We start from the raw sequence: 72089 nt of genomic DNA, 5'->3' as shown, positions 1-72089 counted from the left end.
CAAAAGTTGAAATTTTGGCGAATTTGGCCAGTAGTGAAAATTTTGATATAGGGGTCGGATTTGATTTTCGGGAATTGGAGTAGGTTCGTGGTGTCATTTAGGACTTGTGTGCAAAATTTGATGTCAATCGGGCATGGTTTGATAGGTTTCAACGTCGTTTGTGGAATTTGGAAATTTCAAAGTCATTAGGCTTGAATCCGTGTGTAATTCGTGTTTTTGATGTTGTTTAAAGTGATTAGAGGATTGGTCTAAGTTTGTATCGAGTTATAAGATTTTTTGGTATGTTTGGTTGAGGTCCTGGGGGCCTTAGGTTGATTTCGGGTGGTTAACAGACTTGATTTTTGAGTTGATGAAGCAGTTGAAGTGATGTTGCTACTGGTGTAGCCGCACTTGCGGAGTGGGCACCACAGGTGAGAGCACGCAAAAGTGTGGCATGAATCACAGAGCAGACCAAGGAAGAGTGGGGCAGAGGTCGCAGGTGCGAAGACTTTCCCGCACCTGCGATGGTCGCAGAAGCGGGCAGGTGGGCGCATGAGCGAGATCGAGCCGCATATGGAAATTTTGATATCGGGGTTGGATTTGATTTCTGGGAATTGGAGTAGGTTCGTGGTGTCATTTAGTACTTGTGTGCAAAATTTGAGGTCAATCGGGCATGGTTTGATAGGTTGCGACGTCATTTGTGGAATTTAGAAATTTCAAAGTCATTAGGCTTGAATCTGTGTGTAATTCGTATTTTTGATATTGTTTGAGGTGATTAGTGGATTTGACTAAGGTCGTATCGGGTTATAAGACTTGTTGTTATGTTTGGTTGAGGTGTCGGGTGCCCCGGGTTGATTTTGGGTGGTTAACGGACTTGATTTTTGAGTTGATGAAGCAGCTGAAGTGCTGCTGCTACTGGTGTAATCGCACCTGCGGAGTGGGCACCGTAGGTGCGAGCACGCAGAAGCATGGCATGAATCGTAGAAGCGACCAAGGAAGGGTTGGGCAGAGGTCGCAGGTGCGAAGACATTCCCGCAACTGCGATGGTCGCAGAAGCGGGCAGGTGGGCGCAGGAGCGAGATCGAGCCACGGTGCGATAGGTTTCTCGCACATGCAATAGGCGCAGTTGCGTTCCTTTGATCAAAGAAGCGGAGGCAGCGGATAAGTGACTTCCGCAGGAGCAAAGATTTGTATGGAATATCCTACTCCTGCCTAAGCTTTCCGATCAACCAATCCCCTATTTCAGGGACATCTGTGTTAGGTAGGCCCAGGGATCACTGATTGCCTTCTGGACCCTTGAAAAAAAAAAGCTGAAATCAAAAAGAAAGAAGAGAAATTGGGCCATCTTTCCCGAGAGAGGCCGCCTTCTCTCAGGCCAGCTTGAAGTTGCGGTTCTGAAAGATCTCTAAGGTGGAGTTGATCCCGGCGGGAATGTTTCCGTAGAAGCGGCCCCATAGGTGCGGATAAATGGCCGCAGGTGCGAAACGTCTCGGCAGAAGTTTTAAAAGCAAGGGTTCGCGATTTTAGTCTTATTTCAACATTTTGGACTCGGACTTAGGCGATTTTGAGAAGATTTTTGAGGTGATTATTGAGGTAAGATTCTTGTACTCGTTTTGGATCATAAAACTTGTTTCCCCGTCTAATTAGTGAGATTTTGAAGTGAAATTTGGGGGTTTATGGCTTGAGAATTGGAGAGTGGAGTTTGGGGATTTGGATGACCAAATGGTACCGGATTTTGATAAATTTGGTATGGTTAGACTCGTGAGTGAATGGGCTTTCGGGTTTTTGTGACTTTTGTCGGATTTCGAGACGTGGGCCTGGGGGCCGGGTTGAGCCTATTTCGGATTTTGGCTTAGAATTTCATGTTTTGCTTGTGGAATTGATTCCTTTAGCCTATATTAATTATATTGTACTGCTTGTGACTAGATTCGGGGCATTTGGAGACTGATTCGAGGGGCAAAAGGCATTTCGGAGTAGGATTTTGCGCGGTTTGAGGTAAGTAACAGTTTTAAATCTGGTCCTGAGGGTATGAAACCCTGGATTTTGGTATGATGTGATTATTTTGGAAGTGACGCACATGCTAGGTGACAGGCGTGTGGGCGTGCACCATGGGGGATTGTGACTTGGTCTGTCCCGTGAGACTGTAAAGTCGAATAGCTTATTGTTAATTACCTATTCTCTCTGTCTTCTAGAAATTTTACTGTCATTCAGGTTAGAAACCATGCTTAAGCCATGTGATATCACTGTTGGGACCCTCATCGGTTGGGTTATTGTTGAATTAGCCGTCTATTTGCTGTCTTGTACTCTGTCACAGTTTTTCTTGCGTTTCATATCTCCGTTTCCTCTTATTTTCTTGTTGATACTTGTTATTATCTCTTTTGGCTAATTGGTATGATTTCTGAAAGCCCGAGAGGGCTGGAGAGGTTAGTGATTAAGATAGGGCCTGAGTGCCGAGCTGTGAGCTATGTGAGGGTATATGGATCGGGTTGCATGCCGCAACGAGCCTTATGGCTATTTATGGATTATGGATCGGGTTACACGCCGCAACGAGCCTTATAGCTATTTATGGACTGTGGATCGGGTTGCACGCCGCAACGAGCCTTATGGCTACTTATATGATTTGGTCGAGCTACACATCGCAACGATATAACGCTTCGGCTGAAAGGAGCTCCTCCGGAGTCTGCACACCCCCAGTGAGCGCATGTACCTATTGAGTGTGAGTACTGAGGGTTCAGAACCGAGTGATTTAGTTGTTGTGATGAGTTGAGTGACTGTTGCCCTGAGAGGCTGTACTTGCTTTTCATTTGTTGATGCACTTAGTTGCTATCTGTCATTGCTGTGAAATTTCTGAAAGATTTTATATCCAAATTACCTGAACTTGAATTATATAAAACTGATTTGACTTATACTGCCGGATTTGAAAGAATATCTATTCTTTGCTGGAATTATTGAAAATGAACTGTATTTGTATAGCTCGTCACTACCTTCTTAGATCCTTATTTATTTTTGTTACTTACTAAGTTGGTTGTACTCACGCTACACCCTGGACTTCGTGTACAGATCCAGGTGTTCCCGATCATAGCGGGTGTTGATATTTGAGCAGCTCATTTCGGAGATTTTTTTATTTTAAGGTTGTTGCACGGCGTTCGCAGGCCTTGTCTCTCCTTCATTATCTTTATCTCATTTCAGTTCTTATTCCTTAGACGTTGTATTAGACTGTTCCTGGTATAGATGCTCATGTACTCGATGACACCCTAGTTTTTGGGATAGATTGTATTGTGATGCGGGTTATATTTTTGTTCCACAAAGGTTGTCTTAAATATTAATTGCTTCCGTCTAAAATTTCAAAGATTTTACTGTGTTAAGATAGCGAGTTGTGGCTTGCCTAGTACCACGATAGGCGCCATCATGACAGTTGGTTTTTGGGTTATGACAACCTGCGTATCAATATCACAACATATCACAAATCGCACATCGAGTGCCAATAACACAACTTGCCAAAGAAGTCAACAATAATAATGTTTCCACAATAAATAGCCCAAGGCTCAACCACAATATGCACAAGAGTCTCAACAATAGCAACCGAAAGTGAATAACTCAACAAGAATGGTATTTCAACAATTTACAACTTTGCCTCAATGTGAATTACGACCTTTATAATTCAATACCAAATTCCACAATAAGATATTCCAAGAAATAACAACTTCAAGTAAGGGACTCAACGGTTGAATAATGAATAAGGCATAGAGAGAACAATAACTTCAAATAAACATGTAAAGATAATGAGCAAGTAAGAGTTAAGACAAGTATTAATGATGACAAGTAAAACATGTGAGGATAGACTAACGATGATGAATATAACATGTTATGGTAACTCAATTAAAGGCATGAAAGGAATCTACATAGCTAAAACCGGCCAATTACCACATTTAGTCCGTGTACACACTCGTCACCTTGTGTACACGGCTTTCACATATCACAATTAGCACAAAACAACACCAATTCCAAGGAGTAATTTCCTCACACAAAGTTAGGCAAGTCACTTACCTCAAAACACGCTAACTCAATCCACTAGTAAGCCTTTCCCGTGATTATCTAACTCCGAACGGCTCGAATCTAGCCAAAACAATTTCATACCATAAATATAAACTATAGGAAGCTATTCCGAACAATAAAGTTACAATCTTTAAGGAGAAACAAAAAGTCAACTCAAAAAATCAACTACAGACTCGCGTCTCGAAGCCCGACCAAACTTATAAAATCCGAATACCAATTCGATAATGAGTCCAACCATACAGAAATTACTCAAATCCGACTTCGAATCGCCTTTCAAATCCCCAAAATTTAGTCTAAGAAGTTTCATAATTGTTTCCCAAATGTTTCAACTCAAATCACTAATTAAATGACAAAAACAATGATGGATTCATGTAGTATAGCCAAATTCGAGTTAGAATCACTTGCCCCGATGATTTTCTTGAAAATCCCTCAAAACATCGCTACAAACGAGCTCTCTAGGTCCAAAAGATGAAAATGAGAATAATCCCTCGAAGACCCCTTTTTTTGCCCAGCGATTCACGCTTCTGCGAGGCCTTAGCCGCATTTGCAGCTCAGCACCTATGGAATTTCCATCGCAGGTGCGGCCCTCACTTAGGCCCCTGAATACTCACACATGCGAACACCTTAAGCGCACCTGCGCTTGCACTTCTGCGGAAGACCAGCTGCATCTGCGCGTCCGCTTCTGCGCATCACTGACCGCACCTGCGGTCCAAGCTGGCCAGACTCACTTTCGCTTATGCGGCTCGAGGGCTGCTTCTGCAGTGCTGCACCTGCGGCCCAAAGTGCGCAGGTGCGATTGCACCAGACACAACAATGGTTCAGCAATCAACCAAGCCCAAAATTGCTCTGAATTCAATCCGAATCATACCCGAGGCCCCCGGGACCCCGTTCGAATACACCAACAAGTTCCAAAATACATAACGGACCTACTCAAGGCCAAAAATCACATCAAACAACATCGATTCTACGAATTGCAACCCAAATCAAGCCTATTGAAACTATGAATAGCCGACTTCCAAAACTAATGCTGATTCATACCAAAACAACTCTCATTGACCTCAAATTTTGCACACAAGTCATAATTGACATGACATGTCTATTCCAACTTTCAGAATCGGAATCTGATATCAATAAAGTCAATTCCCAGTCAAACGTCTCAACCTTCCAAACTTTCAACTTCCTAACTTTCACCAATTCAAGCCGAAACGACCTATGGACCTCCAAATCAATGTCCGAATACACTTCTAAGTCCAAAATCACCATACGGAGCTATTTGAACAATCAAAACTCCATTTTGGAGTTGTTTGAACAAAAGTCAAACTACAGTAAACTCTTTTAACTTAAACTTCCAACTTAGGGACTATGTGTCCCATTTCACTCTGAAACTCACCCGAACCAAAATCAAACACCCCCGGCAAGTCACATAACCACAATACAATATAGAGGAGGCAACAAATAGGGGATCGGGGATAAAATACTCAAGACGACCGACCAGATCATTACATAAATATATATAACAAACTATTTCAAATGATCCAATAAACCATCAACTTTAAACAAAACAACAACAAACTAGAATCATTTTCACCACCCTCTAGATTTGCAATGACAATATATGCTCTACCTTTGAATTTTTTCTACGACAGTATGTACTTTGGCACAATCTTAATCTACTGAAATAACATCAACAGAATTACAAGTACCAAAAGGTTCAACGACAGGTTCAGAAAGACTTAAAGGTTCAACTAATGAGGATTTGTCACGAGGATCATCAACATGATTAACTAAAGGACTAGAAGAGCCATCAACAAGATCAACCAATGAATATTTATTTTTAGGATCATTAACATGATCAGCCAAAGGACTAGAAGAGCCATCTACAGGAATGTCAAGGCCCAATTTTCACCACAGGCCGTTATGGCGCCCAACGGTGCTGTTAGGCAAACCAACGGTGAACTTCCAACTTAATTATTTATTTTTAACTTTTAAAATCAGGAATTTTATTAAATAAATGGAATTAAATCTAGAACTCGTGGAAACATACGTTCTTCCTTACTAAATCACAGAGTATGAATAATACATAAAGCAAAGTGATAATAATATTAGGTACAACTGTGAACATCCACTAGACCCCCAAAACCTGGTGTCACAAATACATAAGCAATCTAGTGGGATATACAAAACCACTATAGCTATTGTCTGAGATAAAATAGACAGAAATAATAAACTGACAAGACAGAGACTTCGGGTGCTTCAGATCGAAGCATGGAGAGCAACTCACCGCTAAGTCTTCGGGTAGTGCATCTATGCGCTCGAATGACCACTTGAAGTACCTGCTTATGTTGGGCATATTTCTATATGTTTTAATGTTACTTTACCCATGTTTTAACCTTTTTTTGGTGCTATTTGGTGTTAAAAATGGCCAACATGTGTTAATTATTAATTTTTTGAATAATTAAGTTGTGTGTTATGATTTAGGATGTTTGGAGTGCAAAAATGTAAAAAACATATGCTCCAGCTATAGGATAAGAGGGTGGATGTGTCGCATCCAACCTAGAAAATAAGGCTATTTGAAGCACCCTTAGCAGTGAAGTCTTAAGAAGGCATCCACCTTAGCATCCGCATCGGGGCGCAGTAAGGTTGAGGGAACAGAGGGTGGACGCGAAGCATCCACCCCAGCATCCGATGTTGAGAAGTTCAAGCTGAGACAGACGCGAAGCATCCAACTCAGCATCAATCAAGGAAGTTGATTCGAAAAAGGAAAAGGATAACTTTGGATCACGACGTTTGTACGCAATATATAATCAAAAAAATGCCTCTTTTAGGTCATCTAACACACTTGGAAGCGGAGAAAAGCCATCGCAGTGTTAGGAGACTATGGAATTCGTCTTGAGTTCTTCTTTTTCCCTTCTTGTATTGATTTTTATGTATTCTTGGGAATTACTTGACATTGCTACCATGATTATGTGTGGACAAACTCGTTTGTGTTGGGTTATGGTTTTACATGAATGTTGATATTCGGATATTGATTTGATGAGTTCATTTATCATATTGGGTTATTTATTCATATCCTGAGTTTAATTATTTTACTGCCTAGCTAACAGTGAAATACTATATATGAATCTTGAGTTGAACTTGAAAGAGGTAATTCTTGATTGCAATAGGATTGAATAGAGCGCGATCTTGAACCTAGTCATTGGGGAATTAATTTATGAATACGGATAGAAATATACCTATTTGCCGTGCTTAGCCAATTGTGCAAGAAATCGTTAGTGCGTTCTTTTTATCTCTAATCTCATAGAAATATAGGGTTTAGAATAAATTGAATAGACGAGTAGACGTTGTCAAATTTCTACAAGTATTATTGTCCTTGCAGGTTAATAACCCAGATAAATTAATAAGTCGAGTTGATTGAAGAATTCAACAGGATCGCTATCCAACTATGACCCTGGAATCTTACCTCGCATTGAATTAAAAATCTTCGTGCTAAGTGTGATAAATCGCAACTTTAGTTAGTAGAATTAATTAAACAAAAATCACCTTGAAATTGTTCTTGAATCGATAAATTAGAAATTGCTTGATTTAGTTGATAATTGATCACAAGTCCTCGTAAAAACGATACTCTACGAAGTTTTTGGCGCCAGTTCCAGGGACTTTGAAATTAATTGTTTCACTACATCAAGATTTTACTACCTATCAAGTCAAATTTTTATTTTTATTTTTGTGTTTTCTAGTTTTAGTATAATTTAGTATGTTTTTACTTGTGTTAGATGGCATCTTTTAACAAAAATTAGTTGAATATTGGTTATTCTTATTTTGGTGATCCTTGTCCATATTGTGGAGGACCACACTTATGGCAAAATTATAAAAATAATTTCGGGAGCGAGTTGTGTGCACCATCACAATCGTTTGAGTGGAATATGTGTAATGTGTGTGATGGTCAAGGTAGCCATTGGGATGACTATCCTAATTCTTTTTATCCTTCTTCGAGCCCTTATTATGATATTTTTAATAATGTTTGTGAGTTTGATAGGAGTAATGAAGTGGAGGATTTGGAACATGCTGCCTGTATTATGGACATGGTGAGGCAAGTAGCCGAGCAACAAGATGAAATTCAAAAAAGGATTGTCTTAGAAATCAAAGTACTGCAGGCTAGAATGGAAGAATTAATGGTCAGTTTTCAAGGAACAACCTTAACTCGACGAAAAGAGTGAGTTCCCACAAGAAGATAACTTTGAAGAAGCAGATATCGTGAGCCAATCTTGGCTAGAGGAACAAGCGAAATTAATGAAATTTCATGGATTTCTCTGTAATAGTCTTTAAAATATGGGAGAACTGCTGATAGAAGGAAGAATTGAGCTTAGGAAAGAGATAGACCAATTTGGCTCAGATATCTATGACCTGCAGACTCAATTGAATAAAAAAGTCCGACGTCTGATGCCCAACAACAAATTATTCTAGATACTAGCCAGCTTGTGAAGCATAAAGAGAAGTTCCAATCATTCGACCAAATTATTATTGATGATGCCAAGGTTGAGTAAGTTTTCAAAAGTGAGGATATCAAAGGTGAAGCGATTTTAGAGTTGGAGCATATTGGACCTCATTCTAACCACTTTTTAACATTGTGTTGGGATGATGACATGGGAATCGATCCTTTCGTGTCTATGGAGGAGTCAAGGAATGAAGAACAAAGTGCATATACTCTGAAATTTTCTAGGCCAAGAAGACAAAATGGCATTTCTCACTTAAAGGCCAAGAAATACAAGATGCGATATATATTACTTGGTTCCTTTATTTTCACACCACCTTCCCTGGAACGTGACAGAAAAATTGATGTAAATTGGGGATACAATTTATATCTTCAAGGTAGAATAAAAAGTGGTGAAGTTGGTGTAAGTCATGCCACAACTATAACTAAGGCGCTTGTTGGGATGCAACTCAGCCTGTATTTTATTTTTAATTTTTATTTTATTTTTATAATGTCACATTTTGTTTTGTTTTTGTTTGCAGATTAGGGGAAGTCTGAGTACCCGAAGTTGAAGCTGAGGAGCATGTTTGAGCTTAAGTAAGGGGTCGTCCTGACCCTTAGTATTGAGGATCATGTTGCTAGCTAGGCGCTAGAGGGTCTCAGGGAGTATTTCTCATCCTTGTTTTAATATTTTTCTCTGTGATCATGCATTGAGGACTATGCATAACATAAGTGTGGGATGGGAAATTATTTTCTGAGTGTAATTGTATAAAAAAAATTCTCATTATTTATTTTAACCCGTAGCTAAAAGTAGTCTAGTTTAGAGTAGTTTCAATATAAAAAAAATAGAAAAAGTTTGGATTTTTTCCGACGATGGATCTCTTGGACAACTTTCTTGAGATATTAAGGTCTGATTAAAAATACCAAAAAGATTTTCTTTTTCTTTTATTAGGATTTCATAGGTAATAATTTCCTTGGTTTTTCTTTGGGCATTGGTTCTTTTCCAAGGGATGAATTTTGAACCGGATATTTTTTATTTGAGAGTAGTGTAGGATGTAGAGACTCGGATTGAATTTGGTATATTAAGTGACCTATTTGATACCAACAGAGTTAGACCTGGGCATGTGGATTATAACACTCTCCATGAGTCTTTGAGAACTATTTGTGCCTTGAAAAGTAGAATAGCTTGTTTTGTGATGCTTAGGTTCATTTTCTTGACTTTGGTGCTAACTGTTGTGCCTTGTGCATTAAAACCGTGGCTTAGATCTGTACTTGCTTTAATTGAGAGTTGGAATGTAGCCATATAATTGAGTCATGTTCCATTGTATGGAGAGATTTTTGTGTAGTTCCATGTAGTACATTTGTGTCTAGAACTTGCCCTGCAAATGAGTTGAAGCGAAATCCTAGATTTTGCTCAGTTTAAGAAGTGATTTTAGGCCTCCCTTGACCCGTTTGAGATTTTCTAGCCTAACCTGTGTTATTTGACCCTAGTCATCCCCGTTGAGCCTAATTCCCTTCTATTTGGTAGTCATGTTACAAGTTTTGACCTTTTTGTGTTGAATTATCTATCTTTTGAACCCTACCTCTTTGAGCACTTATAAAAGCATAATGAGCTAATAGCTAAAGTTGAAGTAAAAGATTGGTTGAGCTATGAATTAAACCATCTAAAGGTGGAAGACTTAGGAAAAATAAAGTTTATTTGCAATGAGGAACACAAGTTGTTGAAATAAAAAGAAGAACGAAAAGAAAAAAAATTGCATGAAAAAAAAATATGTTGAAAAAGAAACAAAAGAAGGGCGTTCTTGTTGCATAAAAGTGAAAAATAAATAAATAAATAGATTGGGTGTTGAGAAGAATTTATAAAAGAGAGGTACTTGAAGAAGGGGGAGTGTGCTTGTAGTTATTATGTTGTAAGTGCTTGGGAAGCTTAGTCAATATCATCCATATGCATCCTACCTGTCCCTTAGCCTAAATTACAACCCTTAAAAAGTTCTAATTATTTTTAGACTGAGTATTCCTATATTAGTAAAGATTTACATAACGGACAAGCCTATGGTACCTTTTGTGCACATGTGAACTTCTTTAAGAGAGTGAGTGATTTCTTCCATTGTTTGAAGTCCTTAAATTATGTTCGAATTTTATTTGAGTGTGTGGACTATCTCTCTTTATTTTTTGGTGAGGGCACATGTTTCATGGTGGATGGGTGACTTTATTTGGCTCTTTAGTCATAGTAAGTAAGTTGGCCTGAAAGTAGTTATGCTAAGGAGTCAGTTTTTGAGGTTGAGATGTCTCGAATATACTATTTGATTATTTTGAACCGCTCAATATTGTGCTTGGCATGTTTTTAATATGGAGAAGTAAGTTAAGGAATGCATATGCAAAGGGCTATTTGTTGGTATCAACCAAAGTCATGGGTGTGCTTGAGCTTAACTGAAACGTTGTGGCTTGATAGTGATAAGCTTAATTTTGTTCGGTCCATTACAAGTTGATTTTACGTTGCTCGAGGACGAACAAAGGTTTAAATATAGGGTGGTGATGTTGGGAATATTTCAATATATTTTAATGTTACTTTACCCATATTTTAACCACTTTTTAGTGCTATTTAGTGTTAAAAATGTCCAACATGTGTTAATTATTGGGTTTTCGACTAATTAAGTTGTGTGTTATGATTTACGATATTTGGAGTGCAAAAATATGAAGAAAAGATACTCCAACTATAGGAGAAGAGGGTGGGTGTGTTGCAACCAACCTGGAAAAAAGGCTATTTGATGCACCCTTAGCAGTGAAGTCTTGAGAAAGCATCCACCTTAGCATCCGCACCTGGGCGCAGCAAGGTTGAGGGAATAGAAGGTGGACGCGAAGCATCCACCCCAGCATCCGATGCTGAGAAGTTCAAGTTGAGGCGGACGCGAAGCATCCAACTCAACATCCATCGCTGAAGCTGATTAGGAAAAGGAAAATGAAAGGTTTGGCCCACGACTTTTTTACGCAAAATATAAGCCAAATATTTCTCTTTTAGGTCATCTAACACACTAGGAAGCGGGGAAAAGTCATCACAGAGTTCGGGAACCGTGAAATTCGTCTTGAGTTCTTCCTTTTCCCTTCTTTTCTTGATTTTTATGTATTCTTGGGAATTATTTGAGATTTCTACCATGACTATGTATGGCTAAACTCGTTTATTTTGGGGTTATGATTTTACATGAATGTTGATATCCGAAGATTGATTTGACGATTTAATTTATCATATTGGGTTATTTATTCATATCCTGAGCCTAATTATTTTACTACCTAGCTAACAGGGAAATACTATATATGAATCTTGAGCTGCACTAGAAAGATGTAATTTTTGATTGCAATAGGATTGAATAGAGCGTGATCTTGAACTTAGTCGTTGGGGAATTGATTTGCGAATACGAATAGAAATATACCTATTTGCCATGCTTAGCCAATTGTGCAAAAAATTATTAATGCGTTCTTTTTATCTCTAGTCTCATAGGAACATAGGGTTTAGAATAAATTGAATAGGCGAGTAGAAGTTGTCAAATTTCTAATTGTATCATTGTCCTTGCAGGTTAATAACCCAAATAAATTAATAAGTCGAGTCGATTAAAGAATTCAACAGGATTGTTAGCCAGCCATAACCCTGGAATATTATTTCTCATTGAATTAAAATATTCATGCTAAGTGTGCTAGTCAATTAGTTCTTCTTTTAATTACAGCTCTAGTTAGTAAATTTAATTAAACAACAATCACCTTGACATTGTTTTGACTCGATAAATTAGAAATTGCTTGATTTAGTTGATAATTGATCACAAGTCCTCCTGGAAATGATACTCTACTCACTCTTTATTATTTGATTGACCGCATATACTTGCGTGTACGATTTAGGGAAACACCTGTCTCAGTACCTGCACAATTAGTGTAGAAGTGTAGTATGAATATGTAAATCAACGCATATCCAATAAGTATCTAGTTTAACCTCGAAGAAGTAGTAACGAGGGATCGACTCGACACTTACTAATGGTCAAATGATAATGTACATAAAGTAGAAAGGTATGAAACACAACAAGTAGCAACGAGATAGATAAATATCAATAATAAAATTTCCAAACAAGAATTATCACGAAATCACTAAATACCATAACCTGCCCCGAAGGCACAAGATCACTTGATACCAATACCAAATCAAATCTCAAGTATTACGCACGAGTCTGCCAAGGCAAACAACCCGATCCCATAAGAATAGTGTTACACAATACCGCGAGGCGAATGGCCCGATCCCATAAGAATAACTCACGATACTTCCAAGGCGAACGACCCGATCCCATAAGAGTAATTTACAATCCTGTCGAGGCGAACGACCCAATCCCATAAGAGTAATTTACAATCATGTCGAGGAAAACCGCCCGATCCCATAAGAGTAGAGAAAACTCTCTCACTCGCGAAGATACATGCGAGTCGAGAAGACACGGAACTACGGTTAATCAAATATTTCACAAAATCTAAAGTAAGAGGCTTAGTCAGTATATTTATTATAGTCTCAATCTCAGTCATAAATTTAAATAATCAAACAAACAAGTTTAATACAATAAGTAAATTTAAGGCATGGTGTGGATCTAAGTCTACCCGGACATAAACACGAATCAAGCTAGGCACGGACTCTCGTCACCTCGTACATATGTAGCACCCTTAACAAGAGGCACACAACAATTAAAATACCTACATGGATAATTTTCTCTTACAAGATTAGGCAAGAGACTTACCTCGCTTTCAAGCCCACTACTCGGCTCTCAAACCTCACTAGTCACGTCAAATCGATACCGAGGAATCGGAAACTAGTCAAAGGTCGTACAAACCAATCAATATAAAATGTTCATAATTTAACTATTAGAGTAATTTTCCAACCCAACTCGGAAAGTCAACAAAAGTCAACCTCGGGCTCACATGCCTTGATTCCAAATTTGTTTTAAGATAAATGTTATCTATGGCATTATGAACTCAAATATATAACTTTTTCTCAATTCCGTAATCAATTTCGTGGTCAAAATCTCATTTTTACTAAACCCTAGGTTCTTCATCAAAAACCCAAAATTTTATAAATTTCTATATTAAAATCTACCCATAATCCATGTATTTAACTCATAATTGGTAGAAATCACTTAGCTTATGATTCTTGATGACAATCCCCTTCAAAAGAGCTCCAAAAATTGCCCAAGTTAAGAGAAAAGTGAGAGAAATGAGCCTAAGTCCCGAAATAAAAATACATTCTGCCCAGGAATTTCTTTATCGTGATCGCGAAATGTTCCTCGCCATCGTGAAAACCAAACTAACTCAGCCCAGATTTTTTCTCTTTGCGTTTGCGATAATCGGGTCACATTCGCGATTCACGTTGCGTTCGCGGAGGCTAAATGCCTTCCAGCTCCCCCTACCTCAGCCTTCTTCGCGTTCACGAAGAGGAGCTAGGTCCTCCATCGCGTTCGCAGAACCCTCCTTGTGTTCGCAAAGAGCAAACCTCTTACCCCTTTTACAGCCTCCTTCGTGATCGCGAAACACACCAGCAAAATCTACTAACTTCAGCTTTGCTTCGGGTGGTCCGAAACTCACTCTAGCCACCCGGGAAACCATCCAAATGTACCAACAAGTCCATAAACATACTATAGCCCTACTCGAAGTCTCGAAACATATAAAATAACATCAAGATCAAGAATCACACCTCAAACTAAATAAATCAACTTTTAAACTTCAAAACATCTTCCAACTAACTCCGAATGTGACGAATAATACTTAGACAACTCGGAATGACGCTAAATTTTACGCACAAGTCACGATTCACTAAACAAACCTATTCCAAAGCTCGCAATCCCAAACGGGCATCGATAACACCAAAGTCTACTTTAAATCAAACTTAGAAAACTTTAAAACCATCAAGATGCCAACTTCCAACAATAAGCGCCGAAACGCTCATGGTCCACCCGAAACTCGATCCGAATATACGGTAAAAATAGTACGGGCTAGCCTGTTTTTGGACTAGTAATTGAAAAATAGCCAGCATTTTGCAAAGTCATTAATAAATAGCCACTATTTTGCTGAAACACGGAAATTTTCAGTATAATTTGTTGGATTATGGAGCTCATGCGTATAAACTTTCAGTATATTATGTTGGAACTCCAGCACCCGGAAAGTTCTAGCATAATATGTGGGATTATGGAGATCATGCATATAAACTTCCAGCATGTTATGATGTAACTCCAGCACATCATAAAATTCCAGCATATTATGTTGGAAGCTCATATGTAAAAAATTCGTATTCCAGCATATTATATTTCCGAATTTTTAAGAGTGTTTTTGTTCAGATTTTATCTTTACATGAAAAGTAGCTAAATTTTGATTACTTTTAAAACAGTGGCTACTTTTCAATTACAAGTTATAAATATGGCTATATCTGATTTTTTTCAAGTCCAAAATCATCATACAAACATATTGGAACTTTCAAATCCCGATTCCGATGCCGTTTACTCAAAGTGATGACTCAAGTCAAACTTGGCCATCTTAAACCACTATTATGGAACTAAGTATTCCGAATTCAACCCGAGACCATCCAAAACCAAACCAACTATCCCCACAAGTCATAAAATAGGAAAAGCACATACGAAAAGTCTTAAATAGGGGAACATGGATCTAAAAAGCAAAACGACAGGTCAGATCGTTACATTATCCATATCCTAAGTAAACATTCATCCTTGAACGGGTTTAGAATCATACTGAAGTGCCGAATAAGTGTGGATATCTGCTCTTCATGTTCTCCTCGGTCTCCCAAGTCGCCTCATCGACTGGTTGACCCCTTTATTGGACTTTCACCGCTGAAATATTCTTAGACCTCTACTTGCGTACCTGCCTGTCAACAATAGCAACTAGATCCTCCTCATAACCCAAGCTCTCATCTAGTTGAACTGTGTTGTAATCCAACACATAGGAACTATCAGAATGGTACCTCCGGAGCATAGACACGTGGAATACCGGATGAACTCTCGATAGACTAGGAGGCAAAGCAAGCCTGTATGCAACCTCACCAACTTGCTCCAACACAACGAATGGACTGATGAACCTCGGACTCAACTTGCCCCTCTTTCTGAACCTCGTGATACCCTTCATTGGCGAGACTTTCAAGAGTACCTTCTCTCCTACCATAAATGACAAATCGTGCGCCTTCTCATTTGCGTGACTCTTCTTCCTGGACTATGCTGTGCGAAGATGCTCTAAAATAAACTTTACCTAATCTAAGACATCTTTCACCAAATCAGTACCATATAACCTAGCCTCTCCGGGCTCAAACTAACCGATAGGGGAACAAAATTATCGACCATACAAGGCCTCAAATGGAGCCATCTAGATGTTGGACTGATAGCTGTTGTTATAAGAAAACTCGGCCAACGGAAAGAATTGATCCCACTGCCCTCCGAAGTTAATCACACATGCACCGAGCATATCCTCCAGAATTTGAACTGTCCGTTCCGATTGCCCGCTGATCTCCGGATAAAAAGTCATGCTGAGCTCTACCCGGGTACCCAACTCACTCTGTACAGCTCTCTAAAATACAAGGTGAACTGAGTGCCTCTATCTAAAATGATGGAAATAGGCACGCCATGCAACTGGACGATCTCCTGAACATAAATCTGGGCCAACCTCTCTAAAGTGTATGTAGTCATCACAGGAATAAAGTGTGCAGACTTGGTCAGTCTGTCAAAAATGACCCAAACGTCATCAAATTTCCTCGAAGTCCATGGTAAACCAATCTTGTGTTATTGATTTCGGAGGATCATGGTATGAGTTTCTACCGCTTGCAGAGTTTGCTTATACTCGTATTTAACTTGCTGGGAATTCAAACACCTCGCCACATACTCAACTATGTTCTTGTTTATCCACCACCACCAATAATGCTACCTCAGGTCATGATATATTTTTGTGGCACCTGGATGAATAGAATAACGCAAAATATGTAGCTTCTCTAGAATCGTCTCCCTCAGGCCATCAACATTAGGAACACATAAGCAAGCCTGGAGTCGTAGAACACCATCACCTTCGATAGTAACCTTCTTGGCATCACCTCGCAGTACCGTCTCTCTAAGAACCAGCAAGTGTAGATCATCATACCGATGAGTCTTGATCAGCACGAATAAAGAAGATTGAACCACAACATATGCAAGAACTCAGCTGGGCTATGAAATATCTAGCCTCACAAGTCGGTTAGCTAAGGACTGAATGTCCAACGCCAATGGCTTATTGCAATAACTCAGCCAGTTGTTTTGAGTATCTTAGCCTCATTTTTCGTATTTGATGCTTTACATATGTGTATTTATGGTTACGTAACTTGTCAGGGTGGTTGGTTTAGTTTCTGGGAAGTTTTGGAGTGAATTGGGACACTTAGTCCCGAGGTTGGAAGCTTAAGTTGTAAGAGTTTACCGGCGATTGACTTTTGTTTAGACAACTACGAAATAGTGTTTTGATGATCCCAATAGCTTCATATGGTGATTTTGGAGGTACGTAGGTTGATTTAATGCTTTTTGGCGAAAATTAGAAAGTTAAAATTTTGGAAGGTTGATAGATTTAACTAGGAGTTGACTTTGCTGATATCGGGTTTGGATTGTGGTTCTAGGAGTTGAACAGGTCAGTTGTGTCATTTGGGACAAGATGCAAAATTTGAGGTCATTCCAGGTTGGTTTCATGTGGTTTGGCATAAGTTTTTTAAGTTAAAAATTTATTAGTTCATTAGGATTGAATCGTGGTGCGATTCGTGGTTTTGATGTTATTTTATGTGATTTGAAGCTTTGAGTAGGTTTGTGTTATGTTTTGGGATTGGTTGGATTGTTGGAGGGGGTCCCGGAGGCCTCGGGTGTGTTTCAGATTGGTTTAGGCTTGTTTTGGACTTGGTTGTGTTGCTGAAGATTTTGGCTTATGGTATTTTCGCATTTGTGGTAGGTTTGGCTGCAGATGCGTAGCCGCAGAAGCGGCCAGGTGAGCGCAGGTGCGGAGTTGGCTGGGAAAGGTACGGACTGCAGATACGGTTAGTTGGGCGCAGAAGTGGAAGCGCATTGGCGGTGAAGGACCGTAGTTGCACAGGGTGGACCGCAAATGCGGTAAGTCGGCAGATGGAGGGAACTCGCATATGCGAGCTTGTGATTGCAAATGCGATACTGCAGAAGCGACTAAGTGACCGCAAATGCGGAATCACTAGCAGACCTTATATTTTTGACGGGTTTAGTCATTTTTCATTATTTCGAGTTGTGAAGCTCAGTAGGAGGCAAGTTTTGGGAGACTTTTCACCACAATTGAAGAGGTAAGTGAAGTTTATTCAATTTTTATGATAGATATTGATTACCCATGGATTATTTCATCTAGTTTATGTGAGTTTAAGGTAGAATTTGTGGATTTTTTACTATGATTTTGGAGAGTGAGATTTGATGATTTGAGGATCGATTTGAGGTTAGAATTGGATGAAACACATACATTTGGACTCGTATCGGAATGAGTGTTCAAAATTTATGAGCTTAGTCGGGTTCCGGAATGTGGGCCCGGAGTTAACTTTTTGGGTTGACTTTGCATTATTGATTCAAGATCATAGCTTATCATTTGGAATTGTTTCTGATGGCTTTTATTGATGATATTAAGTTATTTTGACTAGATTCGAGTTGCTCGGAGGCCGATTCGCGTAAGAAGGGCCTTTTGGAGTATTGATTTCTATGTTTTGAGGTAAGTAACATATCTAAACTTGGATTTGAGAGTAATTATCCCTGCAAACTATGTTGCTTGGGATGTGGGGTGATGCACGTGTTAGGTGACAGGCGCGTATGCGTGCACCGGGGTATTCATGATTCGGGTGGACTTTAGACTACTATCAGACTTGTTTTGCTATCATGCCTCGTTATATCCGTATTTTCTTCTTGTATTATTATTTCAGTTATGATTTATGTTAGAAATTATGTCTATACTATGTGCTTATTTGGTTGAGACATAATAGGGCTATTCTTGCTGTTTTGAGTTGTTTGCCTGAATTGTAGTCATATCCTCAGTCATAATTCTTCATTTGCATGTCGTATCTCAGCCTCTGTACGTTATTTATTATTAGATCACACGTTGTTGTTGTTTGCCATATGTGATACTGTTGGGGCTGAGTTCTATGAGATTGTGATCCCTTGAGACTTAAGTGGTTGATGACATATAGCCATTTTGTGAGTTATATTTGGACCGGGTTGCACGCCACAACTGAGTGATATTTGGATTAGGTTACACACCACAGCGGATTGATATTTGGATCGGGTTGCACACCAAAACGGTAATATTGAGTAGCGCTTGGGCCAGGATTCGCTCCTCCGGAGTCTGATATTACAGTGAGAGCATGCATAGTGATATATGTGCTTTGGTGAGGGAAATTTATGCCAGGCACCTGTACAGTACTGAGTGTAGTTATGTGTGATGGTAAGAGGCATTGTGCCAGGCACCATGAACGTGCTGAATATGGTTATTCTTGATGGTTTTACTGTGATGATGTATATTTGACATGTAGGCATAAAGATGTACTTTTCTTATGCTAGCTGGTAAATAAAATATTTTATCTATGTTGGACTTTAACTGTTATACTTGAAAAACATGTCTCAATTTCTGTAATGTGGACGAGCTGAATATTATATCATTGAGTTATTTACTTGTATTGTTCTATTATATCCTGAGTTGTTACTGATTATTGATATTGATCACTGATTGTTTCTTCTGAGCTTGTTACTGCTTTCAGCCCAAGATTAGGTTTTTCATTTATTGAGTATATGGGGCCGGCTGCACTCGTACTACACTCTGCACTTTATGTGCAGATCCAAGTACTTCTGAGCACGGCGATCGCTAGAGTTCGCACCGGTACCAGCTGAGAAGACTACGAGGTAGATGCTATGTCTTTTGCAGACGTTGGAGTTTTCTTTCATTTAGTTTTGTTATTACTATTCTATTGTTCAGACAGTTGTATTGAGGATTTGGCCTCGTATTTTGACATTTAATAGTGCTCATGTACTCGTTGATACTAGATCTTTGGGATAGTTGTAGTAGTATTATCGTCGTTTTCTCAGATATTTCATGATATTTTCACTGTTGAGTTTAATTAAGTTCTGCTTTATTGAGTTCATTGTTATTGTGAAACTGTTGGCTTGCCTAGCAAGTAGTGTTAGGTGTCGTCACGACTCCGGTGGGAGTTAGGCCGTGACACCTCTCCTCTGCTGAAATGAACGCCAAACTATCCATACTCTTGGCCTTTCTGCTCAAGGCATCTGCGACCACATTCGCCTTACCCAGATGATAAAGGATGCTAATATCATAATCCTTCAGTAACACAAGCCACATGCCCTGCCTTAAATTAAAATCCATCTACTTAAACAGACGCTGCAAATTGCGGTTAACAGTGTAAACCTCACATGACACTCCATAAAAATAATGCCTCTATATTAAGTGCATGAACTATCGCCGCCAACTCCAAATCGTGCACAAGGTAATTCTTCTCGTGGGGCTTCAACTGACGTGAAACATATGCAATAACTCGCCTCTCGAAGTCTCGGAACACGTAAAATAACATCAAAACCAAAATTGCACCTCAAAACTAAATAAATCAACTTTTAAACTTTAAACTTCTTCCAACTAACTCCAAACGTGGCGAATTATACTTAGACAACTTAGAATGGCGTCAAATTTTACGCATAAGTCACAATTCACTATACGAACCTATTCCAAGGCTCGATATCCCAAACGGATATTGATAACACTAAAGTCTACTTCAAATCAAACTTAGAAAACTCTAAAACCTTCAAGATGCCAAATTCCAATAATAAGCGCCGAAACGTTCTCGGTCCACCCGAAACTCAATCCAAACATACGTCCAAGTCCAAAATATCATACGAATTATTGGAACCTTTAAAAAATCTCGTTTCCGGGGTCGCTTAACCAAAGTGAATAACACAGAAAATAACAATAGAACAAACTAGTTTATAATAAAACATTGGTAAATATTGTAGAATCTGACATTATCTTTCAGCTTCTTACTCATGGCATATAGCAATGCCTTGTTGCTCAACCTCACCGAAGGGTTTCTAGATAAATGGTTTACTCTTGGTTTTTCCTCGAGGTTTTTGGGAATATGGGCCAGTTCTTGCTCAATAAATGGTTTACTCTTGGTTTCTAGAATTATATAAAAGTTTCATATTATTACCTCACCGTAACCAATTATTTTTTAAAAGATCCAGATACTTTTGTGGATTTGGCACCAGTTTTTTCCCAATAAACGAGAAAGCTTCATATGCGCATGCCTGTAATAAATATACAAATAAAAAATACAGTAACATAAATCACCTACCTTATTGTCTATAATAATCTGCATATTGGTTCTTAATAAGTACTTACAGCGAAGGCCCATGGGTAACAATACAGAGCATTCCTTTCTCATGTATATTTGTACATGAATTTTACCAATCCCAAATTAGGAGGATCTATAGTATTTTCACACTTTCCCTCCAGCGTGACTCGAACTAAGGACCTAACGGTCGTAGGTGAAGGTGCTTTTAACAACAGAGCAAGTCTCGCTTGTTTTAATCTGTCTTAGATTATGCATTAAATAGTTTCTCCATATCCACCTTGTGAGATAATCAAAGGTTAGATCGAATCATTCCTTGCCTGATGGATATTTATAAAACAATGGCAAATTAAAACTATAGTGACCCACTTCTTCAAAATAAAATTCTAACATATTGCGCACCAACAAGATGTATATGTATAAATAAAACGCACCAATAACGCCTTAAACTTCTCTTCCTTGGTGAATTTACTCATTTCTATCAAACTCATCAGCCTATCAGGGTCACTTTTCTCTTTTACCTTATATTTTTTTCCTTCTTTTTTACCTTGTATTTTTTTCCAAAATTTCTTACCTCTTTTTGGATCTTTAACAGCTTTTTCTAGAAAATTCTCTGCAATTCATCTTTTGTTACCAATGCAAACTCCCTCAACCCAAAACAACAGGGTAATCCCTCCATTATAAATCACATCTCACGCTTATTATTGTAATTCATAACTTGACGAAGAAGAAGAAGAGAATGAACCATTTGTCCATCGAATACATTTCAAGAAGTGCACAAAACAACTGTTTTCAAACTATGTTACAAGGTCCGATCTTGCGATTGAAAGAATCACAAAACTTATTCCGCCATATGATGAATCCATAACTTCGGACGTTTATGGGTATCTCAACATTGTAGGACTGAAATTATCCTCATCATCGTCTTCTTCTTTTTCCTCACCATCAGAATACTTTTTCCCTTCTTCTTCATCTTCAGAAGTTTCTTTTTTATCACTATCACCATCATTTTCCCCTTCTTCTTCATCCTCTGCAATTTCATCTTCCTCATCAACAACATCATTTCTTCTTCTACTGGTGTATTAATAATATTTTTTGTTTGTAACTAAACTCAGCCAACACACTAAAATCGTTTACTTCTTCCTTATTACTACATTTCCTCCTTTCCTGTTTTTGTTTTTCCTCGCTGGAAATTCGTTCCCAGTTACAACTTCTTTCTTTTTTGTGTTAAGTGGAGTAATAAGAGTTCAAAGTTATGTGATGCATTTCTATCTTTTATCTATTTAAAAAATAATGATAAGTTTTGTATTTAAAATTAATGATAAATTTTTATATTTGAAAAATAATTTAACTTGAATTTTTTTATATTTCCATTAATTAAATGATTAATAATCGCACAAATATATATAGATTCTTTCAAACCACAAGCTTCACAATTCTTTTTTTTCTTAAATTTCTCAATCAAACAGAGGAAGTAATAATTTTCTTTGGATTAATTCATTTTATGGACTTTAAAAGATCTAAATAACAATCTTAAACATAACCTCTGAGCATGCAATATAATTAGTTACATATCTATATCTATATTTATATTAAAAGCACGAACCCCGTAACATGTCGTTTGCCTTTTTATCCTTTAAAAACAAATGTCATATTATAAAATTATGATTTTTTCAAAATTTAAGACTTTAAGATTAACTAAAATTTATTTATTAGATTGGTTCTTATTTGATTATATATGAAATACTAATATTTAAGACTTTAATATCGATTAAAATTTTACTTTATTCAAATTCTTTCTTTATTTAAATTATGTAACATAACTATAAATATTTTCATGTTACTTTTACGAAATTTAGGACCTTGAAAATAGTTAGCATAAAGCCTATATACAAAATTTCAAATAAGATCACCATCAAAATAAATTATAGTATTGTTTTACCCGAAAAACGAATAGAGTTAAATTTGTACGTAGTTCTAAGGATATGTGGTATAGCTTAATACAAACCGTAAGGATAAATAGAAATATCAAATATGGATTGCAAAGAGTACAAAGTAAGCACGGTTGTAAAGAAGATGATTTTTAGGACTGAACGGGTTGAACCAATTTATGAAGCTTAGAAGAACAACTCCTCTCTATATGAGAACATGGTGCTTGAATTACAATGTAAAAAAAAAAACTCTCCTTTACAGAAATAATAATCGTCCCCTTTATAGTAGAGGGACCTTACTTTAGATATAATTAAAAATACATAGCGGGAGACCCCATGATAAATCAGCTTTTTCATAATTACTGCAAGGATTCTCTCATTTAGTGGGATTGCAACGGCTCTTGTCTGTAAGCTCGATATTGACTCGAGTTTTCGGTCTCGACTCGAGCTCTCGATCTTGACTTGAGCTCGATTCTGATTCGGATCCTTGCATTAGTTCGGGGTCAGGGTTGGTCAATCTCTGAATCATAAGCTCGATAACTTTACTTTGCATCATAGTTCGATTTGGATTCGAGATTGATAATGATATCGAGCTTGACATTGATCGGTCCCTCGGGCTCGAAGGTTGTTTGTACCATCTTCGGAACCTATTTTGAAGTCTAAATCCGATCTATTACGTTTTGACCTCGACCGATCGTACGAAGGTCGAAATCTATTTCGACCGTATACAGATAGTGCCCTCGTTTCTCGGGAAGGATGTGGTGAGAAACGATATGATTTTTCAACGGCTCGATCGGATTATAAGCTGACGTTTACATTGGGTTCGACTATGACATACATGATAGTTGTCTCGTCGATTTAGTCTTTCAAGGTATTTAATGCTTGTCAGACGGTGGTCGGCCACCGCTGATACTGAACCGCCATTACTTTAATCTATAAATAGCCCTTCCTTTTATCATTTACCACTTTTACATCTTCAATCTTCCAAATTTCCTAAGTTTTCTTTCGTTCTCTCTGAGTTTATTCGCAAAACTGTGATTCTTCTTTGCAAGATTCTTCTTCTAAACCAACAAATCTTTGTTACCTTTTTTGAATCCGAAATTGTGAAGACATCAAAAATCGTCCCCCCAAAAGACAAAGCTTCTTCTTCCCAATCCGCCGCCGACAAAACACCGGTGGATCCACGGCCTGAAGAGTGCGTTCCGGCGGCGTGTGTTCTTACCTCCGATTTCAAACTCGACAAAGGTTCGCCGGTCCCTGGCCGATGTGAGCCCGTATCGAGATATATTTGTTCGATAACCCGGAAGCGCATCGAGCGGATAAAAAAAATTGTAACTGGGAGAACAAAGAAGTGGTAGTGCCGTCTCCCGAAGAGGATATTACTACTCGCGTGAGAGGGTTTTTAAGCGTGTATACTTACCCTTTCACATTAGGTCTCCTTGACCCTGTTATCATAGATTTTTGTCGCAAATACCTTATAACCCTAGGCCAGATACATCCTTCTTTTTGGCGGATCATTATTTTGATCCGATATTTTGTGAGTAAAATCTAAGGGATGCCTTTCACCCTCGATCACCTTGTCTGATTATACCGTCCTCGCCTTTTTCGAGGAGGGTTAATAAATCTCCAATGTCGAGATACCAAGGCTCTGTTCTTGAGTATAGACGAGGATAAGGATCGAGTCTGGATGGGCAGATTCGTTCGAGTAAGGACTTCGGACCTGATTTCGATCGAAAAAATACCTTTTCCCGAGGAGTGGAACATAAAGCGTAAGTGTATGCTATTATCTTCTACTATTTTATCCTTTCATTTCCTTCACCAATATTCTCCTTTTGTGATGCAGCAGTTCCCTGGATGCCCGGCGTAGTGCCCGATATTAAGAACTGGGTATGTGATCTGGTTTCGACCTCCTCCTACACCGAGCGCTCATGGCGCGACTTGTCGAAGGGCCGATGGGAGGCCAAAAATCACGGTAAGCACCTTTTTCGTATCTTTTGATAATTTGAATAAAATGCTTTTCACAGACTTTAATAAAATTTTCCGTGTGTAGGTGTGGGCAAAGATGCAGTTTTGAGGCCCTCATCTGTCGAGGAAGAGGCTTCGGCCTCTGTTCCATAGCCGGTGAAAGATAACAAGAGGAAAAAAGCCTCCGTCCTCGAAGATCAGAAACCGAAGAAAAGGACGGCTCGTAAGCCGAACAAGAATATTGTTCCTTTTACCGTAGAATTGGTTCTGCGTCTGAGGGATGAAGAAAAAGAAAAAAAAGAGAATGACGGGTCTGCGCTGGCGGCCCAAACGAAGAAGACCACCGACGTTCCACAGGCAGCTGGATCAATGGTGGTTCATAAGGCTCCACCTCGTACTGAGGATATATCGGAGAAAGATTCGGGCAGAGTCCCCGAGTTGTTGGAGATCGAAGACGCTTCCCATCGAAGCCAACGAATGGAGGATACGTCTTAAGGGACTCTTCTCGAATCTTTTCGAACCGAAGAGAATGCCCCTGGTGATTTGCTTGGGGCAGTAGCAATCGAAGACTCGCTCACCTTTCCTACTTTTTTTGCAGGGGCGATTCGGGAGGCCCAAGATTTGGGGGCCCTCGAATTAGATAGGCCTCATGATGGAGAGGATCCATTTTGTGACCTGTTTATCGGTGTCGAGGACACTACCGGTATGAGTGACGGATCGGATCTTTTTCACAGAGTGCAGCAGGCTTTGAATTAGGTAAGCCTTAAATTATATGGCGTTACCTTTAAGTTTGCTTTTCTTTTCTAACTTCGTTTCTTCTTTCTTTGAAGGCAGCGGCAGTTCATCAAGAATCATGTTCTCGGTCCCGAACCGAGCTGCGTCAATACGAGGCCGAGCTTCAATGGGTTACGAAGGAAAGGAACTCCCTAAAACTCCTCTTAGGCCAAAGGGGGGAAGAAATAAAAGACCTCCGAGCCGAGTTCGCCAAGGCTCACCAAGATCAGATCGATCTTTCCGAGCAAGTAATAATACTTTTAAAAGCCTATGGGATCGGTACCGGAACGATGGTTAATTTTTCGGTCTCACAGCTGCAGCATAAAATTGAGATGATCCGAAAACTCCGTGAAGAAGTCGATGTGATAAAAGCGGAGTCTTTGGAGTGGAAAGAAGGAATGGACCGCTTTTCTGCAGAGAAAGAAACTGCTCGAGCTCAATTGTCATCGAGCGAAAACCAACTCCAAAAAATAAAGGAGAAAGGCTCGGTCCAAGCGAGAAGAATAGAGGAGCTCGAGGTTCGGTTGGCCTCTGAACTTGCAAAGGCCGAACCTGACACCGAAAACTCAAAGGCCGATGCGGATGCACTCGTGGCCATCTATCGGGCCAATGCTGAAGCTGCCCAGGTCCAAACAAGAGAGGCAGCCGAGACCGCCGATCTCGAGCACATTGGGTCGCTGAACTTTCTAAGTGCCGATCTCGGAGGGAGACCCTCGAGGAGATCCATGCTCGAGGTTTCGACCTCGCTGAAGAGATTAAAAGGGCCAAAGAACTCAAAACCGAAGCTGAAGCCTTGGTTTCTGATGATGATGACGATGATAACGATGATGATGATGGGAGTAAGAGCGGGTCCGAGAATGGGGGGGAGCCTGATAGAGAAGAGACCGCTCCTGGGGATAACCAAGAAGCTTAGTCCTCAATTTTTATGTTGTAATCAATTATGTAAGCAATCTTGTATATAAAAATATCCCTTTTTTGCCGAGTTGCTTCCGTTCTGTTTCCTGTTTTGTGAAGATTTTATTTACGCCTTATGAATATTTTCACAAGGATTTAGGCAACTTGATCAAATTTGGACTTCGTAGCCTTTGTAACCGAGTGAGCGCTTACTAAAACTTGAAGTGATGTAGCCCTTAAGCTTAGTAGTCGAGTGAACGATCCGAACTCGAAGTAATGTAGCCCGTAGGCATAATGATCGAGTGAGTGCTTGCTTGAACTCGAAATAAAAATAGCCCGTAGGCTTAATGTTCGAGTGAATGATTCGAAGTCGAAGTAAAAATAGCCCGTAGGCTTAATGTTCGAGTGAATGGTTCAAACTCGAAGTAATGTAGCCCGTAGGCGTAATGGTTGAGTGAGTGCTTGCTCGAACTCGAAATAAAAGTAGCCTGTAGGCATAATGGTCGAGTAAATGCTTGCTCGAACTCGAAATAAAAGTAGCCCGTAGGCGTAATGGTCGAGTGAATGATTCGAACTCGAAGTAATGTAGCCCGTAGGCGTAATGATCGAGTGAGTGCTTGCTTGAACTCGAAAAACAAATAGCCTATAGGATTAATGTTCGAGTGAATGATTCGAACTCGAAGTAAAAATAGCCCATAGGCTTAATGTTCGAGTGAATGATTCGAACTCGAAGTAATGTAGCCCGTAGGCGTAATGGTCGAGTGAGTGCTTGCTCGAACACGAAATAAAAGTAGCCTGTAGGCTTAGTAGTCGAGTGAATGATTCGAACTCGATCCTGTTTGCATAATAAATCTCGAAATAGAGGAGTTTTGCTTGGATATAAGATATCGGTATAGAAGAGAACTTCTCTTTGCAAGTCATTATACATGTGTTCATGTTTTGCGTCAGGGCTCGGGCCAACTACATGAGCATGGTTCGTTTTGACCATTTGGCTCTTATAACTTTTCCTATTGGAACCCTGTTGTTATGACATATCTTTCTTACCTCAGAACTTGATATATTTGAGGGCTAATGCCCCCCCCCCCCCCAGTATTCGAGGTTGATTATGAAGAAGCCTCGGATACTGTTGAATTGCCTTCATGCATCACATGGTTGTTGCCTCATTAAAAACCTCATCGGGAAAATCCATTTGGGATAAAAGCCGATCTAAGGGGGAAAAGAGTGCAACGCGTACTTTAAAACCTGAGGTATCGACGTCTTTGATCGAACACCTGCGATGGGTTAGCTTCGAATATGTATATATGGGCGAAAGGAAAAAGAGAATCATACCTTAACAATAATATCGTTTGAGGAGTGATATGTTCCAGTTGTTCGATAATGGCTTGCCATCCATCGTTCCGAGTTTATAAGATCCATTTCCGACTATACCGAGGACCTGATAGGGTCCTTCCCAATTTAGGCCGAGCTTCCCTTCATTAGGATCTCGAGTATTGATGGTGACCTTCCTTAGGACTAAGTTCCCAATCCTGAAGTGGCGAAGGTTGTTTCTTCTATTGTAGTACCTTTCGATTCGTTGTTTTTATGCAGCCATTCGAACGAGTGTCGCTTCTCATTTTTTATCTAATAATTCAAGGCTAGTGTTCACTGCCTCATGGTTTGATTTCGCAGATGCATGTCGAAACCTTGCGCTGCGTTCTCCGACTTTGACTGGAATTAAGGCTTCGGAGCCATACACTAAAGAAAATGGAGTTGCTCTTGTACTGGACTTCGATGTTGTTCGATATACCCATAGGACTTCGGGCAGAATTTCTCTCCATTTCCCTTTGGCTTCGTTCAACCTTTTCTTCAAGTTTTAGATGATAGTCTTGTTTGTTGATTCGGCTTGTCCGTTCCCACTGGGGTGATACGGTGTCGATAATATCCTTTTTATTTTATGATCTTTGAGAAATTTTGTTACTTTACTGCCGATAAATTGCTTGCCATTATCGCATGTTATTTCTGTGGGTATCCCAAATCGACACACGATGTGATCCCAGATGAAATCTATAACCTCTTTTTCTCTTACTTTCTCGAACACCTGTGCTTCAACCCATTTAGAGAAATAGTCAGTCATAAATAAAATAAATTTAGCTTTACCTGGGGCCGATGGTAGGGGGCCGACGATATCCATCCCCTATTTCATGAATGACCATGGGGATAGGACTGAATGAAGTTGTTCCCCGGGTTGATGGATCATCGGTGCAAACCTTTGACATTTATCGCATCTTCGAACAAACGTTTTAGTATCCCTTTCCATGCTATCCCAGTAATATCCTGCTCTGATGATTTTGTGAATCAGTGATTCGGTGCCGGAGTGGTTCCCACAAGTGCCTTCATTGACCTCTCGTAAAATATAATCGGTGTCTCCTAGTCCCAAGCATACTGCCAATGGTCCATCGAACGTCCTTCTGTACAATGTTCTATCTTCAGCCAACGTGAATCGAGCAGCTTTGGTTCGTAGGGCCCTTGACTCTTTAGGGTTCGATGGGAGTTTTCCATTTCCCAAATATTCAATATACTTATTTCTCCAATCCAAGGTTAAGCTTGTGGAGTTTATCTCGGCGTGCCCCTCCTCGATTACATACCTCGAGAGTTGAACGACAGTCCCTGAATCGATCTCATCTTCCTCGATCGATGACCCCAAATTTGTGAGTGCATCGGCCTCACCGTTTTGTTCTCGAGGCACATGCTGCAAAGTCCATTCCTTAAAACGATGCAAAGTTACCTGTAACTTGTCCAAATACCTCTGCATTCTGCCTTCTCGAACCTCGAAGGTTTTTTTTACTTGGTTTACTACTAGTAAAGAGTCACATTTAGCTTCAATCATTTCTGCTCCTAGGCTTTTTTCCAGCTCGAGACCTGCAATCATGGCCTCGTACTCGGCCTCGATGTTAGTTAACTTAGAAATTTTGATAGACTGCCTAATGATGCCACCTGTGGGGGGTTTCAACACGATGCCAAGCCCGGACCCCTTCACATTCGAAGCACCATCTGTGAAGAGGGTCCAAACCCCCAATGATGTACCCGATTTTAACAAGAGTTCTTTTTCAACTTCGGGTACGAGGGCTGGCGTGAAATCGGCCACGAAGTCTGCTAAAATTTGAGACTTGATGGCCGTACGGGGTTGATATTTGATATCGTACCAGCTGAGCTCGACGGCCCATTTGGCCAATCGGCCCGATAGTTCGGGCTTGTGTAAAACATTACGAAGTGGGTAAGTTGTCAACACGTATATGGGGTGACATTGAAAGTATGGTCTTAATTTCCTAGAAGCGCTTATCAGTGCAAGTGTTAATTTCTCTAAGTGTGGATATCTAGTCTCTGCTTCTCCTGAGGTCCGACTTATGTAATAAACAGGAAATTATGTACCTTGCTCTTCTCGAACTAGGACGCAACTTACTGCGATTTCCGATACGGCCAAGTATAAGTAAAGTTTTCATCTATCTTCGGAGTGTGAAGCAGTGGCGGGCTAGACAGGTATTGCTTCAATTGTTCTAAAGCTTGTTGGCATTCCGGGGTCCAAGCGAAGTCGTTCTTCTTTTTGAGTAGAGAGAAAAATCTGTGGCTTCGATCCGAAGACCTCGAAATGAATCGGCCTAGGGTAGCTATCCGTCCGGTTAGCTTTTGCACCGCTTTCACACTATCCACGATGGTGATGTCTTCGATGGCCTTGATTTTATCGGGGTTGATCTCGATTCCCCGATTTGATTCCATGAAGCCAAGGAATTTGCCCGAGCCGACCCCGAAAGCACATTTCTCGGGGTTGAGCTTCATGTTGTATTTCCTTAAAATCTCGAACGTCTCCTGCAAATGAGTTAAATGGTCCTCTGCATGCAGGGACTTGACTAGCATGTCATCAATATAAACTTCCATTGACTCACCTATTTATTTTTCGAACATTTTATTCACTAGGCGTTGATAAGTAGCTTCTGCGTTTTTTTAGCCCGAAGGGCATTACATTATAATAATATGTTCCATACTTGGTGATAAATGAAGTTTTTTCTTGGTCCTCCGGGTTCATTCGAATTTGATTGTACCCGTAATAGGCATCGAGAAAAGTAAGGATCTCGTGGCCGGCTGTGGCATCGATCATCCGATCGATGTTAGGCAGTGGAAGAGAATTTTTGGGGCATGCTTTGTTTAGATCTTTATAGTCTACATACATTCTGAGTTTGTTCCCTTTTTTAGGGACTACAACTACATTAGCTAACCATTTGGGATATTTTACTTCCCGAATCGACCATATTTTGAGAAGTTTACTTACATCGTCCTTCACGAACGCGTGCTTTAACTCGGACTGAGGTCTTCTTTTTTGCTTCACCGGTCTAAACCTAAGGTCCAAGCTCAGCCGGTGCGTTGTTATCGACGGTGGGATTCCTGTCATGTCTAATGGGACCAAGAAAAGCAATCTATGCTATCAATAAGAAATTGAATAAGTTTTTTCCTGAGTTCGGGGGTCAATCCCGTTCCTAGGTATACCTTTCTTTCTGGCAGATGTTTGATCAATATAACCTATTCCAACTCTTCGACCGTCAATTTGGTGGCGTCAGAATCCTCGGGGATGATAAAAGTTCGGGGGGTCAGGAAATTTTCCTCGTCATCTTCTGTTTCCTGCTTCGCCGATTTGGTCGAGACAGGCAGCTGTGATTGCTATTTGGCCTCTCGTACATTTCTAATGCTCGATCTTTCTAAGGCTGATAATGTTGACATCGGTGTTACCTTATTGACTGCAAATATTTTCTTCGCCGCATGCTGCTCCCCGTACACTATTTTCACGTCGTCCGACGTTGGGAATTTCATTACTTGGTGGAGAGTCGAAGGTATTGCCCTCATGTTGTGGATCCAAGGCCTTCCGGGTAGGGCATTATATCTCATGTCACCTTCGATTATGTGGAACTTTGTGTTTTGGATGGTTCCAGCTACGTTTACTGGTAGAATAATTTTCTCTTTAGTCATTTCGCTGGCCATATTGAAGTCGTTTAAGACCCGAGTTACGGGCACGACTTGATTCTGCAGACCGAGCTGCTCCACGACCCTTGATTGGATGATATTCGCAGAGCTACCTAGATCCACCAAAACACGCTTAACCTAAACTTTATTTAATAGGATAGAAATTACCAGAGCATCGTTGTGGGGCTGAGAGATGCCTTCCTCTTCTTCGTTTTCGAACGATAAAGTGCCTTCGGACACATAATCTCGGGTTCCTCTTTCCCTTGTGGCCGATACCTTAGTGCGTTTGAGTGCGAGTCTCTGTGGAGTGTCGACCCCGCCGATGATCATGTGAATGATATGTTGAGGTTCCTCTTGTTTGTCCTTTCTGTTGGAGTCCCTTTCTCTAAAGTGATTCTTGGCTCGATCACTGAGGAATTCTCGAAGGTGGCCTTTACTGAATAGACGGGCTACCACCTCCCTTAACTGTCTGCAGTCCTTGGTCCTGTGGCCATGCGTACCATGATATTCGCACATAGAATTTGGGTTTCTTTGGGAAGAATCAGTTTGCATGGGTCTGGGCCACCTAGTATCTTTGATTCTTCCAATTGCCGATACAATACTCGATGCATCGACGCTGAAGTTATACTCCGATAACCGAGGTGCCTCTCTAGAACCGGCATGTTTGTCAAAGCCATTCTTGATCATCAGTCCCCGAGAATTCTATCTTCGATCACTCCTTCGATTGTTCCGGGCGGCATTGTGTGCCGAGCCGTTATTCATTCGATCTATGACGTATGGTTGATATTGGTCTCTGGTCGACCTCGGTTCTCTATTGATGTCCCTATGGTTTTTAATAACCGGTCTGTTTGGATGTGCGGATCCGGAATGAGTTCCTAATTGGTCGTCTTCGACCCTGATCTTTGATTGATATCGATTGTGCACATCTGCCCAAGTTATTGCCGGGTACTCGATCAAATTTTGTTTCAGCCGACATGATGCCATCGAGCTTCGCTCGCTCAACCATTGAGTAAAAGCTTGGACGGCCCAATCATTTGTGACCGATGGCAATTCCATGTGTTCCATTTGAAATTGAGACACGAACTCCCTCATCATTTCATTATCCCTTTGTTTCACTTTGAAAAGGTCTGATTTCCTCGTTGCAACCTTTATGGCACCGGCGTGTGCTTTTACAAATGAATTCGCTAACATGGCAAATGAATCGATGGAATTTGGTGGCAGGTTATGATACCAAATCATTGCCCCCTTCGAGAGGGTCTCTTTGAATTTTTTCAACAACACGGATTCGATTTCATCATCTTCCAAATCGTTACCCTTGATGGCACACGTGTAAGAGGTGACGTGTTCGTTGGGATCGGTCGTACCATTATATTTAGGGATTTCGGGCATACAAAATATTTTGGGGATTGGTTTTGGGGCTGCACTCGAGGGAAAAGGCTTTTGTACGAATTTCTTGGAATCCAATCCTTTTATCATGGGCGGAGCCCCTGGGATTTGATCGACCCTAGAATTATATGTTTCTACTTTCTTATCGTTGGTTTCGATTCGCTTTGTGAGCTCCTCAAGTATTTTGGCAATTTCGGGAGTAGTCCCCGATTCTTGCTCGTTCGACCTTACTACGGCTGGCTCCGTTCGGTGGGCAATTTCTCTAGGTGGACTGGGTTCCGGTCTGCTTGGTAGCTGGGTTTGGCTCTGCAACTGAGCTATCTCTATCTGCTGGGCTTGTAACATTTCAAAGATCATATGCAAGCTGACTCCATTTTTCTCCACGTTATGGGAGCCTCGAGCTGCAAATCGAGTACCGCCATGAATGCTATTTTCAGGCTCGGAACGTTGGTTTGCCTCAAAGGCCACATGCGAGTTGACATCTAGCGGTACTTCGGCTCGAGCTTCAAGTACTTCGACTCGAGCTTCAATGACATCGATAAGCGCCTTCCGGCCCAGGGCATCAAGTTATTGGTTTCGTCTTGAAGGCCGGTTTTATTGTCGGTAGGTAAAGCTTTAATCGAGGGTTTGCCATTGCTAGTTCGAAGTCAGAGACACCCTCAAAAGATGAGCGTAAACTGATGTGTGTTGCAGATTTGTATCAAACAAACACTGTTATCCTTATGGGCGCCAAACTATTTTACCCGAAAAACGAATAGAGTTAAATTTGTACGTAGTTCTAAGGATATGTGGTATAGCTTAATACAAACCGTAAGGATAAATAGAAATATCAAATATGGATTGCAAAGAGTACAAAGTAAACAGGGCTGTAAAGAAGATGATTTTTAGGACTGAATAGGTTGAACCAATTTATGAAGCTTAGAAGAACAACTCCTCTCTATATGAGAATATGGTGCTTGAATTACAATGTAAAAAAAACTCCCCTTTACAGAAATAATAACCGTCCCCTTTATAGCAGAGGGACCTTATTTTAGATATAATTAAAAATACATAGTGGGAGACCCATGATAAATCAGATTTTCCATAATTCCTGTCAGGATTCTCTCCTCTGGTGGGATTGTAACGGCTCTTGTCTGTAACCTCGATATTGACTCGAGTTTTCGGTCTCGACTCGAGCTCTCGATCTTGACTTGAGCTCGATTCTGACTCGGATCCTTGCATTGGTTCGGGGTCAGGGTTGGTTGGTCTCTGAATCATAAGCTCGATAACTTTACTTTGCATCATAGTTCGATTTGGATTCGAGCTTGATAATGATATCGAGCTCGACATTGATCGGTCCCTCGGGCTCGAAGGTTGTTTGTACCATCTTCAGAACCCATTTTGAAGTCTTACTCCGATCTATTACGTTTTGACCTCGACCGATCGTACGAAGGCCGGAATCTATTTCGACTGTATACAAGTATTTATTTCTTGGAAATATTGTTCCACGTCATGACAGGTTTAAGGATGTTAAGCTAAATTCATATATTAATTCCTAAGGAACTTGAACTAAGCATAAAGCAACCAATTACTTCACTCAGGATTACGTGAAAAAAGAAATTAAAATATTATACAAAGTTTTGACACATTGACGGAATTTTCTTCGAAAATAAATTAAGAAAGTAATCCAGATGCAACTGTAAGGAGTTAGCTTTCACATTAGTCCCTGAAACATGTTATATAATCACTTGGCTCCCTAAATAGTCATTTTATTTAATTTTTTATCCATAATTTCTATTTAAAGGTCAAGAAAAACTTCACGACACATATAATTCATACCTTCAGGTATGCTGGTGAGGTTTTGACAATGAGATCAAGGTAAAGTACTAGAACGAACCATACACTTAAGCATGCAATTATTATAAGACATTTGATACGTAAGTCAATATATACAAAGTACAAAATTATCCTCTTGTGTGTGTGTTTTGGGGGGAGGGGGGTTCTGTTGGCATGTAAATTTTATTAGAATTAAATCCGTAAAATAATTCGGACTATATTTTAAATTCAAGTTATATTTGATCAAATAAACTTATTGAACTAATATAGTTGGATTAATTATAAGTCCAATATATATGGATTAAATAAATGTCTTAATCCATTGGGCTAGCCCATTTAATTGGACTACAAGTGATGAGCCCACTTCATTAAGCTCAAGACGACATCTTCCTAGAGGCCTAGTTTGACGCCACGTGTCAAATGACGTGGCACGCCAAGTCAAACAAAAGAGCCAATAGGATCGTGCCACATGTCAAAATGACAAGGCATGCCAAGTCAAATTGAAAGACCAATGAAATCATGCCACGTGTACAATTGACATGTTCTGACCAATCAAATGGGGCCTTGTCACTCTTCAATCTGATTGGTCGGAAAGAGTTTGTTCTCGTCACAACTCTTCCCTCCCACAACTATAAATAGGGGTTTTCATAACCCAGAAAAAGGGACCAGAAGTTATAACAAGAAGCAAGAGAAAGCTCGTGGATCAAACGCCGTAAATTTTTCTACAAGTTTTAAGCTTCAAGAAATCAAGTTCAAGCTCAAGAACGAAGAATAAATCAAGATACAAGGAGTATGAGTTCAAATCAAAGTTCGTACTAGTTGAATCCAAGATCATCGTTCGTGGCAATAGATATAGATTCAAGATCAAGCTCAAGGGCCTTTGAATTTATTTACTATTAGAAAGTAGAATCAGAGAATCCATAGAGATTGTAACACTCATATTACTTGAAATCAAATACTAAGATTGTTGCAATATTTTTCGGTCTCGATTAATTTCTTGACAAAATTTTATTGTTTACAAATTCTGGTACGCCCAGTGGGACAATCTCAACCTCTCATTTCAACTTTTCAATCACCAAAGTCCAAGAACGTCGAAATAGCTTCACAGAAAATTAACTCCAGATCAACTTCTAGTGAGGCTACTAATTCCAAGTTCTATGCTAATGTGGAAAACATCCTCGATGTTACCTTTGGAAATTTTGGGCCATTTACAAGGAGCAAAGCAAGCTCTTTAGGACAACAAGCACTCCAAGTGTCATCAACGTCAACCCCTATTTTCGGATCTTCATCTTCAAAAGGATCAAGATCCTCTACAAGCACGATCCAAAAAGGGAATGATGTCGCCAAAAGGATCGAAAAGGTTCTTGCCCAACTAAGTTTATCTAAGTCTAAGAAACCTTTCATGCAAGTTTATGATGATGACTTGAGCGTTGGATCTACTTTAGTCTCCATTAATGCGACCTCCTAGCTATATCCCAATAATGATCTATTTTATTTTTCATCCACTACATACATCATGCAAGCAATGGTTATTGAAGTTTCTACCGTAGAAGAACAACTCGCAAATTTGACGAAAGCAGTTGAAGGCTTGTCAAAGCGCGTGCAAGATCAAGATGCTAAACTTTCCAATTTAACAAATAAGTTGGATAGCATAGTAGAAGGAGAATCCATATAAACACCTTTAAATCTTCAAAGGTTACACAAGAAATGGGACTCCTCCGAAAATCAAGCAACGACAACTAAGGAGATTCAAGTCTTCCCTGAAGGTCTAATTCCCGTTGAAATATTGAAGGAGTTCATCATGGAGGCTATCAAAGATAAACAAGAGTCGTCATCCAAATTATATCTCACATATGCAAAGTCGTATATGCAAAGAATTGATAACTTGAATATGCATGCTGCTTATCAACCTCCTAAGTTGCAACAATTCGACGACAAGGGAAATCCGAAACAACATGTAGCGCACTTTGTTGAAACTTGCAGCAATGCTGGAACGTACGGTAATTATCTTGTCAAACAGTTTGTTCGATCTCTCAAAAGTAATGCATTCGATTGGTACACAGATCTCGAACCTGGATCCATCGATAGTTGGGAGCAGTTAGAGCAAGAGTTTCTTAATCGTTTCTATATCACAAGACGCATCGTAAGCATGACCGAACTTACAAACACTCATCAACGAAAGAATGAGCTAGTTATTGACTTCATCAACTGCTGGAGGAGCTTAAGCCTCAACTGCAAAGACAGGCTTAGTGAAGCTTCGTGCATAGAGATTTGCATCCAAGGCATGCATTGGGGACTTTGCTATATTTTGCAAGGTATCAAGCCTAGCACATTTGAAAAACTTGTGACTCGTGCCCATGACATGGAGTTAAGCATGACCTCCGCTGGAAATGAAAGGCTGCCTATCTATGAGCCTCGCAAAGGGAACGACAAGCAAGAAGTCAGAAAATGGAGCAAGTTTGCACCCAAGTCTGAAAACAAAGAAGCTATAAATGTCAACACATCACCTGTGAAGTTCACAACGAAGGTGAGCAAGAAGCAAGAGAGAGCTTGTGGATCAAACGCTGCATATTTCTCTAAAAGCTACAAGCATTCAAGTGTTCTAAGGATTAAAGATCAAGACGAAGATTCAAGAACAAGCTACAAGCCCTTGGATTGAAAATACGTCAAGATTAAAATCAAGATTAGACCTCAGGCACTTGGATTAAAATAAAATAAAATTTAAGATTACGCTCGTAGGCTCTTTTATTTACTATTGCAAAGTAGAATTAGATGATCCATAGAGATTGTAACACTCATATTGCTTGAAATCAAATATTACGATTGTTGCAATATATTTCGTTCTCGATTAATTGCTTGACAATATTTTTCGGTCTCAATCCACAGAATTTCAATCAAATTCTAGAATTTGTAGATAATAAAATTTTGCAAAAGAAAATAATCGAGACCGAAAAATAATGCAACAATCGTAGTATTTGATTTCAAGCAATATGAGTGTTACAATCTCTATGTATCCTCTGATTCTACTTTCCAATAGTAAATAAATTTAAGGGCCCTTGAGCTTGATCTTGAATCTACATTTGTTGCCACGAATAATGATCTTGGATTCAACTAGCACGAACTTTGATTTGAACTCGTACCATTTGAATCTTGATTTGTTCTTCATTCTTGAGCTTGAACTTGATTTATTGAACTTGAACTTGATTGTTTGAAGCTTGAAACTTGTAGAGAAATTTGCGGCGTTTGATCCACGAGCTCTCTCTTGCTTCTTATTATAACTTCTGGTCCTTTTTTCACTACAAGAAAAAGCTTAATTTGTGGGGGTTTATTTAGGGAGGTCATAAGAAACCCCCACTATTCGTTAGTTTTGTGGCGTTTGTGTCAATCCCCTCAAAATAATTGTATTTGTGGAGGTTTATGTATAGAGGTTATAAAAGAACCCCACTAAAAGCCAGTCAAAATTTTGATTCTTTATGTTTCCCGCGATTTTCTTAATCCAACTATGACCAATTCTCTCCATTCCTTTTTCTTTTTGATATTCCCTCATTTTTTTGCTCTGTAAAAATTCACAAAATAATAGTTGCTGCCCAACCTCATTTTTCATATTTCTCTGCTCTCGTCGTTATTGCCCAACCCTTGTCGCTCTGTCTCCCTATCGCAGGCCACCATCCCCAAAACTCAGGTATTATAACTCATCTCTCGCTACTCTCTATCAATCTCTGTCGCTGCCCATAGACTTCGTCAGTCAAACCTTAATTTTGCTGGTGGAAAATTAAAGCTAGAAAAACATTCAGTGTTTATTTTCCAAGAATTGATTGAGCATAACTCGTCCAGTTTTTGTTTCCTTGCATTTTTCATTGATATTCTGCAGATCCCACTTAATATTTTACTATTGTAAAGTCAGCAAAAGTTTACCATTGTGAAGTCAGCAATGACTTAGTGCTCTTTTCATCACTATTCTACAACTCTACAAGGTATAATAGATCCCTCTTTTGATTCTTACCATTGTAATTTTATATTCTTTCTGTTATTTTAATCTTATTCTTGTGTACAGACAAATATAATCATTGTTGATATGTGACTTGTGAGATTATTTTTACTGTATTTTCTTATGTGCATAGTGCATGCCAATTGTTTGATGAAATACACGTATTCTTCCATTGAACTCTGCAAGCAGATAAAAAGAATAAAATGAGCCTATGTATAGCAGAAATTTGAACTTACGTGTTCGGAGATGCAATAGGCTATGTATGAGGTAAACCTCACCTCTCTAAATTAACTTTTCTTCATATATAATTGGTGACATCATATGTTCGATAATTCTCTTATTGCTTGGGGTTATTAACAAGGTCTTATGTAAGCTTCCTTTGCTACTCAACTGATCCTCTCAAGTAAGAGGCGTTTTTCACACCAACTGAAAGTTTAACCTTAGAGCTTTAGGCTGGTTGAATAAATTGAACTATGACCATATTCATCAACCAAAAATAAAAAATTAAAGAATAAAAGTCATAATTATAAATTGTAGATGTTGCTATGACTATTGGATAGTGCTTCATTTCCTATAAAGATACCCAATGCACGACCAATAACTTCGGGTGCCCAATAAATAGGTGCTTGCATATTTTTGCTACAAAACAAGTCCATTGGGTTTAATAGGGGGGAAAGGTTAGGGAAAGACTATATATACTTGCCCCTCATGGTCCTTACTCACCTCATGTTATTAGAAATTTGTAGTAGTTGGGACATACTTCATACTTCAACTTCTCTCAATGATTAATAAAATACAAGAAGTTACAGAAACTATATTCTAATTTTTGCAATTGGGTGGGAGCTTTGTACTTTATATTCTGCCTGGCAAGGATTTATATTTTGTATTTATCTTTGGTAGTCAAAATGGTTAGTGAGGATTCATATATCTAATCATACTAGCTTGAAAATTGAGGCGTAATAGTAATAGTTGTTGTAGTACAGTTGTTGTTGTCCTTAGTTTTATTAGGAGACTACTCTCTTCTTATAAAAAAAATATTTACTTCATTTTTTCAGTCGCGTGAGATTCATGTTTGTCACTGTTTGAGCTCCTAAGCATTTATTTTATTTTCAGTATAATAAAATATGGCTGTTGGATTTCCATGTTAGTCAAGGAAATAAATAATGAGGTAGAACTTTATCAATATGTTTTCTAAAAGCTCAAGTGCAGTGTTAGTTCTAAGGTTGCTTTCCTCTGGAAGGTTGTGACTTCTGAGAAAGCTTACTAGTTAAAAATTATTTGCAATAGTAGATATAGCTATGGAAAGAAATAGTTTATTTAGATTGGTCAATGAAACCATGTGTTTGTCAAGGCTCTGCATAATTTTAACCTATAAAAAAGGCTCTGCATAATTTGAATTTCTGATTGCATTGGATGTAAACCTTTTTAACTTTATCTATAACATATGCTCTGGACAAGTTGAACATTTTTTTTCCATAAAACTTATCTTGTTCAACCAGTTAACAATTAAATCCAAGACTAACTCTATGTCTAGTACCATAACGAGAATAAGTACTACTGTGTAGTTTACGACTTCAACAAACTCATACTTTTCCATTGATTTAGTGTTGCCATGAATGATGAAAAATGATTGGCCTTGTTGTAGCTCATCAATATGCTTTTTCCTTTGGTTTGTCAAAAGTAAAAACTGAGTTGCCTTCAACAAACTCTGAGTTATGGATGGTATAGTACTCAATAAAATTGTGGTTACTTTGATGTCAAAATGCTTCGCTTTTAATGTGTTATTAATTGCCTTTGTTTGATGTTAAAATGTATCACTTCAAAATCATTACACTTTGCATGTATGCTCATTGCTTTAAAGTTTATATTTGCCGAACGTGCTTTTACGTATAATCTTTGAATTTTCTTTTCATAGTTAGGGAGGGTGAATTGAAGCACATGGATGCAGCACAACTGAGAGAGTATGGTCACAACATGGTTAAAATTCATTGTTGATTATTACAAGAATATTGAGAACTCCCTGTTCTTAGTTAAGTTCAGGTTTTTATAACCCATCAATTTCTTTGCCATTGTATCATTACCATGTTATTGCGGTATTGCCAAGAGTTAATAGTTTTCTTAAGAGTTTTTGTACCTGCCTGTCAGTTGTGTTTCGGCAGTCTATGGAGCCTTAGCTAGAGAGCAGTACTCTATTTTATTTAGAATAAATGGTGGAGCTAAATGTTATAATAATGAATATATATACAGTTTTTACTATCCTATCTAGTTGGTCACCATATTAGATATCATACTTGATAATAGCTTTGTTTAATTTGGTATGGATTTGAATTTGTAATGTTTCTCACAATGGTTGTTTCTAATAAAATTTGACTTATATTATAACTTATTCAATAAAATTATCTATTTAACTGTGGCAAAATGAACTACCACTAACTTTGTTTTGAACATTAATATCATATTTGGGGGGGAAGGGGGGGGAGGTTATAAAACCCCATATATTTTTTTTAATGCTGAAATCATATTGTGGGGGTTTAAAAATCCCCGAATTTTTTTTTTTGAAACACTAAAACCATATTAATGGAGGTTCTAAATTGTCACAAATTGATTTAAAACTCTCACAATGTAAAAAGTCATTTTGCGACGGTTGTCGTGGATGTTTTAAAAAACCGCCTCAAATATGCTCGTGACGAACGTAACTGTAGCGTTTTAAAAAATCGCCTCAATACAATTTGTTGGGGGTCAAAAACCATCACAAATTGACAAAATAACCCCCATAAATTGAGCCTTTTCTTGTAGTATTTTTAGGTTATGAAGACCCCTATTTATAGTTATGGGAGGGAAGAGTTGTGATGAGAACAAACTCTTTCCGACCAATCAGATTTAAGAGTGACAAGACCCCATTTGATTGGTCAAAATATGTTACTTGCACACGTGGCATGATTTCAATGGCCTTTTAATTTGACTTGGCATGCCTTGTCATTTTGACACGTGGCACGATCCTATTGGCTCTTCTGTTTGACTTGGCGTGCCACGTCATTTGACACGTGGCACCAAATTGGGCCTCTAGGAAGATGTCGTCTTAGGCTTAATGAAGTGGGCTCATTATTTGTAGTCCAATTATATGGGCTAGCCCAATGGATTAAGGTCTTTATTTAATCCATATATATATTGGACTTATAATTAATACAACTATATTAGCCCAATAAATTTATTTGAACTATTATAACTTGAATTTAAAATATAATCCAAATTATTTTACGGATTTAATTCCAATAAAATCTGCGTTTCATGCCCGCATGTCTCGATAGACAGGTCGAGAGTCCTACAAGTAGGCGATCAGCTCAGCGGAATATGTTGGTGCACTCCATTTGCTCCGTAGTTGCTTGTTTGGTCAGTATGATTTAGATGTGTATTGTTTGGTATGGCGGGGCTCTGTCCCGACCTTTATGATAATTATGTATTCTTAGAGGCTTATAGACAGATGTCATGTACCTAAAATATTGTATGGCCTTGTCGGCCTATGTTCAATGTATGAGTGGTTATTTTGGTCTTATAGGCCTATATGTCTTATGTATAAGTTGGTATTACATAATGTATTCTACCTATCTCACAGTAGCCTCTCCGGCTCAGTTATCTATGATAGTATGATACGAAAAGATACGTTATGTTGGTACTCGGTTGAGTAAGGAATCGGGTGCTTATCGCGGCCCATCGGTTTGGATCGTGACAAAAGTGGTATCGGATATTTTAATTTCCTCTCCTTTAATATCAAGTGGATCCCAATAAGTCATGTCGTTAAAGAGAAAAATTAAAATTTCAATATTAAATAATTTCTAAAAAGATAAAAATGTCATTTTTAATCTTCATAAAATTGACAAATGGCATATATTTTGTTGAATTGAAGTACAAATCTTATTAATATGGGTGTGCTGTAAAGTTGAAAATTGTAAGTCTTGTAAAGACTACTGCTGTTATAATTTGTAATGTGCTTAACTATTTTTAACTTTGTTTACCCTTAAAATGGATAACAATTGAATTTGTACGCGGTTAAGAATATGTAGATTGATTTAACACAAATAATCAAGAATATTAGATAAACGAGTTAAAGACAAAATGAATGATCAAACCAATTGTAACGTTACGGCCCAACTCGAACTCAGGTTGAACATTAGTTTTGCCCTCAATCGGACCCTTAGTTCGAAGCCAATTATGAATAAAGAACAAACAGTAAAGTAAGAACTTCACAATAGCTAGAAAGCAGAAAAATGAATTTGTATTGCCTTGGTTTGCGTGTTATAATGTGTGTTATCAAAGAAAAACTTCTCCTTTATATAGTATGAGAGTTTCATCCCTAGTACAAGTCTAAAAAAGGTAAAAATCTTCCTTTCTCGTTAATTACTTATTTGTAACCGACATCGGGCAAGATCTGTGCCGTGATATCCGGTTAGTTACGGACATCACGGCTCTCTGTTAGTCGTGCGTGATCGCTTGCCATATTTCCCGAGGTCTTAGAGCTCGTTTCGAGTCTAGGGAGCGTTGCTTTATCACGCCCGACGATGAGCACATTGTTCACCTTTCATAGGTCTTGGTACGAAAGGCTCCCAGCCTCGATTTCAACCTCATGTGTCGGTGCCCTCCTTCCGTCTTCTTCACCGGGAAATAAGGGTATGAATTGTCCCCGATTTTACCTGTATACAGATAGTCCGCCATTTTCCAGGGAGTAGGTTCGTCGGATCGATTAGAAACGAATAGATGAACCCCGATTTCTTCCCTCGTACGTTATAACTGAGATAACAGGTAAATCAAAACGTCCCATCAGTCGCGTCGTTCTGACTTCGGACACGTGTCGGTCATCGGCTGGCTGTCTTCGAATGTGAAACGTTGCGCATTGATTGCATTTTCCCTTATAAAAACTTCGACCTTTTACACTTCTTTCACTTTCCGATCTTAGCTTTTACCTTTGAATTTTCTAACGGCTTTTAACTTTTTCAAATCTCCATGCCATGCCTCTTGAGCCTTCATATCTTCATCTCTAATCTTCAAACCCTTCATACTCTTTCTTCAAATCTTCATATTTTTCCTTCGAATCTTCATATTCTCCTTCAAGTCTTCATACTTCCATTCAAATCTTCATATTTTCCCATATCACGATGGCTAAAACTTCCAAGTTCGTGCCTTAGCAGGCTGCCCCCTCGTCTTTCCACCCGGCCGCAGATGCCGAGGTGGCCATTCCCGGGGTGGCTCAGGAGCCCTCCATGAAGAGCTTCATACCTGGGGGCTGCTCTATCGGGGATGACTTCAAGATTGAGAAGGCCTCTAGTCAACAAGACCGAGGCGAGGGATCATGGAGATACATATGCTCTGTCACTGAAGAAACCCTACTCGTAGTCCGAGCAGATTGCAAGTGGGAGGGCAAGGACGTGGTCATCCTCGGGCCCAATGATAATATTACTACTCATGTGAAGGAGTATCTGAGTGTTTACACTTACCCCTTCACGATCGCCCCTGTGGATCCCATAGTTCTTGCTTTCTGTAAGAGGTATGAGGTGTGCCTTGGAAAAATCCACCCATCCTTCTGGAGGATTGTGATCCTCTTGCACAATTTCGTGATCAACACTGAGTCTCCTCGGTTCACCCTCGACCACCTACTCCGCCTGTACAGTCCCTGAATCTTCCGAGGGGGATTGATCACGTTCGTCCGCGGAGGAAGCAAGGCTCCTTTCTCGAGCATTGACGAGGACCGGGACCGAGGTTGGAAGCGGAGGTTCGTTCGAGTGAAAACTGAAGACCCGATTTCCACCGAGTTTCTGCCGTTCCCTGAGGAGTGGAACGCATCCCGTAAGTATTGTCTTTCTTGGGTATTTCTTCCTTTTTATTTCTTTTTCTCATCGCTTGTGTTTGTGGTCGTGCAACTGTTTCCCAAGTTCCAGATGCAATCCCCCGATTCAAGGAGTGGATCGAGGGGATTTGTAAGTAGATGTTGTACTCCGAGCGCGCATGGCGCAATCTCTTGAAGGGAAAATGGGAGGCCCGTTCTTATGGTAAGGTTCTTCCCTGAAATAGTTACCCTCACGCTCTTAACTCATATAGTGCTAACATTTTCTTCTTCCTTATAAGTCTGCCTAAGACCGCCGAACTTAGGCCGCTTGATGAGGATGAAGATCTGTCTTTGCCTGTCGAGCCCTCCGTTTCGGGACAGCCCGAGGCTGCCACGAAGGAGGAGAAGAATAAGAAAAAGAGAAAGTCCTCGGGTTCCCCGGACCCCGAGGGGAAGAGGAAGAAGGGGGAGGCCACTCGGGCCCGAAAGCCCAAGAAAAATACCAAGTCCAGGGCACCGGACCCTGGCTATCTCTACCGGCTCAGGGATGATCCCGAATAAGATGACATCTTCATCGCTCATGGATCGACCCCTACTGGGGAGCAGGTGACGACCGAGAAAGGGGACCACGAGGTCGATCCCCTGATGGCTCGGGAACTTGAGGGGAATATGGAGGCTGCGACCTTCCAGGAAGACGCTCCTGTTTCAAAGGAGGCAACCGATGTCATTGACATCATGTAGACGTCCTCCTATACCGAGTCCATGCTCGACGAGGCCCAAGCAGGCAAAGAAAAGTCAAGTGATGGAGTCCAGGGTTTAGATGATCTCCTCAACTCCTTTTTTGACAGCATGGACATGTCCATATTGGAGGATTTTTCGGGCTGAGCCACATGGAGATACCGGAGAAGGACATGCCCTCGGGAGTTGGCGGGGTGAGTTCGAACCCAAGACTAGTGAAGTAATTCCTTACCCCGAGCATGGACCCCGAGTGCAAGAGAATGATCTTTCTCACAATCCTGGAGGATGCTCGGGTCCTGTCTACTCCAGTGGGAGTAGCCAGCTACCTTCGATGCCTAGTGACTGAGGAGGATCAGGAAAAGATGAATGAGGTGGGCACGTCAAGTCTTTTCAATGAGGCACAATAGGCGCTGAACCGGGTAAGGCGTCAACACATTTGTACCTCTTTATGAATCCCATTTACAAGCTTCAGTGCTTCACCATGAAACCTTCCTCCGGTACCGCTTGGAAATTAGCCAGCTCGAGTTCGAGCTCAAAAAGTAGGTCTAGAAGAAGCACATATACATGCTTCTTAGTGAGCAACAAGACGAGGCCCTTAAAGACCTCCCAATTCTTCAGGCCGAGCTGGAAAAAACACAGAAGGAGGCCTCGACCCTGAAGCGGGAACATGCCGACCTGGTTGATAAGGTAAAGGTCTTTGAAGCTAAAAATGAGGAGCTAGTCGTGGTGACTAACAACATAACTTCGCAGGTCCAACAAAAGATTAACCTGATCGACCAGTTATGGGCTGAGATGGATGAGGTCAAATCCACGATCGAAGTATGAAAGGGCAAGATAAACCTATTAGCCTCGGAGAAGGAAGCTGCGAAGGTGGAGCTGGCATCGGGTGAGAACCAACTTTGGGTGGTGAAGGACAAAGTTGATAAGGGGTCTCGGTTGAACAATGATCTCCGGGCATAGCTGAGCTCGACCGTCGCGGAACGGGATGCTCTCGGAAGAGAATATGTGGAACTGAGGTCCAAATTGGACACAACTTCTGCTAAATCCCTGGAAATGGTGGACCAGTACAAGGCCGATGTGGAGGCAGCCGAGACGCGGCTAAAGACAAAGATAAAATATATGCAGCGGATGTCTCGAAGAGAGATCCACGTCCGAGGTTTCGACCTATCGGCCGAGATCAAAGAAGCTAAGAGGCTTGAGTCCGAGGAAAAGGAGCTCTACGAGCCTGAGAGAGCCGAAGGCTCCAAGGGTTCCGAAGGCTCCGAGGGCTCTAACAGTTATGGCGACGAATCGGGCCCCGGTGAAGACCAGGCGTAGATGCCTTAGTACCTTTTCAGTTTTTTATTTTTCCTTTTTTTTTTATTTATTTTGAGGTCGTTCTATCGGGCCTTTGTGTGTGTGTGTGTGTATATATATATATATATATATATATATATATATATATATATATATATATATATATATATATATATATGAAAAGACACGATATATATATATATACCTTTTCATATTTTCCCTTTCTGAAAATATCGTGTCTTTACTTTTCCAGCATCTTCTTGCAACTTTTATTTGTATATTGTTTTTGGTGCGTTGCCATAGAATTAGATGTAGTTCCGGGGTATTCATTTTTCGGAAGTTCGAACGAAGCCCGACTTTGATGAAGCTTTGTTTGCTCAAGGCTTTGGACCCTTGGTGAGACCGTAGGTTCCCAAGATTCTTAAGTGTTTTTAGACGATATTTTTGCTGAGGGTAATCTTTTAGTAGGTTTTGTATTTTTCTAAAGGCCTTACTTTCTGGTTACAGGCTTCGAACTTCTCAGAGTCGTTTTTAGGGTGGTCGTAGCCTTTTATATTTGGGCCCCGCCTAATAGATTTGATGCTTCGGACTTCTTAGAGCCCGGGTCATCAGATATTTTTTCGGGCGACAGTCCCGAGTAGGGGTAGCCCTGGGGCTCGATAGTCCCCGAGTAGGGGTAGCCCGTGGGCTCTAGGATCCAGGATCAAAGAAGCAAAAATTTGTAACAGCAAAGCAAAAATTTATTTTATTTCTTAGTATGCAAGGTACAAGATCGAAAGCGCAAAAACAAACTTGTGTCATGGCTAGACCGGACTATGTGAGCACGATTCGTACGACCGTTTGGCCCTTACAATGGATCCTAACTACCAAGCCTTAGCTTTTAGCATACAAAATTTTCTTCTTTCCTCGCTAAAGACCTTAATCTGAGGGTAATGGACCCCAGTATTCGAGGTCAAACTCGTGAGGGCTCGGATACTATTGAGCTGAAGCGAACGATCATTGAATATGGTCTAAAACTAGTCTTCGAATTTAAGTTGGCATATTTTACTATTGCCTCGTTAAAAATCTGGCTGAAAAACCCATTTTGGGACAAAACTGGTTCAAGGAAAAAAGAGTGCAACACATACTTTCAGACCTAATAGCCACATCCATCCTCGGCCGTTTACCTACAAACGTTAGTCCGATTTATAACATGATTAAAGAGTAATTGAGTTTGTAACTTAGCAGTAGTACTGCTTTAAGTGTGCCACGTTCTAGTTGTTCGGTAGTTGTATGTCGTTTCCTACTTTGAGTTTGTACGAGCCTTTACCGGTTATTATGACAACTCGATATGGTCCTTCCCGGTTCGGTCCCAGCTTCCCCTCATTCGGGTTTCTGGTGTGTAATGTTACTTTTCTCAACACCAAGTCCTCCACTTGAAAGTGTCGGAGGCTGGCTGTTCGGTTGTAACACCTTTCTATTCGTTATTTCTTGGCGGCCAACCGGACTAGGGCGGCCTCCCGCCTTTCATCTAATAGTTCTAGGCTCGTGATCATGGCCTCACCATTTGGCTCTTCTGGTCGCATATTGGAACCTGAGGCTTGGTTCCCTCACCTCGACTGGTATTAAGTCTTCGGCTCCATAGACCAATGAAAACGGGGTGGCCCTGGTGCTAGACTTTGATGTCGTATGGTATGCCCATAGAACTTCGGGAAGGATCTCCTTCCATTTCCCTTTCGCACCGGTCAACCTCATTTTTAGGTTTTGAAGTATGGTCTTGTTTGTTGATTCTGCCTGCCATTCCCACTAGGGTGATAAGGTGTTGATATTATCTTCTTAATCTTGTGATCTTCAAAAAACTTATTTACCTTGCTACCGACGAATTATTTTCCATTATCGCAAACGACTGCGGCCGGTATCCCAAATCAACATATTATGTGGTCCCAGATGAAATCAATAACTTATTTCTCTCGGACCTTTTTGAATTCTTGAGCCTTAACCCATTTGGAAAAATATTCGGTCATGAATATTATGAATTGAGCTTTACCGGGTGCCCACGTTAGGGGAGCGACGATGTCCATTCCCCACTTCATAAATGGCCACGGGGATAAAATCGAGTGGAGCATCTCTCCCGATTGGTGGATCATCGGGGCGTGTCTCTGGTAGTCATCGCATTTTCGTACGAAGTCCTTCGCATCTTTCTCCATTTTGGTCCAGTAATAGCCGGCCCTGATTAGTTTTCGAACCAAAGATTATGCCCCCCAAATGGTTCCCGAAAGTGCCTTCAGGAACTTCTCTCAAGGCATATTTGGTCTCTCCCGGTCCCAAGCATCTGGATAGCGGGCCGTCAAAGATTCTCCTAAATAATACCCCTTCGATCAAACTAAATCTGGCAGCCTTGGTACGCGGGGCTCTCGATTCTTTGGGATCCGAGGGCAATTTTCCAGTCTTCAAGTAGTCTATGTACTTGTTCCTACAGTCCCAAGTTAAACTCATTGAGTTTACTTCGGCGTGGCCTTCTTCTATTACTGACTTCTTGAACTGCACTATTGTTCCCAAACAGAATTCATCGGCTTCGATCGACGACCCTAAATTAGCCAGAGCAATGGCCTCGTTGTTCTGATCTCGGGGTACGTGTTGTAGGGTCCATTCCCTGAATTGATGCAACTTTACCTGTAATTTGTCTAAGTATCTTCGCATCCGTTCTTCCTTTACTTCGAACGTCCCGTTCACTTGATTTACCATGAGGAGGGAGTCACACTTAGCTTCGATCACCTCGGCCCCAAGGCTTTGGCCAATTCTAGACCTATAATCATGACCTCATACTCGGCCTCATTGTTAGTTAATTTCACAGTTCTGATAGATTTCTTAATTATATTCCCCGTAGACGGTTTCAATTCGATGTCGAGCCCAGACCCCTTTGCGTTCTAGGCACCGTCCGTGAAAAGGGTCCAGATTCCCGAAGTGGTCCCCGAGGTTAACAGTAATTCCCTTTCGACTTCGAGTATTAAGGCCGGCATAAAGTCGGCCATGAAGTCTGCCAAAATTTGAGATTTTATGGCGGTTCGGGGTCGATACTTGATATTGTACTTGCTGATTTTGACGGCCCATTTGGCCAACGGGCCCGAGATCTCGGGTTTGTGCATAATGTTCCTCAGTGGGTAAGAGGTCACGAAACATATGGGGGGGGGGGGCATTAAAAGTACGACTTTAGTTTTCTGGAGGTGCTTAGTAAGGCGAGCACCAATTTTTCCAGGTGAGTATACCTTGTTTCGGCCTCGCCTAGAGTTCTACTGACATAGTAAATAGGAAATTGCGTACCTCCCTCCTCCCAGACTAAGACTCTACTTACCGCCACCTCGGAAACCGCCAAGTAAAGGTACAACTGTTCATTCGCCTTCAGAGTGTGCAGCAGGGACGGACTCGATAAGTACCGTTTAAGCTCTTCCAAAGCTTACTAGCATTCTGGGTTCCAGGAAAAGTTATTCTTCTTCTTTAACGGTGAGAAGAATCGATGGCTTTTGTCCGAGGACCTCGATATGAACTGGCCCAGGGCGGCTATACGCTCGGTCAACCTTTGAACAGACTTGACATTGTCCACCATGGTGATATCCTCTGTAGATTTAATTTTGTCTGGGTTGATCTCGATCCCTCGATTGGATACCATGAACCCAAGGAATTTTCCCGATCCAACCCCGAACACGTACTTATCTGGGTTCAGCTTCATATTGTATTTCTTCAATATGTCTAAGGTCTCTTACAAATGTTTTAAATGGTCCTCTGCTCGCAGGAACTTGACTAGCATATCGTCAATATAAACTTACATTGATTTCCCTATCCGTTCTTTGAATATCCGATTTACTAGGCATTGATAGGTGGCACCTGCATTCCTTAATCCAAACGGCATTACACTATAATAGTAGGTGCCACATTTAGTGATAAAAGAAGTCTTTTCTTGATCGTCGGGGTCCATCCGAATTTGGTTGTACCCGGAATAGGCATCGAGAAAGCTGAGTATGTCATACCCGGTCGTCGCGTCGATCATCCGATCGATGTTAGGCAAAGGGAAAGAATCCTTGGCGCATGCCTTATTTAGATCATTGTAATCTACACACATTCTTAGCTTATTCCCTTTTTTAGGCACGACCACTACGTTAGCTAACCAGTCTGGGTATTTTACTTCCCGAATTGACCCTATTTTAAGGAGTTTGGATACCTCATACTTGATGAACGTATGCTTGACCTCGAACTACGGTCTCCTATTTTGCTTAACCGGATGGATCTTTGGGTCCAAACTCAGCTGGTGAGTGGTTACCTCCGGTGGGATCTCTATCATGTCAAGATGGGACCAAGGAAACAATCTATGTTAGCTTTAAGAAAATCAATGAGTTTTTTCCTGAGCTTGGGATTTGGTGATTTGGTGATGTTGGCCGGCGATTTGGTGATGTTGGCCGAGCTACGTGGATCAATCAACACACGTTTAACTCGAGATTTATTGATAAGTACGGATATTACTAGTGCATCATTAAGTGACTACATGATGCCTTCGGCATCCTCGTCACTGAACGAAATGGTTCCCTCCGGGACATAATCTCGGGTGCGTTTCTCCCTTTGTGATAGATACTTTAGTGCGCTTTATCATTGGCACTTATGGGATATCGACCCCTCCAATGATCATATTGATGACGTGCTGAGCCCTCACGAGTTCGACCTATTTATTGGCGTCCCTGTTCATAAAGTGGTTTTTGGCACGATCACTCAGAAATTCTCTGAGGTGCCCGTTATTGAACAACCGGGAAACTTCTTCTCTCAATCGTCGGCAATCCTCGGTCATGTGACCATGAGTGCCGTGATACTTGCACATTAAGTTAGGATCTCTTTGGGTAGGGTCGGATTGCAACGGTCCGGGCCACTTGGTCTCCTTGATGCACCCGATGGCTGATACGATGCTGGCGGCATCGACGTTGAAGTTATACACTGATAATCTTGGTGCTTCCCTACCCCCAAGCAGCCTGTCGAAACCATTTTTGCTCATCAGTCCTCGGCTACTGGGCCCTCGATTGCCTCTCTTTTCGTTCCTTGTGGGGTAACGCCCGGACCCATTTTCCTTTCGGTTCGTGTTGTATGATTGGTACCGATCCCGGACCGGCCTTGGCTAATGATAGACGGCTCTCTTAGACCTATCGTCGGCCCTGATGGTATAAATAGACCCATAAGGGGCTCCGAGTTGGTCGTCCTCGACTCTGATCTTTTACTGGTACCTGTTGTGGATGTCGGCCCAAGTTACCGCCGGGTACTCTACCAAATTTTATTTTAGCTACTGTGAAGCCAAGGAGCTTCGGGGGTTAAGTCCTTGAGTAAATGCGTGAACGGCCCAATCATCTGCGACTGGAGGCAGGTCCATCCGTTCCATCTGGAACCTCGAAACGAATTCCATGAGCATCTCGTTGTCCCTATATTTAACCTTGAAAAGGTTAAACTTTCTGGTCTCGACCTTGATGGCCCCGACATGGGCCTTCACAAAAGCATCTGTAAGCATAGCAAACGAGTCAATAGAATTTGAGGGTAAGTTGTGATACCATACCATTGCTCCTTTGGACAAAGTTTCCCCAAACTTCTTCAGTAACACCGACTAAATTTCATCATCTTCCAAGTCATTCCCTTTGATTGCGCATGTATAGGAGGTCACATGCTCATTCAGATCCGTGGTTCCATTGTATTTTGGGATATCAGGCATACGAAACCTCTTCGGGATCGGCTTCTGTGCCGCGCTCGGAGGGAAAGGCTTCTAGATAAACTTCTTGGAATCCAGCCATTTCAATATCGGGGGTGCTCCCGGAATTTGATCGACCCTAGATATGTGTTTCCATATTTTTATCATTGGTCTCAATTTTGTTTTTCGCCTGACTCCACCCGCTTCGTTAATGCTTCGAGCATTCCCATTATTTTAGGAATGACCTCGGGCTCAACTTCACCCGGTCTCTCGGTTATCAGCTCATTTCTTTAGATGTATTCACCGGACTGTTCGGGCTCAACTCTGCTGGGGGCATGGCTTTGATTCTGCAGCTGCAATATCGCCGCTTGTTGAGCCTGAAACATTTCGAAGATTAAACGTAAGCCTACCCTATCTCCTTCGCCTTCGAGCGCTTCTCGAGCTGTTGGATGGGGTCCCCCGCGAACGCTATTTTTGGGATCAGTTGGCAGGTTGACGTTGATAGCCACCTGTGAGTTAGCATCGACCGGATCGACAACTGGACTCCGTTGGATTAGCAGGAGGTACCTCATTGCTAGGCATCGGATTGTTGTTTTCGTCATGACGGCTAGACTCAGCGTCAACGTTCAAGTGGGCACACTGAGAATTTGACATTTTCAAACTGAGCTGAAATTAACAATTTAAAGAACAAGCATAAAATAGAGTGTGTTATTGAGATTTATATCAAATCACCACTATTATCCTTAGCCCCACGGTAGGCACCAAACTGTTTACCCTTAAAATGGATAACAATTGAATTTGTACTCGATTTTAAGGATATGTGGATTAATTCAACACAAATAATCAAGAATATTAGATAAAGGAGTTAAAGATAAAATGAATGATCAAACTAATTGTAATGTTACGGCCCAGCTCAAACTCAGGTTGAACAGTAGTTTTGCCCTCGATCAAACCCTTAGTTCGAAGCCAATTGTAAATAAAGAACAAACAGTAAAGTAAGAACTTCGCAATAGCTAGAAAGCATAAAAATGGATTTGTATTGCCTTGCTTTGCGTGTTACAATTTGTGCTATCAAAGAAAAACTTCCCCTTCTTTACATTTGCAGGCCTCGGTATTGCACCATGAGGCTTTCCTTCGAATCCGGAAGGAGTTAACCCAGCACGAGGCTGAGGTTCGGGAGCTCACCAAGAAGAGGGATACTTATAAGCTTCTGAGTGAGAATCTTCAGACCGAGTTAGAAGCGGCTCGGAAGGAGCATATCGAGTGGGCCGAACAGGTAAATCGAGTACTTGAAGATAGGGACGACGAACTGGACTCAATGGCTAACGATCCGATCCTGCGGGTTTGACAAAGGCTTGAACAAATCGGGCAGCTCTAGGCGCAGACAGACACGATACAAACTGAGGCCGAGGAGTTCAAGAAAAATATGTACCTCATAACCTCGCAAGAGGAAGCTGTCCAAGCACAACTAGCGTCGGCCGAGGTTCAGCTTCGGGCTGCAAAGGAGAAGACCTCGGTGTAAGCCAAGAGGATCTAGGACCTCTAATATGAGCTTAACTCGATTGTTTCTGGCCAAGAGAGCCTGGCCACAGAGCTCGAGGCGGCCACATCTGAGGTGGTCGTGGCTAGTACCAAGGCCGATGCTATAGTGGCCCAATTCAAGGTTGATGTCGAAGCTATTCAGGCATAGGCCAAGAGTTTGGAGGATCATGCAAGGTGTGGAAGCTCGAAGGGAAGCCCTCGAGGGAGTCCATGCTCAGAGCTTTGACATACTGGCGGAAATCGAGAATGCCAAGGTAGAAGAAGCCAGGGCTCGAAAGCTGGCTTTTCCCGAGGAAGACTCCGAGAGCTTAACTGAATCTAAAGGTGGGGAAGACCCCGAGGATGAAGGCGCTGCCCCCAATGAGGACCAGACCACTTAGGCCTTTAGATGTTTTTATTTTTTGCTTTTTGCATCTTTTTGAGGTCGCTTTGGCCATTGTACATTTATATATCGGGCCATTCTGGCCTTTATAAAAAATATTATATATACAAGGCTTTCTTTCTCCTTTGGCTTTCAAATTTTCCCTTTACTTTATTACTTGTAATCATAAGGGCCGAAATGTCTTAACATAAAGTAATTTAGGCTATGTTCGAAAGTTCAAACCTTGCCTTTACCCTACTTTGTTTTAAGGCATCTTGGGGGTTCGGTGTTACCAGAACCTTTTCCCTAAGTAGGTAGCCGAGATTGTAGTTTGCCGAGGGTAGCCTTTAGAACCGGTTGTGAAACATTTTCTTTTTCGAAGGCCTAGTTTTTGTTACGGGCTTCGGATGTCTCCGAGCCGTGTTAATTTGGCCGTAGCCTTTTAGTTCGGGAGCTTCCCATTGGACTTATTTTCCCGAGCTATCAGGGCTTGCCCAAGATAACAGTCCCTGAGTGGGGTGGCCGTGGCCTTTAAAAACCAGGGAGTTGCCTAGTAGGTCTTATGCCCATGAGGCCTAGTGACTTGGGCCTGTTCGAGTTTTTCGGATGGTGATCCCCGAGTGAGGGAGTGGTCATTCGTATTCCAGTTATAGACTGCCCTTGGGCTCGTTATTTTCAGTAGATCGGAAGTACGAAACTCTTTAAGGGATGTAAGGAGGAAAATTTTTAAAACATAAGATGATTGTAGGGAAAGTACTTCTCTTTATTCTTGTGCAAAGCAGACATACATGCGTACATATTTTATGCCAGGGTTCGAGTAATCAATGTGGGCATGGTTCATTTGACCGTTTGGCCCTTACAATAAATCCTACCATCGAGACCCTTCCTTTACGAAGTAATTTCCTCGCTAAAGTTGATATCCAAAGGTAATGTATAACTGGCGGTAATACTCTCCCCCAGTATTTGAGGTTGATTGTAGAGGGACCTCAGATATTGTTGAATTGGTCTTCGATACCGATTCATGATCGGACTTGATTCTAAGTTAGCACGATCCATTGTTGCCTCGTTAAAAACCTTGCTAAAAACCCATTTGGGACAAAATCGGTCTAAGGGAAAAAGAGTGCAAGACCTAAAAACTTCGTATCCGCTTCTTGTTGATCACATGCAAGTGTTAGTCCAAAATAAAAAGTAAATGAAATGGGGTCGTACCTTAGCAGTAATATCGTTTTAGGTGGGATATATTCCAATTGCTTGGTAGTTGTTCTCCGTTCATCATTCCGAGCTTATAGGATCCTTTCACGGTGACCTCGAGAATTTGGTACGGTCCTTCCCAGTTCGGACCCAATTTCCCTTCATTCGGATTTCGAGTGTTTAGGGTGACTTTCCTTAGCACTAAGTCCCCAACATTAAAGTATCAAAGGTTGGCCTTTCGATTGTAATACCTCTCGATCCATTATTTTTGGGCAGCCAATCGAACAAGGGCGGCCTCACGCCTTTCATCCAATAGTTTCAAGCTCGTATTCATGGCCTCGTCATTTGACTCCTTTATTGCATATCAGTATTTGATACTTGGTTCCCCGACTTCGACCGGTATTAAGTCTTCGGCACCATAAACGAATGAAAATGGAGTAGCCCCGGTACTGGATTTCGCAGTCGTGCGGTATGCCCAAAGGACTTCGGGTAGGATCTCCTTCCATTTCCCTTTGGCGTCGGTTAACCTCTTCTTAAGGTTTTGGATTATGGTTTTGTTGGTCGATCGTCTTGCCCGTTCCCACTAGGGTGATACAGTGTCGATAAGATTCTTTTGATCTTATGATCTTTGAGAAACTTGGTCACTTTAATGCCGATAAACTGTTTCCCATTGTCACAAACAATTTCGGATGGCATCCCGAACCGACATATGATGTGGTCCCAAATGAAGTCGACGACTTCCTTCTCCCTAACCTTCTCGTATGCCTGTGCTTCAACCCACTTAGAAAAATAGTCAATCATAAATAAGATAAATTGAGTCTTACCTGATGCCCATGGAAAAGGGCCAACGATGTCTATTCCCCACTTCATGAATGGCCATGGTAACAAGACTGAATGCAGCAGTTCCCCGGGCTGGTGAATCATTGGAGCATATCTTTGGCATTTGTCACATTTTCGAACAAACTCCTTCGCATCTTTTTCCATGTCGATCCAGTAATATCCGGCTCTGATTACCTTTTGAACCAATGATTTGGCGCCTGAATGATTTTCGCAAGTGCCCTCGTGAACTTCCCTCAGAACATACTCGGTATCTCCTGGTCCCAGACATATTGCTAGTGGGCCATCAAACATTCTTTTGAACAAGGTTCCGTCTTCGGACAAGGTGAATCGGGCTGCCTTTGTGAGCAGGGCCCTCGATTCTTTTGGATCTGAGGGAAGTTTCCCAGTCTTCAAATATTCTACATATTTATTTCTCCAATCCTAGTTTAAGCTTGTGGAATTTATCTCGGCATGACCGTCTTCGACTACCAACCTCGTGAGTTGCAGAACGGTCCCTAAGTTGAGCTCGTCGTCCTCGACCGACGACCCTAAGTTTGCGAGGGCATCAGCCTCACTATTTTGATCTCGAGCCACGTGCTGCAAAGTCCATTCTTTAAACCGATGTAATGCCACTTGTAACTTATCTAGGTACCTGCATTCGTTCTTCTCTGACTTCGAACATTCGGTTAACCTGATTCACCACAAGGAGGGAGTCGCACTTAGCTTCTATCACCTCCACATCCAAGCTTTTGGCTATCTCGAGACCTGCAATCATGGCCTCATATTCGGCCTCGTTGTTAGTCAGCTTCACAGTTCTAATGGATTGTCTAACCACGTTGCCCGTGGGTGGCTTCAGTATGATGCCAAGTCCGGACCCCTTTGCGTTCGATGCACCGTCCGTAAAGAGGGTCCATATTCCCGAGGGCGTTCCCGAGTTTACCAACAACTCTCTTTTGACCTCGAGTATTAGGGCCGGCGTGAAGTCGGCCACAAAATCTGCCAAGATTTGAGACTTAATGGTTGTTCGGGGTCGATATTCAATATCGTACCCGCTGATTTCCATGGACCATATGGCCAATCGTCCCGAGAGTTCGGGTTTATGCATTATTTTGCAATGGGTAAGTTGTCACAACACATATAGGGTAGCATTGAAAGTACGGTTTCAGTTTCCTAGAGGCGCTTAACAAAGCGAGCGCCAATTTTTCTAGGTGGGGATATCTTGTTTCGGCCTCACCCAAGGTCCGACTAACATAATAAATCAAAAATTGCGTACCTTGTTCTTCCCGGACTAGGACTCCACTTACCGCTATCTCTGATACTGCCAAATATAAGTACAGTTGTTCGTCATCCCTTAGTGTGTGAAGCAGTGGCGGGCTCGACAAGTGTTGCTTAAGTTCTTCCAGGATCCGTTGGCATTCTAGAGTCCATGTGAAGTTATTTTTCTTCCTCATTAATGAGAAAAATCGATGGCTCTTATCGAAGGACCTCGAGTTGAATCGCCCCAAGGCGGCTATGCTCCTGGTTAGCCACTGCACAACCTTCATGTTGTCCACTACCATGATATCCTCGATAGCTTTGATCTTGTCGGGGTTGATCTCGATTCCTCGGCTGGATACCATGAATCCGAGAAATTTACCTGACCTGACTCCGAACACGCATTTTTCTGGATTCAATTTCATGTTGTACTTCCTCAATATACTAAAGGTTTCCTGCAAATGCTTCAAATGGTCCTCTGTTCGGAGGGACTTAACTAACATGTCATCAATGTAAACTTCCATAGATTTTCCTATTTGTTCTTCGAACATCCGGTTTACTAGGCGTTGGTAAGTGGCACCAGTATTTTTTAATCCAAATTGCCTTATGTTATAGCAGTATGTGCCATACTTAGTGATGAAGGAGGTCTTTTCCTGATCATCCGAGTTCATTCGTATTAGGTTGTACCCGGAATAGGCATCGAGAAAACTAAGGATCTCGTGGCCGGCAGTGGCATCAATCATGCGATCGATGTTAGGCAAAGGAAAAGATTCCTTGGGGCATGACTTATTTAAATATTTGTAATCCCCACACATTCTTAGTTTGTTCCCTTTCTTAGGGACTACTACTATGTTTTCTAGCCATTCGGGGTATTTGACTTCCCGGATGGACCCTATTTTAAGGAGTTTAGTTACCTCGATGAAGGCATACTTGATCTCGGATTGGTGTCTCCTTTTTTGCTTCACCAGATGGAATTTCGAGTCTAAGCTCAGTTTATGAGTGATGATCTCTGGTGGGATTCCTGTCATGTCGAGATAGGACCAAGCAAAACAATCCATGTTAGCTATAAGAAATTGAATGAATTTTTTCTTGAGCTCGGGAGTTAACCCCGTGCCCAGGTATACCTTTTGATCGGGTAGATATTCGATCAGCATGACCTGCTCCAGCTCTTCGACCGTTGATCGAAATCATCGGGGACTATGAAGGATCGAGGTACCCCATAATCATCGTCTTCGTCAGTCCCCTTCTTATCTAGTTGGGTCGAGGCTGACGTCTGTGATTGTTATTTGGCTTCCTGTTTTGCTTTCGAATCTGACTCCTTTCTCGATGAGAATGCCGATATTAGAATTACTTCATCGATGGAAAACATTTCCTTCGTGACGGGCTACTCCCTGTAGATTGTTTTAATCCCTTCTAGTGTTGGGAATTTTAGCACCTGGTGAAGGGTCGAGGGCACAACCCTCATGTTGTGGATCCACGATCTCCCGAACAGGGCGTTATATCTCATGTCCCCTTCGATCACATAAAACTTGGTCTCCTGGATGGTCCCAGCTGTGTTCACTGGTAATGTTATTTCTCCCTTAGTAGTTTCACAAGCCATGTTGAATCCGTTTAGCACTAGAGCCGCGGGCACGATTTCGTCCTGTAGGCCGAGTTGTTCTACGACCCTTAATCGAATGATGTTGGCTGGATCAAATAACACATGCTTAACTCGAATTTTATTCATTAGTACGGATATTGCCAATGCATCATTATGGGGTTGTATGATTCCTTCTACATCCTCATCGTTGAAAGATAAGGTTCCTTCTCGTATGTAGTCCCGAGTTCGTTTCTCCCTCGTGATTGAAACCTTGGTGCGTTTTAACATCGAACTTTGGGGAACATCGACCCCTCCGATAATCATATGAATGACGTGTTGAGGTTCTTCTTGCTTGTTTTATTTATTGGAATCCCTATTTCTGAAATGGTTCTTGGCTCGATCACTCATAAACTCCTGAAGGTGCCCGTCGTAGAATAACCTGGCTACTTCTTCTCTCAACTGTCGACAATCTTCCGTTTTGTGGCCATGGGTGCCATGATATTTGCACATTTGTTGGGATTTCTCTGGGCTGGATCGGTTTGTAAAGGTCGAGGTTATTTGGTATCTTTGATGCGTCCGATAGCCGATACGATGCCGGCTGCATCAATATTAAAGTTATATGTTATATTTTGTTAATCATGGTGCCTCTATAGGTCCGATAGGCCTATCGAAGCCGTTCTTACTCATAAGCCCTCGAGAGCTCTGGCCTCGATCACTCATCCTTTAATTTCGTACAGGATTTCGCCCAGATCTGCTACTCCTACGATCTCCATTATACGATCCCTGTCAATGTCCCTCTTGATTCTATCAACGGTCGTGGTAGGATAAACGGACTCGGAAGAAGTTCCAAGCTGGTCGTCTTCGACCCTGATCTTTGATTGATACCGATTGTGCACATCGGCCCAAGTAATAACCTGGTATTCTATCAAACTCTGCTTCAACTGCTGCAAAGCCACTAAACTTCGAACATTGAGTCCTTGGGTGAAAGGTTGAACAACCCAATCATTGGCGACCGGTGAAAGATCCATTCGTTCCATTTGGAATCGAGACACGAATTCTCTGAGCATTTTGTTGTCCTTCTGCCTTACCTTGAAAAGGTCAGACTTCTTGGTTTTGACCTTAATGGCCCCAGCATGTGCCTTTACAAAAGAATCTGCAAGCATAGCAAATGAATTAATAGAGTTAGGTGGTAAATTGTAGTACCATATCATAGCTCCCTTTGACAGGGCTTCCCCAAATTTCTTTAGCAAGACAGATTCGATCTCGTCATCCTCTAGATCATTCCCTTTGATAGCACATGTTTAAGAGGTGATATGCTCGTTTGGGTCGGTCGTTCCATTGTATTTAGGAATCTCGGGCATGCAGAACTTCTTGGGAATCGGTTTGGGAGCCGTGCTCGGGGGGAAGGGTTTTTGCACAAACTATTTGGAATCCAGACCCTTAAATATTAAAGGTGCCTCCGGGATTTGATCGACCCTGGATTTATAAGTTTTCACCATCTTGTCGTTAGCCTCGATCTTCTTTTTCCCCGACTCAACTCGTTTTGTTAGTTCTTCGGGCATCTTCATGATTACAGGATCGGCCCCGATTCCTTCTAGTTCGATTTCCTTGAAACCGATTCGACCCTATGGACAAATTCCTGGGACGGCTCGGGCTCGATCCTGCTCGGTGGGTGATTCTGGTTTTGGAGCTGGGCTATCGCTGCTTGTTGAGCCTGCAACATTTCGAAGATCACCTGCAGGCTGATCCCGCCCTCTTCGCCGCCACGTATGCTTTGAGCGGCTGATCGAATGTCTCTATGGATGCTGCTCTCGGGATCGATGGCCAAATTTGCATTGATGGCTACATGCGAGCTGACGTCAATTGGATCTACAACCGGAACTCCATCGAGGCCAACTGGAGGTACGTCGTTCCCTGGTGCTATGTTATAATTTTCGTCGTGGTGATTGAAATCATTGTCTGCGTGTAGGGGTGTTGACTGAGAGTTCAATATTTTGGTCATGGAATCAAAGATACTCCAAAGAACAAGTGTAAAATAGTGGGTGTTATGAAAGTTTGTACCAGGTAATCACTATCTTTAGCCCCACGGTGGGCGCCAAACTGTTTATCCTAAAAATCGGATAATAATTAAATTTATACGCGATTTTAAGGATACGTGATATAACTTGATACAAATTAAGGAAACAGATTAAAATTGAAATTGACGATAAAAGAATTAATGCAAACCACACGAATCGAGCAGCCTTATGCCAAACTGTTTATCAAATTGAACAGCCTTGGCCCTCGAGTTCGATCACCTTTGATCCGAGAGATGTCTCAACTGATGTATGAACATAATAATAAGATGATAAAAGCTAGAAAATGACAGTATATTGCTTTATGTTGCGTAATGTGTTCTTTGTTACAAATGATCAAACCCCCTTTATATAGTAGGAGAGTCCTACTCTTGATACAATTCTATACAAGGTAAGAAATCTCATGATTTGCTAATCAATCGGCCTATCCTTGATACGTGCCGAGATTTCCGCCGTGATCTACAACCAATTGCGGATATTTCATCCTTCTATTATTCGGCTTGGTAAATTTCCCTCGATCTCGTCTGATCTCGATTTTGTTCGATGACATAGTCTCGAGTTTAACGATATAGGTTCGCACCTCGGTTTGATATAATTCGAGGTTGAACTTTAACCTACTATTTTTCAGTCTCGATTAGTCGCACAAGAGGCGAACCTGGTTTTGACCGTATACACATTGATTTTACGAAATTTTATAAACCAAACACAACGTGCAAATTGCTAACATAATAGAGACACGTCACAGAATTATTAATCCAGAAACTTGATTATAAATATATACTAATGGATTGAAGGAAAAAACATCACAAGGAATTAGCATATAAGTTCACAATAACACAGATTGAATTTTTTTTTCAGAAAAGCAGAACAAACAGCATCACAGTAGCAGATTATTACAAAGACAAGCGCTTGAAGAAAAAATCACTCTCCATGTTGTGACAACGTAATTGCGCATGTAGTCCTCTTGTGGCCATATTTATTGGCAAATTATATTGAGCATTTATATCTCCATTTATATGGTCGAGGATTGTTTTTTCAAGAAAAGTAGCATCAATGCATTTATAAACGCCTCCATAATCATGATAGTTTACCCACGAAGAAAACTTGATTCATCAAGACTGTGACTGGGCTGGGTTGTAGCAGAATAAATTTGCTGAAAATAGCGGCCGACTGCTCGATAGCCTCGTCATCATTTTTTTGACAATTATTCATAAATCATAGATTCTCCAAAATCATCCCCTGTTGAATGATGATAGTGGTGATCGATAGTGATAATGCTTCTATTGCCGCTGCGGCATTTGAACTCGGGATGAAACTCTCAGCCACTGTTATTCTTAGAATCGGCCTAGACTACTAATAGCAATATCAAGAAGATACAAACGAATATTATTACTAAGTTTTTATGAATGAAGCAAATACTTTTTCCCTTGTAGGCGCTTCACTAATCGTATAACTAATCGACACGTCGCTCGACCAGCATTTCAATTTTCAACTGACCACTTTCAACCAACTGTTTACAGGTATATTGCCGTTGAATATACAATTGGTGCCTTCACCTTTGTCCTTGGATGCCAAATCCAACAATTTGAAGTCTACATCCATTCACCCAAATACTCTTTACCTGTTACTATAACGTCCTCCATACCAACTAGACTAAGGCTAACAAATACTAATAAATTGTCTATAATAAACTAAGAATAGCCCCAACCAAGTCTTAATAAGCCTAGCAGACTGAAGTTAGTAAAATAATTATTTATAATAAATAAAGAATGGTCAATTAAATCTGAAGAACTAGAATATCATATATATGCTTCCAATTGCAAAGCAACAAGAGATTTCATTACTTACCAGACGAAAATATGGTTGAATATATCTATTGCGATTAATACCCAAGCAAATGTACTCAAAAAACAGTTTAATAGAGTTTTCCGGAATAAAATGAAGATCGATATCCGAGCAAGATGAAGAGGATGAATAGAAGGAGCTTCGGGGGACTAAACAAGGAAGAAATGTGAGCACAACTACTGAATCTAAGCAATTTTTACAGCATGGAACTAGCAGTTGAGGAAGAAGGAGCAATAGGGAGGCAGCTGAATTTTTTCCATTTTAGCAACTTTGCAATAATTATTTGTTGGACCAAATCGTATTTATAATTACTTTGGGGTTGATTCTGAGTATTTCATAATGAGAATTAGCCTAATTAACACTGAGTAATTTTGAAGAATTAAAACTTAGGGTTCAAATCTTTAAAAAAACTTGAAAGGGGTGCTGCCACGCCCCTAGTAATACAAAATGTTTGACTATTGCAGATTGGGCAGTTAGTTCCATTTCCAGTTCATAGTTGCATCTGCACTCACCCATTAATTTAGTGAAGAAAAAAGTGACACATTCATTGACCCTTGAAACCTACGTACGGCTGCCTAACACACTCACATGCCTTTAGCTCCTCTTCTACTCCCATGCTTTTCCCACGGCGTTGCTGCTGTGCAAAGTGGCTGCCTTTTCACTTTTCTTTTTCATCCGTTAAAGTTCCATAAAACCCAAGATCATGAAAATCTCTAATCCCTTATTCTTATCACTAACAACAATGAACTTCTTTCAATCTATTATCTTCCCATTTCTCTACAACAACAAGGTTCATTTCTACATACCTTTCATCTACTATTATGTTCTTTTTTTATCAATCAACATTGATTCTTTTTCCACTTCACCAAATCAACATCGAATTTTTTTCCATTGAAGAATAAGTTCACCTTTATGTATTTACTATGCTATTTTGTTCTTTATCCTTAATCAAGATTTTGTTTTTCGTTTTCTGCCCACTGCAACAAAGTTCTCAACTTTCTGCATTTACAATGCTATTAATGTTCTTTAGCATCAATAAAATTATTGATTACTTTTTCCTCTTCAACAAAGTTTTCAACTGTATTTACATTTAATGATGCTATAATGTACTTTAGCATCAATCATCATTAATTATTTTTTCCATTTCAACAAAGATTTTAGCTTTATGCATTTAATATGCTATTGTATTCTTTATTCTCAACCAATATTGAATTTTTCTTTCTCTTTTGGTGGGGATTTACAGGCAAAGCAACTTGGGATGTGGTTGATTTGGCTATGGGGGTTTATCTTAATTGGTATCTCTTTTTATGCTACTCAACTTATGCCATTGCCATTTTCTTTTAAAGGTCAGATACTTTTGGATGGTCCAACTATTACCATATTTACAGCGCCAAGGCCTTTTGTGGGTTCCATTGGGGAAAGGCAGGCTCTTGCTGTTCGATCTTGGCTTGGCTTATCACCAGACATTACTGTTGTTCTGTTCAGCCAACAACCTTCTGTTTTCTCCTTTGCTGAATTATTTAGTCCCCGCGTCTCAGTTGATCCCAACATCGATTTCACGTATGAAAATTTTACTTTTATTTCTTAGTTAGTCTCATTTTTGCAACTAGTTTTGGTGTTTTTCGTATCCTAATTGAACTTTACCGCGATAACTGTAAAAGGTAAAGTCACCTTGATGGGCGTGTTTTGTTGTTTTAATGGATAAAGTTTAGTGAGTTTACTCTTATGAGTAGAGTTCAGTTACTCTATTGAGACAAAAAAATAGTTTTTAAGTTCAATTATTTTAATAAGGCAAATATAGTTTCTTTAACTTTATTATCACAATGGATAAGTTCTGTGATCGTACGTTTTTTCTCGTTTATGAACTTTACAGTTGTAAAGACTATAATCAGTCAATCCTGCATAAAAATGGCGTACCCCGTGTACGGAGTGCGTCTGGCTAGTAAGCGGTAAGAAGAGTGGATGTATACTGTATGCAGTATTTGGCTGCATAAAATCTCTGGTATAGGCTGACACTTGAATTTCGTGATGCTAAAAATAGCAATTTCTAAACGAGCTTGATTTTGAAATGATATTTATATCTCTAAGTGGACCGAAGAGAGGAGGAAAACAAGAGTGGCCGGACATGTTTATAGATAACACAACCATTAGACATTCACTGAGAAATGGAATATAGCCACTGTAGTTGGTTAAGTCACTTGTCTGACAAATGGACAAATGGTCCAAGTTGGTATTTTCGCCCTTAATATCAGGATTTAAGCTTACACATTGTCTATGGATAAAACAAATGCATCTAAACGGTTACTTAAGAGAACCTTAATGGAAGAGCTTTAAAAGAGGATCCATAAGATAATCACTTTGTGAAAAAATTACGACTATAATATGGGGTCCTATGGCAAACTTGCATTACTCTTTTTCAGTTTTAGGCTTCAATTGATCAGGAAAGTTTGAATTGTTACTCTTACATCTTTGTCTTTTAGGTTCCTAGGCACACCATTTTTTCATTCCATAGTTGCAAGGTCAAAAGCATCCTCTTCAGATGTTTCTATAGTGATTGATCCAGACACTATTCTCTTGCCAGACTTCATTCAAACTATGAAACATGCTCATAAACTTGATCATGATTGGCTCCTGTTTTCTTCATCAAAAAGTGTTTCCCACTTCCCATTTCACTTGGATGCAGATGGAAAACATTGGCTTCAAGATGATGGAAGCCGAGTGAAGACCCGAAAGGTATGGCTAAAAGGGAACCTTAGAAATGATTTGGACAGGATATGTGATGAGGAAACTCCTTAATTTGAGTACGCCGTTCCTCTAGTTGCAGGATTTCGTTTCACAAGATTGGAAATGGAACCTTTGTGACGGAAAAATGCTAATAGCTTGGAACAATGGAGATCTTCCGTTGCATAAAGGAGTCCTCCCCCCATTTCTATATGGAAAGGGGCTTCATAACCGCTGGCTTATAAATGAAGCTCTGCTCTCTGATTTCAGATTTGTCTTTGATGCTAGTTGGTCCATATCCAATTTGAACCTTAATGATCTTGACCAGGATTTCAATCGCACAAGTGAAGATTTTCTTGGCCTGGCTACTGGAAAAAGGTTTTGGGAAGTGACGGGGAACTCCAATTTAGCAATGCTTTATGGATCATTATATTTCCATGAACAGAACTTCTCTAACATATTTAGACTTTTTCAGTGTGGAGGAGACTATCTCTTCGTAAATTCTGCAAAAATGGTTGTTTACCCTTTGAGGTACAAAGGATCATTGAGTTTAAGAAAACAAGTTATGTCCAAGTCAACAAGAGAGAAGAAAACTTTGGAATGCGTTGATACTATCAGATCAACTAAGGGGGCTAATGACTGCTCTGTGGAGGACTACTGGACTGTGTCGACGCCAATTTCGCTTCCTTTATCTTTAGATATATTACTGTCACTTCGTGCAGACAAAAATAAGACAGTTGTGCTAGCAGTTGTTGGGTATAGTTACAAAGAGATGCTAATGAGTTGGGTCTGCAGGCTGAACCATCTCCAGATCTCTAACTTTTTGGTCTGTGCTCTTGACGATAATATATATGATTTCTCCATCTTGCAGGTAACTTATTTTTTTATTAGCTGATATTCGCCACACTATATGTGATTGATAGGTTGAAATCCATTAGTGCAGCTCGGTAATAGCTCGCTTATTTATCATGACCACCTCAATTTCTGTGGAAAAATATATGTCCTACACCATGCGTAGAATGTTAAGATTTTGTCACCCTCTTTTCTGTTTACCGTCTTACTAAAAGACTAAGATGAACTTGTGTTGCTAGGGCCTTCCCGTCTTCAAGTATGCCAATCTTGAAACCAAGATCAGCTTCGACAACTGTCATTTTGGAACTGAATGCTTTCAAAAAGTAACCAAAGTTAAGTCCAGAATCGTTCTGCAGATACTGAAGCTTGGTTACAATGTATTAATGAGCGATGTTGACATTTATTGGTTCAAGAATCCACTTCCCTTGCTTAGCTCATTTGGCCCGGCAGTTCTTGTGGCACAATCAGATGAATACAAGTTGACAGGTATTTATGTATTTCCCTTTTAAGGACATTATCTTTTTTGTTGAAAGCTGAAATTTTGAGTGCAAGGAACAACTAGTTAAGTAGTGGGATTCATATTCAGGAGGAAGATATCTGCTTATCACATGCTTGTGCTGTTGGAAGATAAACTGTTACCGCCCTTGATTAAGCTAATTTGTCTCTTTATTTGTGCACAAATATTTATGGCTCAATTACAGGACCTATAAACTTACCTCGACGTCTGAATTCTGGTTTCTATTATGCTTATTCGGATGTTACGACTATTGCTGCTCTTGAGAAGGTTGTGAAGCATGCAGCAAACTCAAATCTTTCTGAGCAACCAAGCTTCTATGATACTTTGTGCGGGGAAGGTGGATACAATCGCATAGATGATAGCAGATGCTTAGAACCTCAAACGAATGTGACCGTTCAATTCCTGGACAGAGACCTCTTTCCGAATGGCGCATACAAAGATCTTTGGCAAGAAAGCAATGTGAAGGAAGCCTGTTTGATGAAGGGCTGTTTTATTATTCATAACAACTGGATTAGTGGGAGAAGGAAAAAGCTAGAACGTCAAGTGCCATCAGGGCTCTGGGAATACGATATGAGCACAAGAATGTGTTTGCAGACGTGGCACAAGACAAAAGTTGTGTATTTTTGAAACAACAAAACTTGGATGTTTTTTGCTTCTTCTTGTATCATGGAAAACTTTGGTTTTGCCGATTGAGGAGAATCCAAAGAGATATTATTGTTGGAGGATATAGTTTTCTATTTGGCCTTTGGAGTTATCACTTGGTTCATTTGAGATAATGTTAAAGTTCATAAAGGCTGGCCTAGAGAACACAAAATATGTTTATCTTGTTTATAGAGATATCTTGATCACAACTGTACTCCTATTATGATGCTTGTAGTTGTTGTGGCGGGCTTCTAGTTGCTGGAAATGCTGAAGCTTTGTGGTAACAAGTCAGGACTAGGCCAGAATAGAGACAGAGAATTTGGAAAAAGGAAAAAGTTGAAGGAAACTGATTCATTTAGCCTGAGTTTACAACTTAAGGATATCACCGTGCGGATAGTTCATCCCGGTGGGAAGGTAGATATGTACGAATGTGCCATTTCTGCAGCTCAGTTATTAAAGAACTATCCAGGAAGGCATGTTGCTTTGTCGGATTTTTTCGATCGTCCCCATGAATCTCTTCTCATTGCAGATGATATTCTTATGCCAGGGGCAAAATACCTTTTAATCCCCTCTACTACTGTAGAGAAACTGAAGCGCAAACACTACTCTCATAAAGCAAAACATTTCACTGAAAGTGAGGAGCCTAAGTTGGACCGCGAAGAAGTCGTGGATGTAAGCGGACATAGTTTAGAGGACTCTATATCTTATGCAAAGGACTTCTATGCCTCCAAAGAGAGATGGTCCGGTTGGTTATGGAAGAAAAGGCAACAGGAGAAATTTGTACCTCCTATCCCAACAACAAAAACGTGGAGAGATTCGAGATGGGAACCTAATCTAAATTCAATAGAGGAGATTTCTCCATGAGTATCTATCTTTTCCCGGTATGTCAATTTTTTCATACTGTTTAACTGCAAAGCTCTATCTTTAGCTAAGGAGAGATAATGGTCAGTTTTGCAAGACTGTTCTTTTCCATTGCTATCTCTCAATTATTATATTTTTTTTTTTGAGATTTGGATGTCATTATTTGTGTTAGTTACAAATGTTACCTGCTGGAAAGCAGCTGGAAACTGGAAAGACAAGGAAGGAGTAACCTTTGTACCATGTAACATTGTGCTATGTAGTTGTATACCACAAAACATACACAGCTCTGATTTTAGAAGAAATAAACGGATTATTATCTTTTAAAGTTATGGAACAATTTTTCCGGTTTACATTAGATCTTAACCATTTTGTCGAAGTTAGGCTGATCTCTTTGCTTGGATAAAGTACACAGACACACACACACACACTTTCAGACGTTACTTTGCCTCCTCATTTTCTTGTGTTCCCTGTCAACTGCTTCCCTTTATTCTTTAACTCAGACCATCTTTCTTTTTGCTCATAGTAAATGGCCCTTACTACCTGTGCCTTCAGTCTACAAGATCTTAACTTTAATTTCTTGTTAATTGGGCACTTAGATGTTGACCTACTGGTCCCAGGCATGTGAAGAACAGTTTCAAACTTTAATGTCTAAGATCAACAACCTGATATGGAAGTAAAATACAAAGAAACAAAATCACATTTGCTTAAATCCAACACAAAAGTTAGCAGCTTATATAGGGAGGCAAAGTGCTAGGCAGAAAACAAAGCTTGTTCGTCTTCTAAACTGAATGGACTACTACTCTTTATCATGGATCCTCCACAAGGTTCAAAAATTGCATTTCTCAAATCACGACAAAAAAGGTTATCTGTGTGATTTTATAATTAATCCAAGAAGTTTGAGTGGTGGCGTTATCCGTTAATTTACACTCAGAGTATGTATGATAAGAGCTTAGTGAATATCCATGTGTAGCTAACAGCAAAGGTAGCACCCGCTGGAATTGTTACTAACCAGGAAGTCACAATCTCCTTCACTGTCTCTGCTCTTACACTGTTAAGTCCTCGGGCAAAACCGACACCCATGACTGCTCCCACCAGGGTATGCGTACCTGAGATTGGTAGCCCCAGCTTGGACGCACACAAAACCACAGACGCGGCTGCAAATTCAGCTGCAAATCCTCTGGTGGGTGTTAATTCTGTAATCTTCTTTCCAATAGTTGCAATCACTCTGTATCCCCACATTGTTAGCCCTGCCACAATTCCAAAGCCTCCCCATGCTAGAACATCATTTGGAATTACAATATCGGCTCTGCTGAGCCCACCCTGCAGAATGGACAATGCTGCAGCCAATGGTCCTATTGCATTGGAGACATCATTTCCACCATGAGCAAATGACATGAAGCAGGCTGATAACACTTGCATGTAGCCAAACACACCATAAACTATTTTCAGTTGTGTTCCTTTAGGTCCTGCAATATCTGAAAGAAATCCAATGTTTTTAGTGTCGAAAGTTTCTGATTCTGGTTCTGGTTCTTCTGAACTGGACTTGGCAAGGAGATGACCTAGTTGGCCCCGGATGATCCTGTCAACTACAAAAGCACCAATAGCGCCGCAGGTTATAGCCTGGCCAAGTGCTAGATTTGAAATCTTGCTCAGAGGGAGAGCTACAAAAGAGATTCCCGTGACACCAAGAAACACAGCAATTGGTGCAGCTGCTGCAGCCGCTTGTCCTGGGTTCCGAGCACTATACACAAACTAAAAATAGTAAAAGACGCCAGGATTAGGAATTGTAAGTTGCAATAGAAAAAGTCTTGGTCACTAGAGCTTGAGGAGTATTCATATCAGAAGAACATACCCTCCGGATGCATTTGTACACGAGAAAGGACATTGCTGCTCCCAGTAAAGGTGAGATCACCCATGAGGAAGTTACCCTTGCCAATGAACTCCAAAAGACTGCACCAGTTCCCCCATAAACAAGACCAAAACCAACCATAGATCCTACAATACAATGTGTAGTGGATACTGGCCAACCATAATATGATGCAACCTGAGCAAGAACACAAAATTTTACCAGAAATTTCATATGAGAGTAGTTGGTGAATTGCTAAATGGACAGCAGTGCTTCATCTGTCTAGTGTGAGATCAGATAGATGCAGAGTGATATAGTGGAGATTCATCTGAACGAAATATGAAGCGATGACAGAGGTGCCAGCTAAGACTTATTAGCCATTTTTAGCAATTAGAGTCGTTATGCAGTAGGGCTATTTAGTGTTAGGGTACCCTGTGTATTCCCATGCAATTTGGACTGAAGTTCCACTGGTGTACTATCAAGAATTTATCATATCAATAGCTTCTCAGAGTGTAGTTTCCGTGATGTGCAATTTATCAATCTAGAAAAGACACATGTGAAAACAACCAAGAGAGTTTACATGACTTTTAGGCTTTTCTAAGTTCAGCAATCTACAAAATAATTGGCACGGCTTGAAATGTCGTTTACTATTTGTCAGTTTAGGCTAATGACCTAGATTGATAGTCAAAACACAAGACTTTGTTAAGTAATTACTTGTGCCATTCTCATAAGAATATAAAATAAAGTTATGTCAAGCACATATATTAAGTGTGTTCCTAGTTATAATATATGCAGATTATTCCAGGGGAGTAATATCCTTGACAATGTTTCCTTAGTTTACTATTGGAGCAACGACTAAACAACTGCTGGCCTAAGTTGTTCTTAGATTTGTCCAATTACAAGAAACTCAAGACGGTCAGGTATTTCAGTGGGTTTTCAATGTTTGCCTGCAGAATCCTAGTTCGTAACTCCTTTTGTCTCATTGAAAAATTCAGAAACAGAAAGCTAGTATAGGACTACCTTGTAGAAATCAGGAACATCCAAAATTACTAGAATCTCTCACAAGCTAAATTGATTAAATTGTTACTCCATTTCTTCCAATTCATGTCACTGATTTTGTTTTTAGTTTTAATAACAGTGGTGTTTAAGGCAGTTCGGGCACACTTCAATTAACCCCACCGGCACAAATTTCGGATAATTGTATTGTCAAGGCCGAGGCAAATGAAAAGAAATCACCTAGTATTTTTGTATCTCTACTAGGTTTGAATCCTGATCTCGCGGGACTTTTCTGACTTCACTAATTACTAGGCTGCACTTATGTCACTTATTCCATTCTCTGTTTAAGTTATATGTACTGACGATGTAAAATATATACACAATCACGTCGCCTAAAGAGTAATTCAAGTAACTCTACTTAAGTTCATGCATCGATAATCTATAATAAATTTTAAGTAACCTACTATACATTGACGTGAATATTCAATGCATCGTTGGTGTATATAATTTAATACCTTCATCCTAAAATTTCCGATATTTTATATATGGAGCTAGTTTTTGAGAATGAAAAGTAAAGGTAATTTTTTTTGCCCCTCCCCTTAGATCCCCCTTTGATCCTCTTTGTTGGAACTATTGTTCCTTTGGTGACTCAAACCCATGACCCTAAGTTGTAGGTAGGAGGTACTTACCATCTGAGCAACCCCTCTTGTCATATATGGAGCTAGTTTTCAACCACTACTTGTACAACAGGCAAGTTATGTAAACATTTTGAACTATGGATTAGTTGTGGAATAAAAAGGGAATGGTATGTAAATGC

At 40.4% G+C, this 72089-nt stretch overlaps 2 protein-coding genes and 1 long non-coding RNA gene across 8 annotated transcripts in view; 2 read left to right on the top strand and 1 right to left on the bottom strand.

Annotated features, from left to right (window-relative positions):
* The first annotated feature begins 38032 nt into the window (after positions 1-38032).
* Positions 38033-40883, top strand: LOC107821410 (uncharacterized). Its single transcript, XR_001656129.2, has 3 exons — positions 38033-38321; positions 38511-38613; positions 40543-40883. It is a non-coding gene; the product is annotated as an uncharacterized LOC107821410 (long non-coding RNA).
* Positions 40884-63251: 22368 nt separating this feature from the next.
* On the top strand, positions 63252-69730 carry LOC107768047 (beta-arabinofuranosyltransferase RAY1). 6 transcript variants are annotated; one of them, XM_016587155.2, is made up of 6 exons: positions 63252-63627; positions 64081-64397; positions 65318-65570; positions 65662-66429; positions 66650-66896; positions 67112-69730. In XM_016587155.2, exons 1-6 carry the CDS (start codon positions 63541-63543, stop codon positions 67552-67554), a joined length of 2115 nt encoding a protein of 704 aa, XP_016442641.1. In that variant the 5' UTR covers positions 63252-63540; the 3' UTR covers positions 67555-69730. The 6 variants fall into 6 exon arrangements, with proteins under 6 accessions (XP_016442641.1, XP_016442640.1, XP_016442642.1 ...); XM_016587154.2 differs by having other exon boundaries at positions 63253-63627; positions 65656-66429; XM_016587156.2 differs by having other exon boundaries at positions 63255-63627; positions 64184-64397; positions 65419-65570; positions 65656-66429.
* The window catches only part of LOC107768048 (inorganic phosphate transporter 2-1, chloroplastic), a 4067-nt gene continuing 1087 nt past the window's right edge, over positions 69110-72089 (bottom strand). The window contains exons 2-3 of the mRNA XM_016587159.2: positions 70283-70474; positions 69110-70182 (exon numbers count right to left, since the gene is read on the bottom strand). Coding sequence (XP_016442645.1) covers positions 69358-70182; positions 70283-70474 — 1017 coding nt within the window. The 3' untranslated portion in view covers positions 69110-69357. The remainder of the gene's footprint in view (positions 70183-70282; positions 70475-72089) is intronic.

This window comes from Nicotiana tabacum, chromosome 24 (assembly GCF_000715075.1).
Source record: "Nicotiana tabacum cultivar K326 chromosome 24, ASM71507v2, whole genome shotgun sequence".
Lineage (NCBI taxonomy): Eukaryota > Viridiplantae > Streptophyta > Magnoliopsida > Solanales > Solanaceae > Nicotiana > Nicotiana tabacum.
Note: the sequence above shows the minus strand (reverse complement) of the source record. Positions and strands in the feature narration are given on the sequence as shown.

What these genes read in the sequence shown, in the direction of transcription:
- LOC107768047 (XM_016587154.2), top strand. Translation starts at nt 63,541, where the DNA reads ATGAAAATCTCTAATCCCTTATTCTTATCACTAACAACAATGAACTTC. An exon ending in GCCGAGTGAAGACCCGAAAG is followed by an intron (nt 65,571 to 65,655) that starts GTATGGCTAAAA and finishes CCGTTCCTCTAG; the next exon opens with TTGCAGGATTTCGTTTCACA. An exon ending in ATGATTTCTCCATCTTGCAG is followed by an intron (nt 66,430 to 66,649) that starts GTAACTTATTTT and finishes TTGTGTTGCTAG; the next exon opens with GGCCTTCCCGTCTTCAAGTA.